At 43.5% G+C, this 72,089-nt stretch overlaps 1 protein-coding gene across 1 annotated transcript; it reads right to left on the bottom strand.

Annotated features, from left to right (window-relative positions):
• Positions 1–25,831: 25,831 nt before the first annotated feature.
• PROS1 (protein S) lies at positions 25,832–70,996 on the bottom strand. The gene is made up of 15 exons (XM_048870052.2): positions 70,579–70,996; positions 62,885–63,042; positions 61,264–61,288; positions 60,800–60,886; positions 56,794–56,916; positions 55,463–55,594; positions 53,437–53,562; positions 49,537–49,658; positions 46,630–46,748; positions 44,170–44,359; positions 42,148–42,315; positions 39,119–39,287; positions 37,205–37,353; positions 36,279–36,501; positions 25,832–28,758 (listed from the first exon to the last, which is right to left on the bottom strand). The coding sequence occupies exons 1-15, from the start codon at positions 70,913–70,915 to the stop codon at positions 28,592–28,594; spliced, it is 2,295 nt and encodes a 764-aa protein (XP_048726009.1). The 5' UTR covers positions 70,916–70,996; the 3' UTR covers positions 25,832–28,591.
• Between the last annotated feature and the right edge of the window lie 1,093 nt (positions 70,997–72,089).

Genomic DNA, 72,089 nt, shown 5'->3' with positions numbered 1-72,089 from the left:
CCACCTGAGGCAAGCCTGCACCCCAAGCCCCAAACCCCTGCCCTGAGCCCCCGCAATCTGGAGCCCCCTCCTACACCCCAAGTCCCTCATCCCTGGCCCCACCATAGAGCCTGCACCCCGAGCCCATATCCCCTCCTGCACCCCAACCCCCTGCCCCAGCCCAGTGAAAGTGCATGAGGATGGGGGAGAGCGAACCACCGAGGGAGGGGGAATGTAGTGAGCAGGGGGCGGGGCGGGGCAGGGCCTCGGGGAAGGGGCGGGGCTAAGGTGTTCAGTTTTGTGCATTTTGGAAGTTGGTAACCCTAGCTATATGAGTGAGGAACGGGACACAGAAAACCTGAACGAATGGGCCTAGCCCAGTAAAGGGCTACTGTCTTTAGAACAAGATGAGGTGAAATTCTCTTCTGTTTCAGAGGCAGAAATCTGGCAATGTCCACGGGTTGTTTTCTCACTCCTTCTCCACAAGGCCTCTTACAAGTATTCTGTCTTCCGACAGTGTCCAATGCCAGGTACTCCGGAGTGAATGAACAGAATAGGCAGTCATTGAGTGAGCCACTCCTCACTTCTGGGTGGACAAGTCTTCATAGCTAATACAACGAGACAGTGGTACTGCCAATCCCTTTGCAAATTCATCTGTTAACAAGGCAGTGGCTATGGAGACATAGGTAGTATGGTCCCATTGCTGTCTAGGACATTTCTCATCAGGCTTTGTCATGCTGTTGTACTGTGGGAGCGCCCTGTCATGCTGTCTAGTGTGGCTCACGACAGGGAGTGCCTACCTTAGGGAAGACTGTCAAAAACAGGGCAGACACTCCAAACTGGTGGTATGTTCTATAATTAGATTTCAGTCCCAAGAAACCAGTCACTTACCAATGAAGTGAGCTGTAGCTCACGAAAGCTTATGCTCAGATAAATTTGTTAGTCTCTGAGGTGCCACAAGTCCTCCTTTTCTTTTTACCCCAGCGAGGTACTCTAGATTCTACATCAAAGACAACACCTGTAGCCAATCCCATAATGAACTATCTAAAGGTTTATTAACTAGGGGAAAAAATGACTTATTTGCAAGTTAAGGCAAGTAAACATATACACACTAGTGAGTTACCATCTAAATCCTAACAGTGACAGAGTTGTAGCAATCTCTCTATTCAAAGTACCTTTCAGGGCAGACCTAGGAGGCAGGGGATCTCTGAGTTCAGTTTAGAATCTCTGGTCTTTCGGAGTTCAAACAGTCAAAAGATGCAGTTTCTTCCTGTCAGGGATTTTTATTCCCTTCCCATGGAGCTCAAGACAATGGGACGAGTTCACGTGCATGGCTCCTCTTCATGGGAGGGAGCAATCAACAAAGATTTTTGTCCTCTGATGTTCTGCAATGGTTTGTCTGGTGTCTATGGGCCGCCTTTTGTTGGGCAGGAGATAACCACTCCTGTGGCAAACTAGTATTTCACACTTTGGTAATGCTTCTCTTCTGACGGGGGTGGGGTTACAGTTTCAGAGCAAACACTTAAATATTACTTTGTAATATAGCTATTATAAGTGAGATTACTACACACAGCAACATACAAGCATTTCCTAGAGTCTAAACACTAAATATCTTCCTATAAGACTAATACTTAGTTTTGCTCAAATTAACATACAGGTGACCTGGCCTGGTCTCCAGCTGCAAGGTTGTCAGTTCTGAGCTAATGCCTGTAGCCTGGGCAAGAGATGGCATCTGGCCTGCCAGCCTCAGAGCCCCAACTTCAGGAAGCAGAGAACACCTCACTGTAGAAAGAATTACAGACTCAGCTGTCAAATGTATTTACCACCTTTGTCATTCTGAACCCTAATCTTCACACCTGGGGTAGTGGGAGAAGGAGAGCTTGAGTATTGTTGAGCGTATTGAATGACTTTTAGGACCGCTGCCTCCAAAGGATAGTTCTGACCCTCATCAGAAATTCAGAATCATTACAGTATTTAACTTTCTGTTCTAACCAGGAGCGAGGCCAGCAGTGAGTGAAGTGTGTGAAACTCTAAAATGCTCTGGTTTCCATTCAGACTAAGATGGTGTGAGCCAATTTTTATTGGATTTGGTTCATGTAAATACCCGAAAAGAATGCAAACTTTTCCTTGTAATGATGCTGTGCACCAACCATACAATTAAGATCAATACATAGCAGTGTTTGAGATCCCAGCTAATACTGAAGTGATTTTTAAGACATTTTTTCATCTTGACATCTCTCACGCAGTACAGTTAGGGTCCATTGGAAGCCTGTACTGGGCATTTCCAGACATTAACCTGTTAGCTTTTTCTTTAAGTTTGCTTAACTCTGAACTTGCTAGGACATAAGGCTTCCTTGTCTATAATTTTTGTTTTCCCCCTAAATTACTAATTAGTTCTCAAAATTTACCCGTTGGTAATTCAGTGTTTGGGAAGTAGAAAACACAAACTGGAGATCACCCCCAACCCAACCACAGTCACTGCAAAGACCCTATGGTAGAAAACGAAGTGACGTTTTATTGAAAACAAGGCAAAGGGTTTTCCAGATGAACAACAAGCATGCAGCTGCTCAGTGTCGCCTGGGATAGGTCAGGAGGATCAGTCCCCAAATGCAGCTTTCCCAGGGAAGTCAGTGTTGGAGATTTTTAGATATATAAATTTATAATTCTCCTCCTCTGCCCCAAGTCTTGGCAGGTAGGAGGGGCAAGGGGCAACCAGTCAATGATCCACAGTGGGGAATGGGGTAATTAGCACTATCCCAGTAGCACAGTACCCACAGCAGGAACCCACAGATATGGCTTCTATGGATGGAGCCAGACTTCAGGGTCTTCAGAGAAACAACAGCAGCAGCACAGAATTTCCCTCCCTGCAAGGCTGTGGGGGTCTCCAGCAATTAGATCAGTTCCACACATGGAGCCAAATCTCAGGCAGTCCACAGCAGGAGAATATCCCTCTCTGAAGGGCTATAGAGAAGTCTGGCACTAACATTCATATTTAGGTGGCATGGTCCCTTTGGCAGCATCATATCAGAGCATCCTTCCCTGCTGGGCTGTACTGCATCATGGCAATGATTGACTTCTGGATTTAGAGCCCAGACTCTCCCCAGTAACAGAGTGTCCATCTCTGCTGGCCTATTGAGCACTAGAAAGCATGGTGGCAGACCTTATCTTCTCCCCAGCAGCAGCGCTGAAGTTCATCCCTCCAAGACAATCTATGGAGGAAACCCAGCAACAAGGTCAATGGAGAGGTTCAAGCCAAGCCCCAAATACTGTTCCCAAATAGCAGATCGAGCATCCCACCATTCGGGGCTATATAAGAGTCCAGCAATTAGGTCAATTTCACCTCTAGAGTCAGGCCGCAAGGACACAACAGAGGGTGAACATTCCCCCTTGTGGTCTACATAGCAGCATGGCTTCCTGCAGGAATATATGGCAGTATGGCAAGGAATGAATTGTGCTGGAGGAACCTCAAACTCTCCTCAGCAGTAGATCACTCCACTCTGCCATGCTACATTGCACTAGAGGGGATACAACCAGGATCAAGTTACCCAGGCAAGCAGCATGTAGGGCTATAAAGGAGCATGTGAACAGTGTCCAGTTTTGGGATGGAACCAGGCCTTAGATTCTCACCACCACCACTAGCAGACTATCCCTGGCTTTAAGGCTATCTAGCAACCTTTGCATAGATGTAATTTGGCAGATGGAGTCAGGCCTGAGGGTCTCTGTAGCATCAGCAGAACAACCCTCACTGCCAGGCTGCAATCCAGTCTTGCATTAATGTTAAATTGGAGGATGGAGCCAGGCCTCAAGATCTTGGGGGCAGAAGCAGAGTGTCCCTCCATTGATCTATACTGATACTGATGTTAATGTGGGAGATGGAAGCAGAAATCAGACTCTATGGAGAAGCTGTAGAGATTTTCTCCTTGCAGGGCTATACAGCAACCTGACATTGATGTTAAATTTAGGGATGAAGCCAGGCCTCATTGTTTCCTTGCAGCAGCCGCAGCATATCCGTCTCATCTGGATCATGACAATGATGGTCTCCTGGGGTGGCTTTCTGGTCCCTGCTTTGACTGGCCTGGTGTTTCTGGCAGCAGTGCGGAAGAGGAGGTAGTATGGGGGGTGTGGCAGGAAAGAAGACTCACAGAAGGGCTTATGTTCCAGAACATGGAGGTGCAGGAGAAGTTGAGAGGGCTGGGATTTAAGCCCTGGAGGAAGAGGAGACTCCACTAAGGATTGTGGTTAGTGCAGGGGAAGGAGAGGAGCCCCATTTCAGGGCTGGCGTTAGGAGGCAGGTCAGGGAAGGAGACACATACAGGGCTGGCAGTAGGGAGTGGGGAAGGAGCCACAGCGCAAGGCTCACTTTAGGAGTTAAACTAGAGGAATTAAGGATGAGGGGGCTGGTGTGAGGGATGGGTGGGAAGGAGCATCTATGGGGGTGGAACAAGGGAAAGCAATTGGTGTAAAGGGCAGAGGTGGGAATTGGCCACAATGAGGCCTGGTGTTCAAGGCCAGGGAGGAGCCTTTGGTGTCTCAGATCTCCACCTTCAGTTCCTGGGAGCTCTCTCTGACCTGGGAACGCCACCAGGAAGCCAGGCCCCTAACACCATGAGCCTCCTCTTTTTGGGGGTTGGGCTGCCCTCGGGTTCAGTATCAGGCTCCACATAAGCATGGAGCCTCTTGGTGCCTGGTGGTGGGCAACCTTTCAGTGCACCTCCATGGCAGTTGCACAGTGGCAGGTCTCCAAAGCATCTGTACCGGCCCAGGTGACAATAGGCCTCCCCCTGCCACACCCTGAGAGCTTCCCCACTGCCTCTGCACACGTGGCAGAGAGCAGGGACCCCACCAGAGTTGGCTGCCCAGGAGGAGGGACTGGGAGTTGGTAGGATTTCTGTGCCTGCAGGGGGAGACAAACACAAATGGGGACCAGGTACCAAAGTCAGGGCATTCCCAGAATCCCCTTTCCAGTTGGCATTAAGGGGTTCTTGGGTTTCACCAGGCTGTGGTCTGATTAATGAGCTTCACTTTTGTGTCAGTAATTGTGTCTTGTGGCGAGTAAAAAGACCCCAAACCATAGAGCCAGGTGCATCTGTAATACCCTGCCCCCACCATGCCTCCCTCAGTCCCAAGGCCTTATGGGAAGCATGATGCCCCGAATTCTAAGTCTGCCCCAGGGCATTGTGGGCAGCTCTGGTCATTTCTACATGTTCCAGAAGGAATTATGTTATTGACCCCTCCCCACCGCTCCCATAAACAGGGTGAATAGAATCAACAGTCTAATTCACCCAAGGTCATTTCCATGCTCCAGTTCTCCATCCCTTTCTTGCCATCAAGGAGGGAGAGTTGTTCCCATCTAACAACTCAGCCTTTTTGTTAAAATTATACACGTTCCACCTCTTTCTCTCCCCACCCTTTCCATATGATCTGCTGCCTCATCACGTTCCCTTTGGTTCCCAGTGAGGCCTGTCCGATCCTAGAGTTGAGCCCAAGTTCCAATGGATCCAAACTCCCCATGAATTCAGGGATGATCAGGCCCATCTTTATCCATTCCCACATCTTCTCCTTAGGGAAGCCTTTCTCACCCAACATCCCCTTCTGTAGAGAGCTACCAGACTGTTCTGCTCACCAGCTTCCCTCTCATCCCACATTGCAGGGAAAGGGAGGCTTGTACCTTGGCTGCTGTCCTGTGCCAGGAGAGATCCGAGGTTCAACTGGAGAACCACCGCAGACATTATTACAACCCAATTAGAATCAAACTGATCACTTTGGATACAGGAAATAAATTATCTGGGGGAGGGGGCAGTTTTTTCAACCAAGTACCATAGCAACAGAATGGGGTCTGTGATGTCATCATCCCCAATATTCAGATTGTTGTCACAGTGATGGAGGTGGCAGAAAGGGAGAGCTTGAGCCTGTTGGGGATGGAGAGGGGCCTTTGTATGGAATGTGATGAGGTTGGGGGTAAACCAAAGTGGTGGATGGGCTTTCTTTAAGGAGAGTATGGGAGAAAACTGGGTCTGGGATATCTATTTATTTAGCTTCATGCAAATGATAAAGTTGGTGCCTCTGCATTTGCTCTAGGTTCTGTTGACATAATATAGAACTACATCACAAAAAACACCTGGATGCAGTAGTACAATTAATATTCCCAGGAAAAAACTGTTAAAATGAAGTTAAGGTTGTGACACACACATGTGATTCAGGGTAAAATGTATTATAGGGACCGTGTAATTATCCGCAAATCAAGCATTATAAACCCATGAGATTCTGAGATAAATTTAAATGTAAGAGCAATCCAAACATTAATTCATGGAAATGCCCAGGTAAGATACCTAAACAACCTTAACTCTGACCTGTAGTGCTGCCGTGTACTAACTACACAATTTCAGTTAAGGCATTTTGGTATTTGTAGTCGCTCATCAGTTTAATCTGATGTTAAAACTGCATTAGCTTTATCTTCCTGTGTCCCTCCCCGCTCCCGGTCCCCTATGGTGTCACTGATTGCAGGTCAGAGCTGTGGCTGTTTGGGGATCCTACCAGTGCATCTCCAAATCTAGTGTAGTTTCATTTCTTTCATGGTTTTATAATGATTGTTTTGGGATAATCACAGCATCCCGGTAATGTTATTGACCCAAGATCACTCATCTATCCTCTGCACCTGGCAACATTTTGTGATCCCCCCAAAATGAATTTGCCTAAAATCACACTAATTTGCATAACTGAAGGCACCGAGGGCTTCCACCTAATCCCAGGGTAACGCATGCTTCTGCACCTCCAGCCCCATCTGTGATGAAGTGGGAATTTTGGGAATATTTTTATGATTCCCATATGCGCCTCAGGCCCCGACTTTCTTCTTTCTGGGCGGGTGCTCCAGTCCTGAGACCCCACCCCCCACTCCGCCCCTTTCCCCAAGGCCTCACCCTTGCTCTGCCTCTTCCCTCCTCCTCCTCCTGACCCTTGCCCCCACCTCTTCCTGCCCCGCTCCACCCCCAGCACCTCCCACATGCTGCCAAGCAGCTGATGGGCAGGTGGTTGGAGGGCGCTGAGGGCCCACTATTTTTTTTCCTGTGGGTGCTCCAGTCCCGGAACACCCACGGAGTCGGCGCCTATGCCTCAGTATCTCTTAGTACTTTGCATTGTGAAAAAGGTTTAAATCTGCTCTTGGGACAGAACAGGAAACTTGAGGTGTTTGAGTCAAACAGCTGTCCGGGGTGGAATTAATGGGTCATTAAAGGACAGGCTCAAACTGACCTATATAAGCAAGGAGAACCCTAGTTCTCACATTCACACTTAGCAACCAACACCCAAGAGGAAGCAGATTTCTTGCCACCTCCCAGCAGGGAAGCCGAGCAAAGGCCCTAGCTGGAGAAGAAAAGGGAAAAGTGTCAGGTGGTTGGAATAAGAGCTCTGCTTTGGGGCAAGACAGGGTTCTACTGGGACTGGCAGGCTTGCTGAGACTAAAATGGATTCCATAACAGTGTGACTGGCTACACTGACTTGGCCAGTATGGACCATCTTTAACTTTTGCTTCTCTGCTAACCTAAGGACTTCAAGATTCTGTGTGCCAGATAACTAATAAATTGTGACCTTGTTTGGAAAGGCTGCCTGGTGTCACTGCCAATACTCATGGAGAGCATTGCTCAAGTACAAACCACCTGTGGGCGTCTGGTTCCACTGGATTTGCTGCAGGGAGCCAGAGAGAGATCAGGAAAGGATCACTGGTGTCCAAAGACCCAGTTCAGAGACCATAGGCCTGCCCCTGTGGACCTGTGTGGGTCCCACATTCCCATGCCTGATATTACACAGGGGGAGGAAAGGGGAGGAGAGAAACCAACCCAATTTCTCATGGGGAGTGGGTGGAGAAGGATGTAGAGCCTCTGTGAGTTGCTGGGCTCTTGCTGTGTCTTCCCCGCAGCTCCCTTATTAAAACAGTATCAGCTCCTTCCTCAACCAAAATCCTCTGTCCCTTCCCCAGAGGAGGATGAAAATTCTGCTTGCCAACTGCAGAAGCTCTGACCGGCTGCGTATACTAAGGAGGCAAGTAAGTGGTGAAAAGCTACCAATCACAGGGGCTTTTCTCATAGACCAGGGGTGTCCAACCTGAGCCTGAGAAGGAGCCAGAATTTACCAGTGTACGTTGCCAAAGAGCCACAGTAATACATCAGCAGCCCCCCATCAGTTTCTTCCCCGCTCCCAGCGCTACCCACCCACCGGCAGCCCCGCAGATCAGCACCTCCCTCTCCCTCCCCCACCTCCCGATCAGCTGTTTCATGGCATGCAGGAGGCTCTGGGGGGAGAGGGGAGAGGAACGAGGGCACTGCAAACTCAGGGAGGGGATGGGAAGGGGTGGAGTGGAGTGGGGGCAGGGCCTGTGGCAGAGCCGGGGATTGAGCAGTGAGCACCCCCCGGCACATTGGAAAGTTGGCGCCTGTAGCTCCAGCCCCAGAGTCGGTGCCTGTACAAGGAGCCGCATGTTAACTTCTGAAGAGCCGCGTGTGACTCCAGAGCCACAGGTTGGCCACCCCTGTCATAGACAGACAGCTTTTTGAGAAAACCCATTGTCTACAGGGAAGACCATAGGGTTTTCAGATCTGGAACTGTCCATCTGTCCTCCATCTTAAAATGCACTGATTCCGACTCCTGGAGCATGGCAAACCAATTTTTAAAAGCACAAAATCACAGACTCAGAACTGACACAACGTCAACCAAACGATTCCCAGCCTGTAAGAAAACCAGCTCAGCTCTGGGATGTGGCCAGGATTCCTTCCTGGTGTATGAAGCAGCAAGAGAATTGTTAACCGAATTCCAATGGCAGAATCATTAGCGATGATGGTGCGCGGACATCGAATTGCACCAGTGTCCTCTGCTGTTGCTCCGTTGTGACACCCACATCCTCACACCTCATGTACTAGCGGAGGGAGCGCATGTGTATTACTGTGAGCGTATTGAGTTACCCTGGGGGCGCCTGATACCAAGGATCCTCACACAAAATGTAGAGCTAGAAGTGAACTACTACAGTGACCCCGATCAGCAGCGAGGCCAGCCATCCAAATGGTTTCCGTTCACACTGGGTTGCTGTGAACCAAATTTTTTTGGAATTGGTTCGTGTGAAGGCCCTAAAGAACATGAACTCTGCCCTGTAGTAAGGCTGTGCACCAACTATACAATTAAAGTGGATACATAACAGTGTTTATGATCCCAGTGGAAATTAAACTGATCTTTAAAGAGTTGTTTTCATATTTTTTTCCCTCCTGGTGTCACTCACTGCAGGACAGAGATAAGGTCCTTTAGGTGCCATCCCTAAGCAGTCTCAGATCTTGATTTCTTTTCAGTTTAACTCAGATCATGCTGGGCATAAGGCTTCTTTTGGAAAGAATTAAAACATGGCTATAAGATGTCTTTCCCCCTCAAATACTAATGTGTTCTCTCAGCCTTCACTCCATTGTAATGCAGTGGTTGTCGGAGAAAGAGAAAACACAACCTAGTGACCTCCCACCCCAACCCCAGTCACTGCAGAGACCCTACAATAGAAAAGGAAGTGACATCTTATAGAAAACAAGATGAAGAGCTTTCAGAGCAAAAACAAACAAGCAGCTGGTCGGTGTCCAAATGGAACAAACTGGGAGAAGAACCCCAAATGCACCTTTCCTGCTGGGGTCAGAGTTTTGCTTTTTTTTCATTCTTTTCCTCTGCCCCAAAATTTAACAGATAGGCATTACAAGTGGGCAATTCCAGCCGCCACAGATCAGTGTTCCACAATGGGGAATACAATAGTTAGCAGTGAATGCAATGGCAAAACCCCACAGTAGCCAGCTAGGAATCCACATGTATCACTTCCATGGATGGAGCCAGGATGCAGGGTCTTCAGAGGAGCAGCAGCACCAGAGAAGTTTCCTCCCTGCGTAACTATGGAGGACACCAGCAATTAGATCAATTCCACATATAGCGTGTGTTCTCAAAGGTCCAACAGTATGAGAATTTCCCTCCCTGAAGGCTATATAGGAGTCATGGTGTAACATTAATATTGAGTCAATCCAGGCTTCAGGGTCTCTGTGGCAGAAAAACAGAGAGGTGGATTGTATGATACAAAGGGATCAACCCATAAAGGGCATTCCAAACACAGCAGTTGACATTGCCCTGAGAGTGGACCTGAAAATTTGTAAAGCCCAGATTTAACGTACTCCATTCACTAAACATTGCTAAGAAAGCAGGCCACCACACTGTGCTAGATGCAGTGTCCATGTGATCATCAAGTGTAGTCCCATGTTGAGCTGATTGCAGTAATCCAGTGAAGAGATAACAAAGGCCTTGATAACCATAACAAGATCCACATACAAAAGGAGATGTTGCAACCGCTTATCTAACGATGTGGAAAATGCACTTGTGACCACTGATACTATCTGAACCTACAAACTAGGTAAAGACCCAATAGCACCCTTAGATGGCAAACTTTTGTAACAGAAGGGAAGTGTACTCCTTCAAACAAGTGGACAAATACCATCTGTGCTTTCTCTTCTGCTTGCTTCTCACAGACAACCACCGTCACTTCTGTTTTATTGGAATTGAGCAGTGGCCAGCTAGCTTTTATCCAACACTCAGGCTTAGCCAGACATTTGGAAGGTTGAGTGACTAGACTTTTGAATTCCAGTCACACAAATGGGGAGGTGGATTTCATCAGCATGTTGCAATCCAAACAGTCTTACTGCTACAGAGAGAGTGTGTGTGTCTATAAAATAGCATTAACATTAATACGTTTTGCAAATTTTCTTTTATATATATAATTTGCAAAAAGTACTAGAGTTAATGCAACTGTATATTTGTAGTTAGGGACCAAATATTAGGACAAGAAAGTGTCTACAGCCATTTTAACTTGGCTCTGTGGCATTTTCTGTATGGTTTATGGTACAAATTTCTGACTTTAACAGGGATAATGCTAAGGTATGTGTTTAGCTTGAAAAACAGGAGTAGAAAATAATTAGACTGTAAACAATTTGGAGCAGGGACTGCTTCTTGCCATGTGTTTGTACAGTGCTTAGCACACTGGGTCCCAGTCAAATAAATGTAATACAAATAATAACGATAGCGCAACATAACAGCATTTAATGTTGCTCTGGAATCTATTGTATTTCCTCATTAAGATGATTTTTAGGTTGTTTACCTTTATACTTACAATAACCAAGATTTTTTGCATTGGTAAAACAAAACATTGCCCTAAATTCAATTTTTGGCTAATAAGATTTTGCAGCTAGGTGGAATTCTGCTGTTTCTGCAGAAGTAATTCCTGGGAAGATTTTTCAAAAACACAAAGGGGAATTGGGGGAGGGGGAGGTTCACTTTTAATGGCAGTTTGATGCCGAACTCTCCTTTGTGCCTTTGAAATCTTCCCTTGCTTTAGTATCTTGTCAGTGCCTCATCTGCCTACACACAAAGTCATGGGCAATGTTAGTAGGGGGGAAATGAGTGCACATAATAGAGAAGAAACAATTGGTTCTGGGCGGAGACACAAAGTGCTCCAGGGGTCTGTTTAATATTCACTGTGCATATTCTTGAAGAACTAATGCCCATTTTAGAAGTTTCACTGCCATTGTTTATAAGGCCCTGCAACATACTGTAGGTACGTCTGATTGAATCAATTTCATCCTCTGTTAGCTACAGTATCTTGGGTTTCTGACAGCAGCATCAGTACATCTGAAGTGTTGGCAGACACCAGTTCGTCATTTCTTACCAGATGAACTAAAATACTTTTTCACCTGCCAAGATCAGAGTTCACGGCTCTGCTTCTCCAGCAACAGCCGGTGACATCACTAACACTTAAAGCAGAACAATAAGCAGCTGCATGCATCACCTGCTGATGTTAACTGTGACAACCCCCTGAACTCTAGTATCTTCATTTCTTGTTACAAGTGCAAAGCCAATTTAAGAGTCAAGTCACTACCATAGTACAAATAGGTGAGCAATGAATTTTTCAAGCCCAAGTTGGCTATATAACTGCACTCCCAGCAATGGAAAGATACACACTAGGGGAGTGAGATACTTATTCTTGCAATAAATGAAATGAAGTAAAGGTATTAAAGGAATGTTGACATAGTTTAAGATGCATGGTTGAGATTTTTAAGGTAGTGAAGGGGATTTAGCTACCCATCTTTCTTTAGAATTAATGTATTAAATTCTCTGCACTGATTCATAGATTCTAAGGCCAGAAGGGACCATTGTGATCATCTAGTCTGAACTCCTGTATAGAACAGGCCATAGAAATTCCCCAAAATAATTCCTGCTAGAGCATGTCTTTTAGAAATGTGTCCAATCTTGATTTAAAAATGGTCAATGATGAAGAATCCACTATGACCCTGGGTAAATTGTTCCAGTAATTAATTACTCTCACCATTAATAATATATGCCTTATTTCCAATCTGAATTTGTCTAGCTTCAACTTCCTGCCATTGGATCATGTTATACCTTTCTCTGCTACATTGATGAGTCCAATGTTAAATATTTGTTCCCAATCTGAGTACCTATAGACTGCAATCAAGTCACTCCTTTACCTTCTCTTTAGAGTAGATTGACCTTGTGTCTACCAATATAAGGCTTGTTTTCCAATCCTTTAATCATTCTTCTGGTGCTTCTCTGAACCCCCTCCAGTTTATCAACATCCTCCTTGAATTGTGGGGACCAGAACTGCACTCAGTATTCTAGCAGTGGTTGCACCAGTGCCAAACACAGAGATACCATAACTTTTCTATGGATAATTGAGATTCCTCTGTTTATGCATCCCAGGAACACATTAACTCTTTTGTCCACAGTGTCACACTGGGAGATCATATTCAGCTCATTATCCACCATGTTCCACAAATCTTTTTCTGAGTCACTGCTTTCCGGGATAGAGTCCCCCATCCTGTACATTTACGTTTTGCTGTATTAAAACACCTAGTGTTTACTTGTGCCCAATTTACCAAGCAATCTGGATCACTCTGAATCAGTGACCTGGACTCTTCATTATTTAGCACTCCTCCAATTTTTGTCTCATCTGCAAACTCTATCAGTGATGGTTTTATGTTTTCTTCCAGGCCATTGATAAAGATGTAAAATAGCTTATGGCCAAGAACCAATCCGCGAAGGACCCCACTGGAAACAGACCAGCAATTCCGCATTTACAGTTATGTTTTGAGACCTGTCCGTTAGTTTTTAATCCATTTAAAATGTGCCATGTTCATTTCATATTGTTACAACTTTTTAATCAAAATGTCATGCAGCACCAAGTCAAATGCCTAACTGAAGTCTAGATATATTACAGGGGTGGCCAAACTGCAGCTCATAAGCCACATGCGGCTCTTTTCGAGTTAGTGTGGCTCGTGGAGCCCCTCCAAACCCGTTCATTCTCTGCCTACCAGACTGGGGAGGGGGAGCTCGGGGCTTGGGACTTCTACCCAGTGGGGAGGGGGGGTCTAGGGGCTTCAGCACTGCCGGAGGTGCCTGCCGGGGCATGCGGCTTCAGCAAGAGCCCCACCACCCTGCTGCAGGGCAGAAGCCCAGAGCCCTGGCAGGTGAGCCCGGTTCTCAAATTTCTGAAGATTAACGTATGCAACTCAGGGGGTCAATAAGTTTGGGCACCCATGGTATATTTCGTCACCACTAATACCTCTATCAACCAAACTTACAATGTCATCAACATAGATATTAAGTTAGTTCGACAGGATCTATTTTTCATAAACCCATGTTTATTTGCATTAAGTATATTACCCTCATTTCGTTCATTATTAATCAAGTCCTGCATTAGCTGCTCCGTTATCTAGCCTAGGATCAATGTCAGGCTGACAGGCCTATAATTACCCAGGTCACCCTGTTTACCCTTTTAAAAATTGGCATATTATCTTTCTTCCAGTCTTCTGGAATTTCCCTGGTATTCCAAACTTTATTGAAAATCAACATGAATGGTCCAATGAGCTCCTCAGTCAGCTCTTTTAAAATTCTTGGATGCATGTTATCTGGACCTGCCCATTTAAAACTGTCTGACTTTAGTAGTTTCTGTTTAACATCTTCCAGAGATACTAGTGGAATGGAATTAGTGTTGTTATCTCCATGTGATGAGTCTGCATCATCTGTTTTTTTCCCCAAATGCAGAACAGAAATATTTATTGAACTCCTCTGCCTTTTCTGCAATATTACTGGTAATTCAACCATTTCCATCCCATAACAGACCAATACAATTGCCAGGATTTTTGTTGTTGTTGTTCCTAACATACTTTTAAAAAATTCCTTATTGTCCTTAACTCTGCTGGCCACACATTTTTCCGTGTGTCTCTTAGCTTCCCTTATCAATTTTTTAAAATTCTTAACTTCTGATTTATATTCATTACTGTCAACTTCCCCTTTCTTTAATTTCTTACATATTATTTTTTTACTTTTCATAGCTGCCTTCATTTCCCCTAAAAAACAGGTTGGTTTCTTAACTACAACAGCCTTCTTCCTCGATTATGGCTTTTGGGGCATTTAGTTAGGTGTTCTTAAATTATTCCCAATTATCACTTACATTTTTCTGATTAAATTATTTCTCCCAGCTGATGTGGCTCATAACTCTTTTCAGCTTTGTGAAATTGGCCCTATTAAAGCACCAAATGTAGATATTACTGGTCTGGAATTTATTCTGCTTGCGTATTATAAATGTGATCAAGTCATGATCACTTGTACCTAATCTACCATTAACTTTTAGTTCAGTGAATACTTCCTCTTCATCTGTTAGGATGAAGTCTAATATAGAATTCCCCCATGTTGTGTTTGGAGTTAGGAACTTTTTGAGTTAGGAAATTATCATCTATAACAGTGTTCTTCATTGCAAGGCCCACGAGCCAGTGGTGGCTCTCATTGACCCTAAGTGCAGCTCCCTGTTGATCGCAATCTTCAGTGGTGCAGCGGGGCTGCTGCTAAGGCAGGCTCCCTGCATGCCCCAGCCCCACGCCACTCCCGGAAGCAGCCAGCATGCCCCTGCAGCCCCCAGGGGGAGGGAGGTGGAGCAGAGGTCTCCACGCGCTGTTCCTGCCTGCAAGCACTGCCCCGCAGTTCCCATTGGCCAGGAAGGGGGGAACTGTGGCCAATGGGAGTTGCAGGGACGGTCTCTGCAGAGAGAGGCAATGCGCAGAGCCATGTGCCCTCCCCGCCCTCCTGGGGCCTTAGGGGCATGTTGGCTCCTTTTGGGAGCGGCATGGTGCCAAGTAAGTACTGCCCCCTTCAATGGGCAGGTTCTGAATAGCTCTGCAGCATTAAGACCAGGAATAGCATGAGTACAGCAGGCCCAGCTATGCTAGACCAACATTTCTCTTCCACCACCCAACCTGCATCCTCCCAGGCCCAGCCCCCCAAACCGCTCCTGCACCCCAAGCCCCTCCCAGAGCTAGCCAAAAAAAAGAAAAGAGAAAGATACGTGCTTTGGAAGATGAAAACCGAAAGTTTCAAGAAAAGTGAACTGATGAGTTTTCTTTTGTGCTTAATGAAACATTCATGGAGCCTGTTTATTTAATTTGTCAGTAGACATGGTCTGCTTTTAAGCGCAGCAATTTAGAATGCCATTACACAACAGCGCATGCAAATTTCAGCGAAAATTACCCACCTAAGAAAAAGTAAAATTGAACAACTTGCTGCTTCACTAAAATGCCAGCAAAAAATAATACAGAGATTGAGGTCCATTGCAGAATGTTTGACAGAGGCATCTTTTGATATCACTTGGATTTTAGCAAGACATAAAAAGGCATTTACTGACGCAGAGATTGTTAGAGTGGCTTCTGCGGAAATCCGGTATGCTGATTTGAACAACAAAAATGCAATCCTCAAGCAATAAAAGGGCCGTAACTGTCTGACACAACCATAATGAGAAGGGTGGAGGAAATCAGAAAAGAAATCCGACAACAGTTAACTGCAGATATTTTGGCAGCATTGTGTTTTAGCATAGCAGTGGATGAAAGTACAGATATATGAGACGTCTCATAATTGTGTGTCTGGGTTCGTTTACCCAAAGAAGAATTATTGCGGGAAGAACTGCTGTGTTTAATACCTTTGAAAGTTCAAACAAAAGGGGAAAACATTTTGACTGCCCCACTCAATTTTATTGCTGAGAATAACTTGAACTGGACAAAGCTAACTTCCGTGTGTACAGATGGTGCACCAAATATGCGAGGGAAGGAGAATGGATCAATTGGCCTGATGAGGAAACAAAAGGAAATACCCAAATTCACTGTGTTTCATTGCATTATACACCAAGAAGCAATTGTGGGTATACTAAAAAATAGTGAAATGCAAAGTGTCATGCAGTTGGTCATAGAGGTGGTCAATTTTATTGTTTCAAGAGTGCTGAATCACCGGCAGTGTCAAGCATTACTGGAAGAATTCGAGACAGAGAATGATGACCTGATGATGCACAATGAAGTGAGATGGTTATATCGTGGTAGGGTCCTTGAAAGATTTTTTTGTCTCCTTCCTCAGATTCATGAATTCCTTGAAAGCAAGGGGAAGAAGGAGAAAGACTTGGAAAATCCAGAGTGGATAATTAAGCTGGTATTTTTGACTGACATCACTTGCCATTTGAATGCACTAAACCTACAGTTGCGAGGGAAACAGAACTCCTCATTCTTTTTGCTGATACAGACTAACACGGCTATCACTCAGAAATTTCCTAGTAACATGTTGCGTGTTGTATCTGCTTTTCAAAACAAGATTACAACATTATTCATTCCTGACACATAGTTTGTTCACTTTCCAAAACTCAGAGCAGTCACCTCAGAAAATCCCAAGCTTTTGAAACATTTCAATTACAATTCATTTGACCAAGTGTTGGGAGAATTGAGGGTGGAATTCAAGTCTTGATTCAAAGACATAATGGAGTAAAAGAAGTTTTTTTAATTTAATTGAGAACCCCTTCCATGTATCAATGACATCTCTGTCACCAATTATCACAAACATTTGTTCTGACTGCTAAACTGGAGAGTGAAATTGTGGAACTTCAGAAAAATGACATCATGAAGTCTGAACTTGAGACCAGTGTTTATCATTTCTGGAACATAGTTCCTGATATACAATACCCATCTCTGAAACATTGTGTGCAAAAAATGCTGTCATTTTTTGTCAGTACGTATACCTGTGAATCTACATTTTCAACAATTAATATTGTGAAAAGAAAACAGAGGAACAAATTGACCAACGAACATTTGAACTGCCTTACTAGGATTGCGATGACAGATTACAAATACTGCATGAACAAAGTCAAGGAGGAACATGCATGCTTTCGTTCATCCAGTTTTAAAGTAAGTTTTGCATTATTCTGCTCTTAAAAATGTTACTCAGATAGGTGCCTTTTTAATTCCGTATATTTTCCTGGTTATTATTTTATAAAAGGAGTATCATTTTATTGTACAAGTAGACTTTGTTTTAGTTACACGAGTGGCTCTGTAACATTACATCATTAAGGAGTAGTAAGCAATGTGTTAATTTAGTTGTTGATGTGGCTCTCATATTGAAGGTTTTTTTGCCAAAGTGGCCCCCACTTCAAAAATAGTGAAGAGCACTGATCTATAATATGTAGACAGTCCAAGGATGTTTTAGTACTAGCATCATGAGACCTCCACCATATGGCACTCAAATTGAAGTGACCCATGATGTCACAGGGTTTTTTTTTCTCTTCACGTTGTAGATAGAATCATAGAATCATAGAATATAAGGGTTGGAAGGGACCCCAGAAGGTCATCTAGTCCAACCCCCTGCTCAAAGCAGGACCAATTCCCAGTTAAATCATCCCAGCCAGGGCTTTGTCAAGCCTGACCTTAAAAACCTCTAAGGAAGGAGATTCTACCACCTCCCTAGGTAACGCATTCCAGTGTTTCACCACCCTCTTAGTGAAAAAGTTTTTCCTAATATCCAATCTAAACCTCCCCCACTGCAGCTTGAGACCATTACTCCTCGTTCTGTCTTCTGATACCATTGAGAACAGTCTAGAGCCATCCTCTTTGGAACCCCCTTTCAGGTAGTTGAAAGCAGCTATCAAATCCCCCCTCATTCTTCTCTTCTGCAGGCTAAACAATCCCAGCTCCCTCAGCCTCTCCTCATAACTCATGTGTTCCAGACCCCTAATCATTTTTGTTGCCCTTCGCTGGACTCTCTCCAATTTATCCACATCCTTCTTGAAGTGTGGGGCCCAAAACTGGACACAGTACTCCAGATGAGGCCTCACCAATGTCGAATAGAGGGGAACGATCACGTCCCTCGATCTGCTCGCTATGCCCCTACTTATACATCCCAAAATGACATTGGCCTTCTTGGCAACAAGGGCACACTGCTGACTCATATCCAGCTTCTCGTCCACTGTCAGCCCTAGGTCCTTTTCCGCAGAACTGCTGCCTAGCCATTCGGTCCCTAGTCTGTAGCTGTGCATTGGGTTCTTCCGTCCTAAGTGCAGGACCCTGCACTTATCCTTATTGAACCTCATCAGATTTCTTTTGGCCCAATCCTCCAATTTGTCTAGGTCCTTCTGTATCCTATCCCTCCCCTCCAGCGTATCTACCACTCCTCCCAGTTTAGTATCATCCGCAAATTTGCTGAGAGTGCAATCCACACCATCCTCCAGATCATTTATGAAGATATTGAACAAAACCGGCCCCAGGACCGACCCTTGGGGCACTCCACTTGATACCGGCTGCCAACTAGACATGGAGCCATTGATCACTACCCGTTGAGCCCGACAATCTAGCCAGCTTTCTACCCACCTTGTAGTGCATTCATCCAGCCCATACTTCCTTAACTTGCTGACAAGAATACTGTGGGAGACCGTGTCAAAAGCTTTGCTAAAGTCAAGAAACAATACATCCACTGCTTTCCCTTCATCCACAGAACCAGTAATCTCATCATAGAAGGCGATTAGATTAGTCAGGCATGACCTTCCCTTGGTGAATCCATGCTGGCTGTTCCTGATCACTTTCCTCTCATGCAAGTGCTTCAGGATTGATTCTTTGAGGACCTGCTCCATGATTTTTCCAGGGACTGAAGTGAGGCTGACTGGCCTGTAGTTCCCAGGATCCTCCTTCTTCCCTTTTTTAAAGATTGGCACTACATTAGCCTTTTTCCAGTCATCCGGGACTTCCCCGGTTCGCCACGAGTTTTCAAAGATAATGGCCAATGGCTCTGCAATCACAGCCGCCAGTTCCTTCAGCACTCTCGGATGCAACTCGTCCGGCCCCATGGACTTGTGCACGTCCAGCTTTTCTAAAAAGTCCCTAACCACCTCTATCTCCACAGAGGGCTGGCCATCTCTTCCCCATTTTGTGATGCCCAGCGTAGCAGTCTGGGAGCTGACCTTATTAGTGAAGACAGAGGCAAAAAAAGCATTGAGTACATTAGCTTTTTCCACATCCTCTGTCACTAGTTTGCCTCCCTCATTCAGTAAGGGGCCCACACATTCCTTGGCTTTCTTCTTGTTGCCAACATACCTGAAGAAACCCTTCTTGTTACTCTTGACATCTCTGGCTAGCTGCAGCTCCAGGTGCGATTTGGCCCTCCTGATAACATTCCTACATGCCCTAGCAATATTTTTATACTCTTCCCTGGTCATATGTCCAACCTTCCACTTCTTGTAAGCTTCTTTTTTATGTTTAAGATCCGCTAAGATTTCACCATTAAGCCAAGCTGGTCGCCTGCCATATTTACTATTCTTTCGACTCATCGGGATGGTTTGTCCCTGTAACCTCAACAGGGATTCCTTGAAATACAGCCAGCTCTCCTGGACTCCTTTCCCCTTCAAGTTAGTCCCCCAGGGGATCCTGGCCATCCGTTCCCTGAGGGAGTCGAAGTCTGCTTTCCTGAAGTCCAGGGTCCGTATCGTGCTGCTTACCTTTCTTCCCTGTGTCAGGATCCTGAACTCAACCAACTCATGGTCACTGCCTCCCAGATTCCCATCCACTTTTGCTTCCCCCACTAATTCTACCCGGTTTGTGAGCAGCAGGTCAAGAAAAGCGCCCCCCCTAGTTGGCTCCTCGAGCACTTGCGCCAGGAAATTGTCCCCTACGCTTTCCAAAAACTTCCTGGATTGTCTATGCACCGCTGTATTGCTCTCCCAGCAGATATCAGGAAAATTAAAGTCACCCATGAGAATCAGGGCATGCGATCCAGTAGCTTCCGTGAGCTGCCGGAAGAAAGCCTCATCTACCTCATCCCTCTGGTCCGGTGGTCTATAGCAGACTCCCACCACTACATCACTCTTGTTGCACACACTTCTAAACTTAATCCAGAGACACTCAGGTTTTTCTGCAGTTTCGTACCGGAGCTCTGAGCAGTCATACTGCTCCCTTACATACAGTGCTACTCCCCCACCTTTTCTGCCCTGCCTGTCCTTCCTGAACAGTTTATAACCATCCATGACAGTACTCCAGTCATGTGAGTTATCCCACCAAGTCTCTGTTATTCCAATCACGTCATAGTTCCTTGACATCACCAGGACCTCCAGTTCTCCCTGCTTGTTTCCAAGGCTTTGTGCATTTGTATATAAGCACTTGAGATAACCTGTTGATCGCCCCTCATTCCCAGTATGAGGCAGGAGCCCTCCCCTCACAGACATTCCTGCCTGTGCTTCCTCCCGGTATCCCGCTTTCCCACTTACCTCAGGGCTTTGGTCTCCTTCCCCCGGTGAACCTAGTTTAAAGCCCTCCTCACTAGGTTAGCCAGCCTGCTCGCGAAGATAGGTGTGTAAAGAAGTGGTCATCCTGTTCCCTAGTGTGATTTTGTGGTCTGTAGCAGACATCAACTAATATCCCATCTTGTGCTTTATCTGTTAGGATATTGATCCATAAGCATTCAAGATAATTTTTTTCTGAGTTATCAGTGACTCAGAAACAGGTAATTCCATTTTTGACCTAGAGAGCCACTCCCCAACCCCATTGCCCACTCAGTCCTTCCTAAATAGTTTATAACCATCTATTTTAACATTCCAATTGTGCGAATCATCTCACCAGGTTTCAGTAATACCAACTAGATCTAATTTATGCTCATAAATAAGCAGTTCCAATGCCTGCTGTTTGTTACCCAGGCTCCAAGCATTGGTGTCTAGGCAATTCAAGAATTTCTTCTCTTCGTGTCCTCTGGTTCCTTGATTAATTTTCTTCTGAACATCTTGGATTTTGTGCTAATTGAGCACTCATATCTTCCATCTTTTTACCTGCCCCTTTTGCTATTAATTTACCCCCCTCCTGCCTACTCTAGCCAGCCTGTCTCTGAGGAGATTGGACACCCTTCTACTGCGGTGGAAGCCATCAAACTATACAGCTCACTCCTCCCATAGAAGGTGGACCAATGTTCCACAAAACCAAAGCCCTACACTCTACACTACTTACTAGCCAGAGATTTACTTCCCAAATGCCTTCTGTTTTTCTTTGCTTAAGGGACAGGAAGGATCTCAGAAAAGATGGCTTGGATGGTCTTCTTTTTCAGCACACTTCCGAGTTCCTCGGCTCCTCACCACCCAGGGAGTGATTAGCCACTGTCAAGGTTCCTTCCCCACTCTGAACTCTAGGGATTATTTCTACCAGCTTAGGTTAAAACTTCCCCAAGGCACAAAGTCTTTGCCCTTGGATTAGGTAAAACGCTGCCACCACCAAGTGCTTTAACAAAGAACCAGGGAAAAGGACCACTTGGAGTTCCTATTTCCCCAAAATATCCCCCCAAGCCCTTACACCCCCTTTCCTGGGGATGCTTGAGAATAAACAAGATGAGCACAAACCCCTTGGATCTGTAAGACCCAAAAAACTCAATCAGATTCTTAAAAATCAGAACTTTATTAGAAGAACAAAAAAAGATAAGAGAACAACTCTGTAAGATCAGAATGGAAGACAATCTTACAGGCAGTCAGATTCAAAACATAGAGAATCCCTCTAGGCAAAACCTTAAGTTACAAAAAGACACAAAAACAGGATACACATTTCCTCCATCACAGCGAATTTATACGCCAAAAAACAAAGAAAACCTCATGCATTTTCTAGCTAGATTACTTACTAACTTTATAGGAGTTGGAGAGCTTGCATCCTTGATCTGTTCCCAGCAAAGGTATCACACAGACAGACAAAAAACCTTTCCCACCCCTCCAGACTTGAAAGTATCTTGTCCCCTCATTGGTCATTTTGGGTCAGGGGCCAGCAAGGTTACCGTTGCTTCTTAACCCTTTACAGGTGAAAGGATTTTGCCTCTGGCCAGGAGGGATTTTATAGCACTGTATACAGAAAGGTGGTTACCCTTCCCTTTATATTTATGACAGCCACTCAGAGTCTTCAAACAGCTGGGTTCATCAAAGCTCCGAGGATGAGACCCTCTCAGCCTTTAGCAAGGCACTGATCAGAGCTCCAAGGGCTTACTCAACGGCCCACAGCCCAGCTATGGAGCCTATACACAGAGAACAAACAAACAATCAAATAAACAATCCACAGATGGACCAAATGCACTGCTTACTAAGTCCTGCTATTTCCAGACATAGAGTCTGTAGCTGCAGCTACTCCCTCTGAAACACCCCTGATATGAAAACCTCAACCCATCCTTTTAACATTTGGTCAGCATTAGAGTTGTTTTGTTTCTGTAAAATGCTTCACTGCCAAGCTACTTCAAAGAGGAATGGTGCATGCTCATTAGTGCTGTAAAGAAATCCGGCAATATCGTAACTGCATCATATCATGTTCCGAAGGTTTGTTTCTTGCCATTAATTATTTAAAGAAATGAATTTCTCAAATGGAGCATTTTTGAGATGGTCAGTCATTAATCTTTGTCTACAAAGTTAAATGCTTGTAAAAGCAGCCCTTACTTGAAAAGACGGAACATCAATATTATAGGTGACATGAGGCTAATTCCATTCCCGGTCAAGGGTAGAACACAGGGTCAGTGCTCTTAATTAATACCCACCAGTGAAGGACCATTTTGGGACCGATTCTGATGTTACTCTGGTTCATAGCTGTCTAATTCCATTGAAGTCATTTATTTTGGATTTACACTGATGTAATAGAGGTGGGAATCTGCCCCAGTATCTTGAAAAGCCAACTAGATCTCCCTTTGTGGTTGCAGCATGGAGCACTACGTTTTCTTAGCCCAGACCTAGACTGGAAAGGAAGAGATGCTGTAATATTCTACTAGGCTTAAAGAAGCAGAGCACTTTTATGAAAGCCCTGGGTCTCAGACATATGGGTAGCATTGGCCCTATTCTCCTTCCATTGAAGTCTGGTGTGAGATGTCTGGCAGGTCTGGCTAACTGATCACATTGCAAAACAGAGACTCTCTCCCCCAGTATCTTCTCCTAGCAACTGCATTAATGATAGATGCTTCATAAACTCCTGTGAAATTTAAGTGTGCATGGCTGACTTGGGTGTGCAGGTAAGTGCATTTGCAAGCCTGGCCTTCTATAAACCAAACAAACAATAGGGCTTACTGTGAAATCCACACTGGAGGGGCAAGAGGAAGCACCACATCAGTAAAAGGAGGAAAATGTATGTTGCAAACTTCAAAGACCATTTTACTATTGGGGAAAAAATCAGTAGGAAAAAAACATTAATTACAGATGGCTGGATATTTTTTTTTTTTTAAAGAAAGCATTTCAGCTAGTCTTTGTGGAACTGTGCTGGCTTTATATCTTTGAATACCTTTTGAAATCAAAAAGTGTTTGATGTGACTGATACAAAAGTCAGCGTGTTGCCTTTGACAAAGCCCTGGCAAGGTTTATAGTGTGGGATGATTCACTATTACTGTGAGAAAGTTTTAGTGATGTTAGATGTTAAAATTTGCCAGGAGTGTCTTCATTTGGTGAATTTTTTGCATGGATGTCTAAATTTAATCCTTAAAAAGGTGACACGCCTCTGATCTATTACAGAGGAGAAACATTTTGTTTTATCCTTTTCAGCACATTTTAATAGCCAGCAAATACTGTGCAGGGAAGAGTTGTATGTGAAACTCCATGAACAAATGCTATATAATCCTGGACATTTGTTATCTACCTTCACCCACTTGATTAGTTTGTTCAGATGCAATTCAGGTCCATAAGGGAAAGAGACCATATTAGTAGAACTGAGCTTCTTAGAGAGCCATAACTTACTCTTTTGAATGAAGTACCACTGTGCCGTTTGTAAATGATAACTTCTATGAAGAAAGGAGTTATAGAAGTCTAAGTGATACAAATGCTAGCATCCTGCTCCCTCTTGCAGAGCCAGCTTGGGCAAGATTTAGCCCCTTACCCATATAACACCACTGTAATCTAATCACTCCTAAAGTGAAGGGAGGAGACCAAATTAACACTTGGGGCATAGTCACTGAGTGGAGAGGAAATGTTGGCTAAAAACATCAGCATAAACTTTACTCTCACAATGTTTTTCCTAAAACATTTTGGTGCAGATTTTTATAACCTGCCCTCCATTCTTCTGCACTTGCAATATGTTGGTACTAATGATAATGATCCCTACCTAGATTCTGTTACCACCTAAAACATGCTAGGTTCTTTCTAAAGTCTGAAGAGCAAATAATTGCAGGAACTATTATTTGTGGGTGCCACTCATGTTATGCAGATATATTACAGGACTGCACCCACTCATCAGATAGTTGGATATCCAAGTGATATGAACTATGACTATAAATAATTGTGCCTGGAAAATTGTAGCCTCCTTGCAGATTGAGAGTTGCCCAGGTCACCTCTAGTTAGGACCTTAAAGTGGTCCGGCTGGATATTCAGTTTCTGTCCATCATTGACAATCTTATGGCACCCCTCAAAGCTTTTAGCGACTGCATGATCACTGACTGTGTAACAGCATTCCTCAGTGAACTCACTTTGTAAGGTGAAAATGACTAATGAAACCTTGGAAAAGGACCATTCTGGTATCCTATGTGTTAGTGACAAATGTAAAATTGGTGCTTGGAATGTCCAAATAGCTAACACTGTCATCCTTGTCAAGCAGTTGAAAAGCCTGTATATTGATATCTGTATCTTACAATTTGAGGTACGGTATTCATTTTTTTCTGTTTAATCAGAGAGCTTTCTTTTCTCCTTTTGTTCCCCTGGTACTTAATTTATTAACACCAAATGTTGTTTTAAGAATTGTAATTTTTTTTTTTTAAAGAAAGGCTTTTTTTTTTGCATGATCCAAATTCTGCTTTATTGTACTAGTATAAATCCACAAAAGTCAGTGGCATCGTTCTGGGCTTACAACTGATGCAGCTAGCCCCAGTCCAGTATATGCTTAATTTTAAGCATGTGGGTAGTCCCACTAAAGTTAAACACATACTTAAGCGCTTGTCTGGACCGGGGTTGCTGAGAACAATACTAATTATTATGTATTATTTTTTTATGGTTTATTATTAATAATGTTTGGACCTGTTTCTTCTGTTTCCTTGAAGGTGGCAATCCTTGGGATAAAATTAAACAATATGGCTGATTCCCAGTCACTCGAAGGTCAATATATACTACTCTGGAGTGCAAAGGAGCCTTAAAGTGGTTGTATATGTAGGTATTAAAGGGCCTTAGTGTACATGAGAATTAGAGCCCACATCTGGATTTCAGGTGCTAGAAAATGTGCAAAATATTGTATGCAAAATGTGAACATACAGAAGCTGATAAACTTCTCTCATTAATCTTGCTTCTTGCATGTAACGTCAACCCAGTTTAGTTGATACTGGCAATATTAAATCATTAATAAAGCCCACCATTAATCTAGGGAATATGGATTCATATTTGAACAGCAAATGAGCTTTGAGTTATTGAATTTTTTTATACTGAAAATTACCACAGATTCTTAAGTAAGACATTTGATCATCAGAACAAGAGGTGTACAGTTTAAATGAATCAAAGATATGCAAATACACCTTGAAATGAAAAGAAACTTGTAGATTCTCCTTTATTGCATGTTGAAAACATGGAGGCACTTACACATTCAAAAATTCAACAGAGCTTTACATAAGACGAGAATACACTAAAGTATCCGTACAGGAAACAAAATACAGATAGTGCCCCTATCAGAAACCTGTGTGATTTAGTGTGACTTAACTATTTCCTGTGTTCCGCAATTTCCTGTGTCTCTCTAGGATTTACAAAACAAAAAATCCAAACTTTTTTTCTTGTGTGGTACACATGTTGACATCAGGGCCAGCTCTAGATCTTTTGCCACCCAAGCGAAAAAAAAAAAGGGTGGCCGTAATGCCGCCCCTGGAACTGTGATGCCCCAAACACGTGCTTGCTTTGCTGGTGCTTAGAGCCGGTCCTGGTTGACATAAACATCTGTCATATTGACATTCTTATTTCATGTTTCTATGATTGTTGTGGAAGGCAAGGAAGCTGAAAAGCATAAGATCTACTTTCCTGAAGACAATTTGACTTCCTGGGGCTGTTGCTACTAAATTTCAAATGCAGTAATTATTTAATTGGCATGTTTAGATTGACCAATTCACCAAAGCCCCATTTCAGCACAGCATTTAAGCACAAAATTCAAACTGATTTCAGTGAGCCCTAAGCATGTGCTTAAGTGCTTTACTGAATTGGGTCCAAATGAGGTAAGTGCAGTGGGCGGTGGCACTTTTTCCATAAGTATTTAAAGGAGACACATTGGGGAAACTTAAGCAATTTTGCATCATGATGCCACTTCACAGTGGTGGGGCATTAGCTGACTGGTGATTAGCTATTGGAGACTGGCTTCAAGTGATCTTTAAGTTTTCCTTTTACCAAAGACCTGAGACTGGCTTCAGTGGGAAACCATAGCAAACATTCATCCATTATACTCATAATGTTATGTAATAAAGTCAGGGTGAGAAGTGAAGTTTAAGAGGGAGGTGGGAAAGCAGCCAACAAAATACAATTGAAAAATTAGGCCCAGATTCTATACTTTGAGGTACATTTACATTGTGCAGTACCTCACACCACAGGGAACCCCATTTATTTCAGTGGGATTTCCAGAGGAATTAAGGTAGTTCTCAAAGTGAGTAAGGATGGCATAATCCATCTCTTGGTAAGTAAATTTCTAATCCTGGTGCACCAAATATATTACAATTTGGCCCTTAGAAAACAAACCCTGATTCAGGTATTTTGATAGATAATAGTTCTATAATTGGAGGTGAAAAGTAGTCACTGCTTAAGCCTGTTCTCTCCTTTGTTTGTTTGTTCATGTTGACTAAAATGTGAGAGCAGCCAGAATTACTGGATGTGTGAAAATGAGACAGGAAGGGAAAGCCCACTCAAAGGAGATTAAGGAAGCCAGAAATGTGTGAACTGGATACTTCCCAGAAAACTCATTCCTTCCTGCCTTAATCAACTTTCCTTGTTAATCTGGCTGAGAGGGGCTATGGCTTTAAGCATGATATGGCTGTAAAATTTGGGGCTTCCTGTAAATAAACAACTCTAGCTGAAATATGGCTTTCAAATGCAGCTGTATCCCTCTCTCTGTAGGTCCACAGAAGCAGAAGTGATGGGGATTTCATCCCCAGTTTTGAGGGATTGGCCTGAGGAGAGAACTAGTCTAACAGTTTTATGTATGAAGGAGTGACTAGGAAACTCTGGACCGCGACATTCCTCATGAATGGGGAAGTCTGTTTGCTTGCCTGTGAGGTCCCTAGCTTAATTTGGTAAATTCCAATTTGGTGTCCTGTAACTCTGACTGATGTTGCTTCATCTGTGCAACTCATCTGTATAAAACTGCTGGCATTTGTTTTCTGATAATAGCATGGTACTGAATTAATTTAAGTGTGGCAGTGTGTCCCTCTTAATGGAGCTCTGAATCAAACAAACAATCAGACAGCCTTGAAGTTTGAAGTACAATGCTGGGATTCCTTGATGGAAAACATGGAAAGAATTAATGTTAACCCTAAGCTAGTCTATCCCAAGGAGTCATCGAATGTCATCTTCTGTCATTTTGATTTGTTCTGCGGAAGTGTGCAACATAAGTTGAAATGCACCTATAAAAGGAGGTTTCGAGTGGAAAAGTTGGTCCAGTACATTATAAGGATTACAAAGCCACTTTACTAATTTCTTTCTTTTTAAGAAAAGATGTGATATTTACTAAAAGCTTGGGTTTGGATATTGCACCCCAAAATAATGCTGTGATTCAGAAGTCTAGTGACAGGGCCCTTGGGCTCATAACTTTAGACTTTTCAAAAAACACATTTTCCAAAACCTGCTAAGACATTTTCATACATTTTGTTTTAGAAACTTAAATGAAAACCGTTTTGTTTAGATTCAAACCTGCTCATAGCGCTTGCAACCCAAACACCACAGCTGTGTGCTAAAGCATCAGAACGAAGAGTGACAGCCAGACTGGCCTGATTTGACTCTTCAAGCTGAGTAAAACACAAAAAGGGAACTGCATCAGTGGTGGAAAAAAAGATGGTTCCACCCAAAAGAAATCTTTAAATCTAGTTTAAAGATATTATCACTGACATGGATAAGAGCATTTTCACAGGATTTTAGTCTTCATCTTGTCTTTTTATCGCCGAAAAAAGTGGGGTTTATTTTATCTTCCCAAACTACATTAAGGGGATAGAAACATTCCAGTTAAACTCCTTTCTCAGAACATTTTGAGTAAAATAATACAGGTTTCATTATGACATGAGACTCATTACGCAAATTATATCTGAATGGAGAATGCTAGTTTAAGAATTCATTCATTTCATACGCAGTCAGCGGGCACGAGTGGGATCGAATGTCATTGTGTTTAGAGATGGCTTCATCCAGATCCAGCTGTATGTCGTTGACCTTTACCTCCATGCAGCCATTGTAAAAGGCCGTCAGTAGTGTAGCACCAACGGGAACATCTACACAGAAACCACATTAAATGAATTACGCCAAGACTTCCAACATCCTATATGCTTTTCATATGAGTAAAACCATGGAAACTTCCCATTTCTCAACAGTCAATGATCCATGGCAGGAAATGGCAACTTAATAGGAAACATTTCACTTCCCTCCATAAACTCTTCTTCCCCTTGTTTGAGTGTTTAAGATGATGTTCGCAAACTGAGGAAGGTTTGGAATATTTGCAATATGCATTAGAACAGTGGTCCCCAAACATTTCACATCAGGCCCCCCTTACTCCTGTCCACATCACCCCACCCACCCCGGGATCTGGAGGCGGGGGGGAGGAAGGAAGAGTGTGGACAGGGGTAAAGGGGTCGTGGCTGGGGCTGGAGTCATGGCCGGGCCGAGGGTGAGGCAGGGACGGGGCTGGAACCGCAGCCAGGGCTGGGGCCAGGAGTAGAACCATGGCGGTGGGGGCTGGCAGCTGGGGGCGAGGCTGGAGGGCTCTCCCTTCCCACCCCTCGTGGGGGCTGTCTCGGGCCCTGCCTTGCATCCCCACTCTGAACGCATCAGTGGGGACCACTGCATTAGAACCTTCCTCTAATCTAAAAACCTAACAAAATGGAAGATTTTCAAAATAATATATACTTTCTTGATTGGAGAGTGTTAATACCATATTTCCTGGCATCCCCAGTTTTCTTGTCCTGACCTAGTAACAGATGTTTATGTATTTAAAATTCACTGTTACAGTAATCTTTCTATCTGGCCAAAAAGCTACTCTGGATTCCAATCCATAGTTCAAAAACAGGGGACCCCATGAGAACTCTCCAGACTAGTTTTGTCATTTCTTCTTTCCAGTGAGTTCTCTGTAAAAGTCCCACTCTTTCCATTTCTAATCTATTCAGACCTATTAAACTAGGCCAATGTCAGCCAATGATGCATTGTCAGCAAACAATACATTTACTTCATTACAAAGGCTCGAGCAGGCATTACTATGAGGCATAGGGTACAACAAAGTTCTTGTGAGGTAGGTTGGAATTGATCCAAGGTCAAAGAGATTTAGGACCGTAACTCACGCACCTGATTTTAATGGGAGTTAGGCATCTAAATACCTTTGAGGATCTGGTCCTGAGCATGTTCAGCAACTAGAATCAACTGGGTTAGTAGCTGATCTCAAGAATGTCATCTAACACCCCTGCACAATGTGGCTATCTCTAAAGAACCTATAGTTGATGATCATCCAGCCTTGCCATGAAGTTTTCCAGTGATTGTGATTCTCCCATTTCCTTTGGAAGCGTGACACTGTAGTGGGGCAGATTGCCCCCTCCCCCCAGTCAAGAAGAGATTACTTCCTGTGATTCCAATCAGCCCCAACCTGCTGCACTTGTGTCGCTTGTCAGGCCTGGGGGAGGGCCCTTAAAAAGGAAGAATTCAGCATAGCTGGAGTGATATTTTGAAACAAGCAGAGCTAGTGCCTCTAGACTTGGGTGCTGTGTTACTAACTAATGAACAGTTGGCGAATGAGGCCTGCCTGAGCTCTCTGAGGAAGGAGATGGGCTGGTCTGTTTTTTCTGTTATAACCCCCAGGGACTAAGCCTTGGCTTTAGCAATGCAGGTAAGTGGGAGCTGAAACTGCCTTTGGGGCCAGAAAGACTGTTTCCCACTCCCTTGCATGAGGATGAAGGCCCAAAGTTGGGGGTGGAAGTATTTTCCTTTTGTTTGGACTGCTTTATATGCCCTCCAGAAGAGAGTGGACCTGCTACAAAGTATAGCCAAAGGTATGAATCCCATGCTCCAGAACCAAACCCCAGGATTGCTGTTTTCCAGAGAACAATGTATTAGGTAACTAAGGCACCCATGCAAGGGGGTGACCTTGAGACATAGCCTTTGACAGATATATTGCCCGCTTGAGTTTACTCTGCTGTAAGCCAAGGTGCTTAGAGACTCTACTTGCAAAATCCCAGTAGGACTAGTCTTCTCTATTCAGATTGCTCTGCTGCATAACAGACTGGTACTACGGAACCCCACATGCCTCACTGAAAAATAATTTACTGAATTATTTAAAAAAAATTAATCTCTGTGTTACTGAAATTTTGGAGAAATGTAGCAGAGAGAGACGTTCCAATTAGAAAAGGAGGACTTGTGGCACCTTAGAGACTAACAAATTTATTAGAGCATAAGCTTTCGTGAGCTGCATTCCGATAAGTGAGCTGTAGCTCACGAAAGCTTATGCTCAAATAAATTTGTTAGTCTCTAAGGTGCCACAAGTCCTCCTTTTCTTTTTGCGGCTACAGACTAACACGGCTGTTACTCTGAAACCATTCCAATTAGAAAAGCCATAAGATATGCATTTGCCTTAAATAGATTTGGAACTTCACAACATTGTTCTCTACTGCTCATTTTGTTTGTGGCAGCACAGGGATACTTTAAGTGCCCTATTTTACTCATCAGTAATCCCTTCACCTTTTCAGGGATCACCTCCAGGGGTTCCTATGATCAAGTTAACATTGTATGGTAACTGTTGGAAAATGTTATCTGAAAACATTTTTTGTCTATGTTTTTGGAAGAGGCAATTACTGTAGTAACTAAGAACATTGGGGGAAAGAAGGTGTCTTAGAGACAGATTTCTTTGTGGAAACTATTGACAACAGCTGACTGTAATGATAATCACAGTACACATTCTCCAAGTGTGAATGTTGGCTCATTAGCCAATAGAGATACTTGATTTAAACCAGCATCTCATTTCCTACAGCTTTGTTTACACTACCGTTAGCACTGTGCTCAGGCGGGGAGCAAAGGGGCAATTGCCCAGGGGCCCGAGAGATTTAAAAGGGCCTGGGGACCCCCGGCCACCGCCAGCAGGGATAAGGCAGACTTCCTGCTGGCCCTTGTTCCACACCATTCCCGGAAGCGACCAGCACGTCCTGCGGCCCTTGGGAGGACAGGGGGTCTCCATGCACTGCCCCTGCCCCGAGCACTGACTCCGCAACTCCCATTGGCCAGGAACTGCAGCCAACAGGAGCTGCGGGGCCTGTGCCTGTGGGCAGTGACATGTGGAGACGCCCTCGGGGGCCCTCTGCCTAGAAGCCGCTGCCAGAGGGATGTGCTGGTCGCTTTCAGGAGCCACCAGAGGTAAGTGCCGACCCCCTGTCCCCCTCCTGCATCCCTGCCCCAGCCTAGAGCTCGCACCCTGCACCCCCTCCCGCACCCAAACTCCCTCCCAGAGTCTGCACCCTGCACCTCAACCCGCTGCCCCAGCCTGGTGAAGTGAGTGAGGGTGGGGGACAGCAAGCGATGGAGGGAGGAGGAATGAAGTGAGCAGGGGGTGGGGCCTCGGAGAGGGTGTGGGACAGGGTGTGGTCTCAGGGAAGGGGTGGGGCAGGGGCCGGGAAAGGGTCTTTGGGTTTGTGCAATTATATGGTTGGCAACCCTACCAGGTGGGCATGTATAAGCCCTGGTTGTGCCAGAAGAGCGTGGCCAGCAGCTCGCTGGGCACCAGCCAGCAGGGGCGCAGCACCGCCCAAACGTCAGGCGGACCATGTCCGTGCAGACGCGGCTTGTGCAGGGGCCCATTGACTGTTCTGCCCTGGGGCCCGGAATTGCTGTCAGTGGGCCTCACTGTGCTTGTAATGGCTGTGATTAAATACTGTGTAAAGAACTTCTTGGAATTTACAGTACTGGAATTTACAGTAACTGTGTTCCTTTCTTCAGTTATCTTTTTTTTTAAAAAAGGCTTTTAGCTAAAACTTCCTTGTTCAGAACGTAGTGTGATTCAAGTAGTCTATTTACTGATCTCTACGAATAAGCAGTGGCTTGATCTCTTTGTTTAGATACAGTGGACACAATTAAACCAGTGATGGCTTACCACTCACAGTAACTAATGTTAGTGCAGTATTTGGTGCATTCTCTAGCCTAAGTATAGAGGATGGTGAAGATCAAATTTGAACAGCACCCATCTAGTTTGCTGCTGCTAACTTTATTTTGGTTTTCAATCCAGTGCGTACATAGTCAAAAGTTAAGACACGACAAATATCCTTCCCAGGTCGATTTGTAACCCTCTTTTGTGCCTACACTCTATGATACATTCACACCCTCATTACCAGGATGTGCAATAAGACTTGTGAGGAACAGATCTCTTCCTCGCCTCCCACACACGAGGAGGTCGCAGAGGTGGCTGACAATGCAGCCCCAAGGTTGCAGAAGCATCTGCAGTTGTAATGTGCTTCCTCAACAGCAGTGGTTCTCAATCAAGGGTACCCAGAGCTCTTCCAGGGGGTACATCAACTCATTTAGATATTTGCCTAGTTTTGCAACAGGCTACACAAAAAGCACTAGCGAAGCCCATACAAACTAAAATTTCATACAGACCATGACTTGTTTATACTGCTCTATATACTATACACTGGAATGTACCTACCATATTTATATTGCAATTGATTTATTATATAAGTATATGGTAAAAATGAGAACGTGAGCCATTTTTCAGGAATAGTCGCTTTGACACTTTTGTATTTTTATGTCTGATTTTGTAAGCAAGTAGTTTTTAAGTAACTTGAGGGTATGCAAGACAAATCAGACTCATGAAAGGAGTACAGTCATTCTGAAAGGTTGAGAGCCACTGTTCTACAGTGGTGGGAGGGTGGAGAGGATGCAGCAGTTGATCTCTGGCCCCAGATGCCCATGTGCTGGCCTTACCTATCCACTGTGCACTACCTTAAGGAACCCTGAACAGCTAGTTTCACTGCCATGCAAGGGGTATGCACCCACCCCACTCCACCCCCACCAACTCCTGCACTAGGGTTGCCAACCCTCCAGGATTGTCCTGGAATCTCCAGGAATTAAAAATTAATCGTTAGTTAAAGATGGTCATGTGATAAAACTTCCAGGAAAACATCAAACCAAAATTGGCAACCTCCCTCCACACCTCTCATGCAGCAGACTCACCCTGCTCCCACTGAAATTACAGGGAAGGGGACTGGATATGCCCCTTGGGGCAGGTATGTTTTTACATAACATACAACACAGAAAATAGATGCCAATTCAAAATTGCCCATCAAACTTCTAGAGATCTCTTGGGAAGCTAATACTTTGTCTTTCCCTATAGTCCCTTTGGAAGTCAAAAACTTTTACCAAGGATAATTTAGCCTCAGAACCACCCTATGATTTAGGTGTCTCCCCACCCCAGGTTTCAAACTAGCATATGATTTTCCAAAGCCTCATGGCACTGATGCACATCCATAGCATGCCTTCTCAGATATGGCTGCACAAGATAGGAGTTGTAGGGCTGAAAATTCACTTACAAATTGTTTTAACAAAACATTGAATCTTTTTAACTCACTTAACTTTCAAGTTCCCTGCTATCATGTAGGCTGTCCACCACCACCTGAAAGTATTGTTGTAACCCCATTTTCCCTGTTTCCTCCTCCCACCTTTCTCTCCTTCGGTTATTTTTAAATGGATGGTTTTTACAATATCTAAAGTTGCTGCAGTTTGTTAAAACTATCAGTAGGTGGCACTTCAGGAGTTCTCATCACTCAAGACAAAAAACAAACAAACCCAAAATACAAAATGAAAAACCTCACAGCACACCACCATTTTCCCCTAGGAATAGGTGCCATAGGGTCACTTCCAAAAATAGACCTTTGGAGAGAAGCTCTGCTGCAGGGCTGTTAAGATAGCTCCTTAATTTTACTATTGAAGTATCCGGCTGCATCAAAAGCTCTACAAATTGACTCCAATACAAGGATAAAAATACAGTAACTCCTCACCTAATGTTGTAGTTACGTTCCTGAAAAATGCAAAACGATGTTAAGTGAATCCAGTTTCCCCCATAAGAATTAATGTAAATAAGGGGGGTGGTTAGGTTCCAGGGAATTTTTTTTTCACCAGACAAAAGACTATATATTACACATCTACCCCAATATAACGTGGTCCTCGGGATCCAAAAAATCTTACCATCTTATAGGTGAGACCATGTTATATTGGGGTAGGGAGAGGAACCGCTCTGCACCCCAGCTCACCTCCGCCTCCTCCCCTGAGCATGCAGCCACCGCTCCGCTTCTTCCTCCTTCCCTTCCAGGCTTGCTGTACCAATCAGCTGTTTGGCATGGGAAGCCTGGAAGGAAGCGGGGGGGGGTTGGGGGATGGGGGGGGAGAAGTGGAGCAGCGGTGGTGCACTCAGGGGAGGAGGCGGAGTGGAGGTGAGCTGAGGTAGGGAGCGGTTCCTCTGCGCCCTCCCCACCGGTTACTTGCTGCGGCCCTCCCTGCGCCCCCTGCCCCAGTTCACCTCTGCTCCACCGCCGCCTCCCCTGAGCATGTCGCCACCGCTCTGCTTCTTCTCCCCCTCCCCAAGGCTTGCCGCGAATCAGCTGTTTGGTGCGGCAAGCCTGGGAGGGAGGGGGAGAGAAGCAGAGCAGCGGTGTGCTCGTGGGAGGAGGCCCACAGCAAGTGGGGGGGGGGCACAGAGGAACCGCTTGTGGTAATAGGAATTCAGATATAAAGAGGTAAAGCAGCCCTGCTCCCCAGAGCGCTGCTTTACTGCATTATATCCGAATTCGCGGTCTATCAGACCGCATTATATCGGGGTAGAGGGCTGTGTGTGTGTGTGTACACACCCACGCACACAGAGTATAAGTTTTAAAACAACAATTTAATACTGATACACAGCAATGATGACTGTGAAGCTTGGTTGAGGTGGTGAAGTCAGAGGGTGGGATATTTCCCAGGGAATGCCTTACTCTAAAATGATGAACTAGCAATTGGCTGAGCCCTCAAGGGTTAACTCACTGTTGTTAATATAGCCTCACACTCTACAAGGCAGCACGAATGGAGGGAGGGGAGAAAGCATGGCAGACAGACACACCATGTGTGAGAGAGAGAGATGCGCATTGCTCCTTTACGTATGCTGACCCCACTCTTAAGTACACTGCCTTGTTAAGTAGATCAGCACACTGAGACCGCAGCTGTTGCCAGGAAGCTCCCTCCTGAGCCCTGTTGTGTGTGTGTCCCCTGCTCTATGGAAGACGGGGTAAGCGGGGTGCAGAAGCAGGGGGACACCCTGACATTAGCGCACACCCCCCACCCCGCAAAGCAAGCAGGAGGCTGGGGGAGCAGCTCAAAGGCAGAGGGCAGGAGCAGCACATGGTGGGGGGAGGGACAGGTGAACTGCCGACAACTGATAGCCTGCTGGGCAGCTGCCCAGCAGGCTAACTTAGGGGAGCTGAGAGGGGGGTTGCTGGTCCATCCTGGTTCCAAGCCCTGCCCCCCACAGCTAGCTCCAACTGGCTGGTCTTCCTGCAAGCAGTGGACAAAGCAGGCGGCTGCCAAACCATGTTATAAGGGAGCATTGCACAACTTTAAACGAGCATGTTCCCTAATTGATCAGCAACATAACAACATTAACCAGGACAACTTTAAGTAAGGAGTTACTGTAGGTAAGTGTTTTGTTTAAAAAACAAAAACAAACACCACACCATAACAACCCAGGATATTGAGTAAGACTAATTCATTCACATCAATGAAAAGAAATAAAATTCACCTGGAATGCCACCTAAGTAGGTAACAATAGGTCCCTTCATTACTTGATCCAGGATGGACAGTTGTTGCTCTTGCTCAGAATTGGTGCTGTATGTTTGTGAATCAGCAGTCAGTTCAAGCAGCTGTTTGTTTACTCGGAGTCCCAGCAGCATTCTTTTGGAGGTACACAACCTCTCTGACTCCAGCTGGGCAACAATAACGTTCTCAATAGTCACAATGATTTCCTAGGCAGCAGAATAAAAAACATTTCACGTACAACTCCAGCACTTATTTTATTTAGTTATGATGCATTTTACATTTGTAAGGAGAAACTGGAGGAAACATTATGGCCAACGTTTTTCAAAATAGGTGTCTGAAATTGGGAAATCCACTGAAGTCAACAGAAGCTGCTGGGTTGTTCAGCGCTTTTGAGAAACCAAGCCACCTGTTTAGTTGCCTAAATTTTATTTTTAGGAGTCTCTCTTTCGGTATTCTTGTTAGAAAATCTTGATCTAGATTTCTGGGGTTAAATCCTGGTCCTGTGGAAGTCGATAGGAGTTTTGACATTGACTATAATGAGGCCAACATTTCACTCAAAGTATCTACTTCAGGCAGTTTAAAAAAGACATATGTAGTCACCTTCATATACATATGCGCACATACTGCCTTCTGTCATGCTACTTGCCACAACTGGGAATAGAGGGAAATTCAAGGATAGCAAGACCTATTTATATATTGGCTTTTTTATGCAGTTCATCACTGTTTTATCAGAGCACCTTGCAAACAATTAATTCAGCCTCACAACGCCCTTGTGAAGTACAGTAAGTAACTAGGATCAGTCCCATTTTACAGATGGAGAATGAAGACAGAGTTGAAGTCAAAAGAGCTATGCTGATTTACACCAGATGAGGATCTGACCCAAAGTTACTGTGATAACAGTAAGATCACCTGTGAGTTAGGGGAGTTGGAGTCTATTATGGACAAAGCAAGAGGCACTGTTTTGCCAGAGACCAAGGCAAACATCACACCAGTGCCTCTGGATGGGCGAATAGTCAATGTTATGTTTATTAGCCATTCTTTGTCATTGGTAAGATTATCTGTTTTAAAAAAAAAAAAGAAATTAATGAACCCGAAAAACACCTGCTTCAAGCATCCAAATACTGTTTGGTTATTTACAAGCATTTCCCCCCTACAATTTAATCAATATTCCCACTACGAAAAATAAGGCTAAATCTGCAGTGAAAAGGTGAGCTTTACATTTTTAGTTTTCCCCAAAATTTCTAATATTAAACATATAGAAAGAGACATTTTAAGCTTAAGAACATAAGAATGGCCATACAAAGCTTGGGTTTTTCCTTGCCTTTTCAGCTTCCTGGTCTTTTTTTTAATTTATTTTTTGTTACCTCTCTCACTGTCACATTCATAAGAGGTTTCAGAGGAACAGCCGTGTTAGTCTGTATTCGCAAAAAGAAAAGGAGTACTTGTGGCACCTTAGAGACTAACCAATTTATTTGAGCATGAGCTTTCGTGAGCTACAGCTCACTTCATCAGATGTTTACCGTGGAAACTGCAGCAGACTTTATATACACACAGAGAATATGAAACAATACCTCCTCCCACCCCACTGTCCTGCTGGTAATAGCTTATCTAAAGTGATCAACAGGTGGGCCATTTCCAGCACAAATCCAGGTTTTCTCACCCTCCACCCCCCACACAAATTCACTCTCCTGCTGGTGCTAGCCCATCCAAAGTGACAACTCTTTACATAATCAAGTAGGGCTATTTCCTGCATAGATCAAGGTTTTCTCACATCCCCCCCACCCCCATACACACACAAACTCACTCTCCTGCTGGTAATAGCTCATCTAAACTGACCACTCTCCAAGTTTAAATCCAAGTTGATCTATGCAGGAAATAGCCCTACTTGATTATGTAAAGAGTTGTCACTTTGGATGGGCTAGCACCAGCAGGAGAGTGAATTTGTGTGGGGGGGTGGAGGGTGAGAAAACCTGGATTTGTGCTGGAAATGGCCCACCTGTTGATCACTTTAGATAAGCTATTACCAGCAGGACAGTGGGGTGGGAGGAGGTATTGTTTCATATTCTCTGTGTGTATATAAAGTCTGCTGCAGTTTCCACGGTAAACATCTGATGAAGTGAGCTGTAGCTCACGAAAGCTCATGCTCAAATAAATTGGTTAGTCTCTAAGGTGCCACAAGTACTCCTTTTCTTTATTCATAAGAGGGCTGTTTATAAGGTTAAGCCAGAAAAAAGCCTAACAGGTTGCTCATAAAATTTTGCTGCTGAGCAGAAGACTGATAGCTTAAACATGCATTTAACATCACACACAGGAATAGTCCCATTGCTCCAATGGGAATTCTCACATGCATAAAAGTTATACAGGTGCTAAAGTGTTTGCAAGCTCAGCAGCTAAAAGGCATGCCCATATTTATTAACTGCTTTTTTTCATAATTTCACACTAATAATGCACCATGTTACTTAATATCACAATCAGCACCCACAATGTATCTTGCTCTAATATAATTCCATATGACTCTTTCATTTGGGGCTCAAACCACTCTTAGTGACGTCAATAGCAAAACTTCCATTGATAAAATGGGAGCAGAATCAGACCCTTTAGAGATGGAAAGGACCAATTTGATCAAGTCCACCCTTGTAGAGGTCTTTGCAGAAATTAAACTGATAATGTGCAAGGCCAGAACCTACGCTCGTTACTCAAGCAAAACTCCCTCTGAAATTAGTGGGAACTTTGCCCGAGGGAAGCCCATACTCTTTTGCCATTCGTTAGTTCAATCATCGGTCCAGCATAAAGACATGTTGGAGAAGGCCAAAAAATACTTACTATAGTTTATATGAAATTCTGCCATGCCAGTGCCAGGGTAGTAGGACCCTTTCCCCACAGTTACTAAACAATGTTTGCTTTGTTTTTCTTGAATAACTTCTTTTATGCCTGAACTTCCCTGATTCATCAGGTTCCAGGCACGAATGCACCCATCTAGTCGAGGGTTAATCTGCAAGAGAGTTACATTCGGGTTTTTGTGTTGCATACAGATTTGCTCTAGAAACATTGTTAATCAACAGAGAATGAGTTACTTTACATGACAATTTATTTCTGGTGGACAGTAAAGCATAATTATATCAATGCCATAGATTACAGCACTGATCTTCAGAGCTGTCTTGGAATCAAATTGCTGTTTGCAGTGTTGTAAACTGCATGTGGTCCCAGGATATTAGAGAGAACAAGGTGGGTGAGGTAATATCTTTTATTAGATTGACTTCTGTTGGTGTGAAAAACAAGTTTTGAGCTTACAAAGAACTCTTCTTCAGGTCTGAGAAAAGTACTCAGGCCTGGTCTACGCTCCAGAGAGGTCAATGTAAGCTGCCTTGTTGTAATAAACCATCAATCCAGAGTCTTCATTAAAACCATGATTTATAGTGTCTAGCAAAGTTAGGAATTTACGTTCCCAGGCTTGTCGTTTGGAAAGTGTTTTGCAGCTTTCCTTTGAGGACGAGGACTGAAAGTCAGATATGGAGTGATTGTTTTGTGATAAGTGTTTGCCCTTGGGTAATATGGTATTTTTGACTTTTAGCATTGGGGGCATCATTGGGGATGAGGTTATCACATTGTGATAGGCATGGATAGGACCAGGGCCTTCCCTAGTGGGGTTTGGGGTCTGGGGAGGAAGTGACAGATTCGTCTCTTCCAGGACCAATTGCACCAGCCTGTGGGGCCTCCCAAAGTGCGGGGCCCGGAGCGGTCGCCTCGATTTGTCCTACCCAAGGGGCAGTTCGGGGTAGGACCCATGGATCTTGAAAGATATGTGGGGGGGGGGGGGAGTGATCGTTGTAGCAGTGGAGATATGTCTGCAGGTTTTGCATCTATTGTTGTGGCAGGGTCTGGTGCTGCTTTAAGTTGAGGAGTTCTTGTCTGTTGGGGACTTGCTTCTGATATGAAGTTAGGGGGTTGTTCGAAGGCCAGAAGCAGAAGGTCAGGAAAGATTTTTCAAGATGTGGTCCCCATTGAGTATGGATTGTAATTGTTTAATGATGCCCTGTATGGCCTCCAATGTAGAGCTGTAGGTGACAACTAGGGGTGAGTGATTAGAGGGGCTTTTTCCTGCAATGAAGCAGGTTCTCTCAGGGATGTTTGGGTGGCACGTTCCATTGTGTGATCTACTTCTCCAAATGCCCCAACAACTATGTGGATGAAACTAGACAATCACTACGCTCTCAAATGACCTTGCACAGAAAAAAAAATGATAAAAAGATAAAAACACTGTATTATCCAACGGCAAACACTTTTTTCACAAAACAATCATTCCATTTCTGACCTCTCAGTCCTCGTCCTCCTGCACAACACCTTGAAAAGAGGAGCCTGGGAGCTTAAATTCATCACTTTACTAGACTCTAAAAATCATGGTCTTAATTAAGACATTAGATTTATGGTTTATTACAAAAATCTGTAATCCACTAACTCCCCTCCACACTTTATTATCCCATCACTGGAAGTGTGTTAAGGGACCACTTCACCTTGAATAGTCTTTTAGAATATATGTTAACGACTTATGCTAAACAATCTGTACCACTTTGTATTTAGCAGTGACACTGAGTACCTACCTTTTCCAGACCTGTAGAAGAGCTGTGTATCGCTCAAAAGCTTCTCCCTCTCACCAACAGAAGTTGGTCCAATAAAAGACATTACCTCACTGGTATTTTGTCACCCTCACGCACTTTGTGTCTCTTTGAACTCAAAGGCATGTACAGTAGCGCAGCTTTCAGTCAGCACTGCTGAGCCAGTAAGCTTTTCCCATTTGGTACCACTGGCAAGCAAAGAACAGACACCTTCAAAATTTAAGTTCAAACATACTGAAGCCAAACTTTCCTCTTCTGCTTGGCCATGTCTGCTGCGCTATAACTAGGGGGCCATAGCTATTAGTATTGTTTGTTGGCTGAGAGTTTGACTCATCAGCCCAAACAACATTTCTAGAATTATTTCACATTGGGTAAGAGAATATTTATTGAGAAGCAGTTAAACATTTTTACCTTTTTGCCTCCCTGTCACACTGCAAACAAAAATGGATTCATTAAAAAATGAAATATTGCAAGCATTTTTTTTGTTAGTGGACTGGTGACTTGTTTTCAAATGTAAATTATTTTCTAGTACACATGCAACGTGTTGGATAGACATTCTTTTACACATATGAAGAACAGATACTGTATGGGCAATGGCAATGGAGGCTTCCCTCTTCTAGGGTGGAAAACAAGTTCAGTCTTCCATTCACTTGTTGCGTCTCTGCTGACACTGCCAGTTACTTTGAGGATTACTGGGTCTGCGTGAGAGGTGGCTGCAGGGACCTACAGCTGCTGAAAAGGGTGAGTAAGGTGACTCAGGCCCCCTGTGCAGGGTGGGTAGGGCAGGGCAGGGTAGAAATGAAGACTCTCTGCATTTCTTTTACCTTTCCTCAACACTTCCCACCCCTATCCCTCGCCCACACACACAAGACCAAGGCACAATGTGGCACTAAGAAAGGGAACATTTGTACAATAGGCTCCCAAGATAACTATTGGTGGCCCTATTGCTTGGGAGTCTTAAAATGAGATTAGGAAATGTACTCTCAGGCACAATCTTGCATATGACCCTGGAAAATGGATTAGATTACCTGAGACATCTTTAATTGCTGTGATTCTATAATTGAAACCTGAAAATGGGCAGACCACAAAGCTTCATGCGTACTCATTTTCAAACAAAAATGTCAATGGCATTTTCATTTTCTACCTACATACCTCCCTGTATTTTGTCTCCCCAGTAACCACCACATAAGGAGAAGTGAACAAGAAAGCAGCCTTAATCAGGAGGTATTTTTAAGTTACCGGTTTAATGAGGGTGTCGTCGACTTTGCGAGGTAATCCTGCAATGTACACCTTAGTTTCCAGGAAGCCATTTGTTGGTTTGAACAGATTTCTAGGGCTGTTAATATTCATCACTGCTTCTTTTGCTATTTTTACACTTATACTGTGTTCTAATTCTTCCACTGAGACCTAGGATTAAAAATAATATACAAAATATATAGCACTACATATGTTGAATGTACTGATTACACAGGGAGGAGTAGTGAGTCTTGTGTTAAGGTTGCCTAACATGTCCCGGTATTTAAAAAACAAAAACCCAGAACCTGCCTTTCTCTCTCTTTTTTTTTAAATATTCTAATGGTTTGCAGCAGGATTATGAAACTGGGTAGAGGAATAATATTTGAAAGGCAAAGGTGTCTCTTGCTTTCCATAGGAAAGCCTATACTTGGTTGAATGACTGATATTTTTTGGAAAAAACACAATTTTTCAGTTTGTGTTACACTTAGTAGTATAGGTGCCAACTTCCCCTTTGCCTGGTGGGTGCTCGACCCCACCCCCTCCACCCCGCCCCGGCCTCACCCCTTCTCCACCTCTTCCTGCCCCTGCACTGCTCTTGTCCCGCCCCCATTCCACCCTTTCTCCCAAGTCCCTGCCCCTGCCCCGCCTCCTCCCCGAGCACGCGGCATCCCCGTTCCTTGCCCTCCCTCCCGGAAAGTCCAAAGTGCCACCAAACAGCTGTTTGGCAGTGGCCAGGCAGGAAGTGCTGGGAGGTAGGCAGTGGAGCGGGGACGTGGCGTGCTCAGGGGAGGATGAAGCAAGGAGGGGGTAGGGGGAGCTTTGCTGCTGGTGGGTGCTAAGCACCTGCTAATTTTTCCGCATGGGTGCTCCAGCCCCAGAGCACCCACGGAGTTGGTGCCTATGCTTAGTAGACCTCATTAGGCATTTGCTTCTAAAATTGCTCAACATTCCATCCACACTGAGCATGCTCCTCTGGATCTCATTCTGCCTGCCACAAAGAACTGAATCTCCTGAGGGAACACAGACACCCCCCCTCCCCCCCAAAAATCATCTACTGTTGATGTTACCCACCAAAATACCTTTGGGTCTAAGCGAAGGTGCACTGGACTGGACACCAGGAAACAATATGGCAGAACTAAATCTCATCCATTTAGGGTACATCTACACAGCAGCTGACAGGGTGCTTCCCAGCACCGGTAGACATATGTCCAGCTCTGTTCAAGCTAGCATACTAAAAATAGTAGTGTGGCTGTAGCAGCACAAGTTGCTAGCTGCCCAAGTACAATCCTGCCCAACTTGGTGCTTTAAAAGGGCCAATTTCACAAAGGTGAAAACAATCATGAGCCAAATAAGCTGAGAGGAAAAATGTGAATGGATAATTAGGGCTTCTTTAACAAGACTTTACTAGATGCCCAAAAAGCCATAATCAAGGGAGAAGGCCAAATTGGTTAAAAAAGCAATCTGGTTTAGAAGAACCTGAAGGCAACTATAAAAAACTTTAAAAATAATATGAAATAAATGGAAGAAAGGGGAAGTTGATAGTACAGAATGTAAATCAAAAGTTAGGAATTGTAGAAAATTGATAGGGGAAGCAAAGTGACATGAGGAGAAATCTATGGTTAGCAGAGTTAAGGACAATAATAATATTTTCTTTAGTTAGGAGGCAGGAAGCCTTGATTTGATTGATCAAGCTGCATTGGCCCACATAAAATAACAAGTATGTTTGGAATAACAACCCCATGGACCACTTTAATCAGAATAAACATGTTTACACAGATGATCATGCACTAGGTATTACTTCATAGGGCCCAAGCACCGTGCAGACAGTGGCTGTTTGTATCACAAGGAAATTCGGAAGTTTGCTAATGCTACCACTGTATCTTTCTTAACCACCTTTACATCTGGGATCTTTATGGAATCATTTTGAAACCTTTTTTAAATTATTATTATAAAGTCGCGATTACAATTTTCCCCAACTTCACCTGAGTGCACCAATAATTCACAGGGTATTAGAAAATAACTTACTATATGCCACAGACCATCATTAATGGCTTTGCCACCACTGGTGACTTTTGTTCCAAGTTCATTCTTGAATTGAATCTCAATCTTCCCATCACGAAGTGCAAGCAAGAACCATGCTGTGCTGTCAGAGGATTCAGCATATAATATAACACCCTCTGTATCATATGTCCGGAAATCAAATTCTGCTGAAAATCTGTGTCATGGGAGAGGAATCACAATCATGGGAAGAGGATACATGAGACAATGAAGAGTTCAGTGCAATACATTAATAATTTAGCTATAGAGGCAAATATTAATCTCCAAATGACAACTCTGTATCCAAGCAGGTCCAATGGCTGCCTGTGATTAATCATAGGCAGAATCCAGTTCCCCTTACGTTACAGGTGTGTTGTAAGAAAAAGTAAATTGTTTGGGAGGTGTTCCAGTACTATGATGAGGAGTGCCATTAAAAAAAAAAATCTATCAGAAGTATCTTCTTAAATGTGCTTCATCACTGACTTTGAAAGTTCCATTCTTTACCCTTATTTTGTTTAGGGAATAAGATCTGTATGTTGGTGGCATTTGGATGATCATGCATAAATTGTAGTTCCTTTTGTTCTGTGTTTGTATAGCATCTAGTACAATGGAGTCATGGTTCATAACTAGGGCTCCTAGACACTACAGTAATACAAATAATAAATGGTGGTGGTATTATTATTTATTATTATGGTAGAACCTATAGACCCTGTTGTGCTCTGGGGGCTGTACAAACATAAGAGAAGCTCTCTGCGCCAAAGAGCTTTCAGGCGAAATATACAAGACCGAAGAAGGGCTTGAGGGGAAAATGGAGGTACAGAGGTGAAGTGACTTGTGAAAGGCACACAGCAGGTGGGTGGCAGAACTAGGAACAGAACGCAGGTGCCCTGATTCCAAGTTCAGTTCTCCAGTCACTAAACCACATTGACTTTCAAACATGGTTCTGTCAAAACTCCTTATTTTGAATTTATAAGTAACTATTTAAGATGTTAGCTGCTAAGGACACTTTCAAACTTTTCAAAAATCTTCCAAGAGAGCATTAATTCCAGGTCACCTTTGATTCATGACACAAGGGCATGTCTTAATATTGATGCTCTAAATCTGAGACACTAAAAATCACAAATGCAACAACTTCTGCTGTTGGCGCCTCTGAAATTGTTCAGACAGTGATTCAAAGGTAACTCTGCATTTTCAAGTGCCACAAGGAGTAAACTTAAATGCCACATAGAGCTTACTAACATTAGCAATAGCTGTAGGACACTGACATCTGAAGGGGAAATCCTACAAATTGATATTGGCGTAAAACAAGACACTGTGCTCCATCAGTGGCCTGGAATATTTTAGGAGAAAGCACAGGAGACCATTAGCTTCCTCCGTACTTGATGAACAGCATGCTACAGCTGGTAATGCCTGCATAAGAGCAGCAGAACCATCATCTGAGGCTCCCCATTTTGATTTACAACTACACACTGCGAGATGCATATTCATTTCTATAACATCATCTGATTTTAAGGACTGACGCACTTTAGGGGGGAACCTATATGAAACTTGCCTACTGTGAAATACCACAGACACCGTTTGGATCAAAATGTGCCTGCAAACGTCCCACCAGTGGGGATTCTTCAGAGCAAGTTTTGAGTCAGTTGGCAAGACTGGCCCCGGGGGAACTGCAATACCTCTACATCTCTGCCATCATCGTCACGTCTTTTCTCTTCCCTTCAGAGGGGGCAGCAAGATTCTGTCACTGTGAGACACCATCTTTCTGCCTCTCCTAAGAAATCTCATTCACTCTAAAAACTGCTGAGGCCTCCATCCAGTTCGTATTCTCTCCTCTCCCCCTTGATCCATTTTCCACCTTTTCCCACTCAGTCTCGGGACTGTTTTGATTCTCTTCCTCCCAGGGTTTGTTTCCCTTTTGGTCCGTATATCTCTGTCTTCAACCACAGCAACACAGCTGTCACTGCAGGAGGAATCTGGCTCTTCACCCACTGATGAGCTCAGGCTCAGATGCTGGTGCACTGTATCTGCCACAGACCACACCAATGGGCTGCCTGCTCCACTATGTAGCTGCATCGGGCAGCTGACACTGTCCCCGTCTGATGGAAAGGGTTGCTTAAGATCCAGCTGAGCCGATGAGTTACAGGAAGGAACTATACTAAAGATGTGGCTCATGGATATAATACAATCACTAAGTGGTGCTGTAAAGTGGTTCTAAGCACCTCGCTCCTGTCTGTCCACTTTCAAATAACTCCAGCCTCCACTGAGTGCTATTACATGTAGGAAGCTCAGTTCCTTTGTCCTCCCCGCAATGATACAAGGTGTCTTATCCAGTGAGATGATGCTGTGAACTCTTCATACAATCCATAGTCCTTCTGCCACCCTCTGGGAATTAATGGAAACAAATCCCCAGCACTTTCATGCATAGTGTTATCAATGGCAAATGCTCACCTGGTTATTTCTGGCAATCTAAACCTTAAATACAGCACAGGGATCGCCATAAATTGTTCTGCCAGGTAAAGCAATTCATAATTTTTTTCAAGATTCAGAGGGACACAAACTGGAACAGCCTGGAAATAATGAAGGGAAAAATCACCATGTCATAACTTTTGTGCAGTGATATTTCACAGATTAACCTCAGTTCTTAGTGGCTTTTAGCTCGTTACATTTTTCTTAAGCACTTGATACCTAGTATACTTGATTAATCTGAATACCTCAGTACAAATAAAACAATTTTATTTTTCTACATTATCCATACATCAAAAATGTTGTAACATAGTTTCGTAGATTACAACTTTCATTTGAGTTGGTAATTACATTGTAAGTGTTTAATATTCAAATCAAGGCATACAGCCAAATTACACCATTTCCTTTCAACCTGCATCCCTACCACCTTATGTTAGGATTCTCAGGTCTCTTAATTTAAGCAGTTTGGTTGGGTTGATTGTTGGATGGGTGAAATCTAAAACATCTAGGGTGATACACAAAGTGGTCTTGATTTGAATAAGCACCACACTTTCCTCTGAAGCAGAACTGAACTAATATACAGCATAGTGGCAGGGGAAGTACAATGTCTCTTGATATGGTATCTTCTCAGAACACATGAAAAATTTGGTCCTGGACACGAGTCACAACTAGTCCCAGGTAAGATTGTGAGGTTAATCCCGGTGTCCTGGCCAAAATCAAATTTGGGTAATTATATTCTGCCTATTTAAACTTTTCAGCCTTCACTGGGAAAGGTATTCTTCATTTTCTGGTATACATTGTTGCCCAGTGTTGCTGTGTATGAAGTTTGTATACTTTCTGTATTGCAGTGGTAGACAGAATGATGACTGTATATAGGGATAATATATCAGTTTAAATTACAGTGACCAGATGTCCCAATATTATAGGGACAGTCCCACTGTTCAGGGCTTTGTCTGAAATATTACCTCCCACCCCGTCCCAATTTTTCACACTTGCTATCTGGTCAGTCTCATTCAAATAGGTCAGACATTGTATGGCCATATTGCCATTTCAGCTACGACTCAATGTGCACTGCTGTTTTTATGTCTCTTGTCATGCCACAATGATGTCAGATGTAAAAAGACAGTTGGAACTTATTTTTGATTGAATCCCCTATATTTAATCTCCCAGCAGATATGTCCTACGCAGATGCAGCAGAACCAAAGCAATTGGGTGTGAAACACTACTGTGTGTGTGATACACATTGCACTTGGATAGTCTAACTCAGTGGCTCTCAACCTTTCAGGATGACTGTACCCCTTCAGGAGTTTGTGTCTCGCATACCCCAAGTTTTACCTCATTTAAGAGCTACTTGCTTACAAAATCAGACATCAAAATAAAGTGTCAACACTATTACTGAAAAATGGCTTACTTTCTCATTTTTACCATACAATTATAACATAAATCAATTGGCATACAAATATTGTACTTACTTTCCAGTGTATAGTACATAGAGCAGTATAAACAAGTCGTCTGTATGAAATTTTAGTTTGTACTGATTTTGGTAGTGCTTTTTATGTAGTCAGTTGTAAAACTAGGCAAATATTTAGATGAGTTGATGTACCTCCTGGAAGACCTATACGTGCCACCAGGGGTATGCGTAAACCTGATTGAGAACTATTGGTCTAACTCACAGCTAATACTACATTTCCCAAAATTCTTTGGGCTTGGTTCTCATTTAACACAATTTTCATGGTGTAGCAATTCCGTTGACTGTAGTGCAACAACTCATGAATTACAATATTATATGTAAGAATTGGACTTGAATTTTTTTATACACGGGGTGGAGCACTTGGTCTGTAAAGAGGATACATCCTTTTGAGTTTTTCCATGATACTGCTGATAATACAGATTTTTATTCCAACTAAAAGATCTGCAACTGGTTTCTACATACTGGGTCAGCCTCTTTAGCCTTAGTCCCAAGGGTTACTAAACCTGTCTCTCATACAACAGCGTTAGGAGTAATGTTTAAGGGGGACAGAGCAGACTGTCCTCCCACTTTATTATCAGTAGGGAATGGAATTACTCCCTGTGTTGTCTAAGTATTAAAGCTTAGCAACTAAAAATACCAACTTCTAGTAAATATGTTCGAGCACAATAGTGGGCTTTGATCTTTGAAATATTTAAGCGCCCCTACATCATACTGTGGCAAAGATTTGTTTTTGGTGGAAGCTGTTTGAACACACTTACAGGTCCCAACCTGCCCATTCCTGCCAAAGTAGTATAAAGAAAAGCCTTCATAAGAAAATGCTTTAATTGAAATCCTCTATAGTCCCACTGTTTCTTCCACTAAAGTGTAAATTTGTAGTTCCTTTTGGATGGGAAATGTGTTTTTTTAGCACTTGGTGAAACTATTCACTCGCTGCTTGGCCATCTTTTTAAAAAAAAAAAAAAAAAAAAAAAGTCATGATAACTGAAACTGTGCAAAACAATCAGCTCAAACTGAGCTTTTCCAGGAGTCATTCTGAGAGACTAGGTGGGAAAAGGTTCTCATGGCAAGAAAAATCTGGGAAATATGTGAACATGCTTTCAAAATGAGCTGAGGCTCCCATGTCAACATCTAAGCCAAGGAGGGCATGGGGCTTTTTTGGGGGACGGGTAGAAAAGGGCTAGTTAAAGCAGATTTCTCTTGATGCTTTCTCTTGGAACTGAACCTGGGCCGAATGATATCCAAATCCCTGTCAACTGAACTGCTGGATTTGATTTGTGAAGCATGCCCTGACTCAAAGCCTGCAGCATTTTCCCAGCAATTTTAAAACTGGCTTTGGTACTTTTTCTAATCTACCTCATCCTGTCATAGAGAAACCCCCAACTCTGTAATTTCCCTAGCAAGCTCATATCATGCAGTTTTACCTCACAGTTCTTCCTGTCCTTAGAAAGCTTGAACCCTTTCTTGCCATCACAATAGCAGGAATAGCTTCCTGGAGAATTTACACACTCTTGCGCACAAGTGTTTTCAGCACATTCATCCACATCTGCAGTGAAACAGAAGCACATTGCATGAGACTTAGACTGAACAATCATTTAATGTTCTAAAGACAAGTACATTAAATTAATGCAACAATGGGCAAGACAGTTCTGTACTGGAATGTGAATTCTGTCAGTGGTGGGGGTGATGTATTAAAGCGCTCTCTCCAGCCTGAAATTTACATTTGCCTTCTGGATGAACAACCCCAGCAAGTCTTATATGGAAACCGTGCAGCGAGCCAGGGCAAAGCTGAACTGATATGTGAGAAGCTACAAAGCTGAGCTGCATGGCTGAGGATTACAGAGGAATGCAGAAAAGGAGTTGACATAAATGAACTCCTGCCATCTGTCTATCAGTACTACCTGTTCTGGGCCACTCTCCTCTTGTTCCTCCTTGGGTCTCACAAGCTGCAAGAGTTACTACAGTCCTAATAGTATACATGGCAATTGTGTGGAGCAGAGACAATCTGTTCACATAAGGCCAAAATCAGTTCCGTACAGTCCCATCTGAGGGAGAGGTACCTCCTCTGACTGATGTAGTAATCTTCCCAAGCTGCAAAGTCCAGACAGCTTAAGTGGAGTTTATGGAGATCAATATAGGCTGATTAAAAGCAAAAACCACTTGGCTATTAAAGAGCTAAACCTACTACCTTTTTCATGTTGTTGGCTGTGTGCAATAAATAATGTATAAAAGAGAGGTTGTGTGAAAGGCTAATTTAATTGTTACATTTCTAATATGAAAAACATACAAGCTTATGAGGTGAGAGGCTCTGTAGGCATGAGCCAAGGGCGATGTATAAAGAAATTTTGCAATGCCGGTTCTGAAGTACACTGCCCTTTGATGTAAATAAATGATAGTCTGCTAGTAAATATATTTTTAAAACATGATTTGGTTTTGTAGCATGCTAGGTTTTTTTAAAAAATTTAAAATCGCATTTTTAGTTGCTTAAAGGAAAATTTCAAGATCTCTTCTTCAAGCTCCACTTTATAAAGTGGTGACCGTAACGTATTGGGTAGAACCAGAAACTAGTTCCCAGGTTTCCTGGCTTCGATTCTAGTATTTGACAAAAAGAAAAGGAGTACTTGTAGCACCTTAGAGACTAACCAATTTATTTGAGCATAAGCTTTCGTGAGCTACAGCTCACTTCATCGGATGCATACTGTGGAAACTGCAGAAGATATTATATACACAGAGACCATGAAACAATACCTCCTCCCACCCCACTCTCCTGCTGGTAATAGCTTATCCAAAGTGACCACTCCCCCTACAATGTGCATGATAATCAAGGTGGGCCATTTCCAGCACAAATCCAGGTTTTTTTGTGCTGATCACTTTAGATAAGCTATTACCAGCAGGAGAGTGGGGTGGGAGGAGGTATTGTTTCATGGTCTCTGTGTATATAATGTCTTCTGCAGTTTCCACAGTATGCATCCGATGAAGTGAGCTGTAGCTCACGAAAGCTTATGCTCAAATAAATTGGTTAGTCTCTAAGGTGCCACAAGTACTCCTTTTCTTTTTGTGAATACAGACTGACACGGCTGTTACTCTGAAACCTAGTATTTGACACTGACTCACTGAGTGACCTAACACGCCATTTAACCTCTCTGTGCCAGAGGTTCCCCATAATTACATGGCAGATACTTCCTTAGTGTGTTGAAAGGACTAAACAACTAATGCTTGTGAAGGGTTTTGAGATGCTTGGAGGAAAGGCACTATACCTATTAAAATGCCCAATCTTACTGTCTTTGCTGTTTGTTTAGTTGAACAAGGGCCTGTTTAGGAAAAAACACTCTGTTCAGGAAGGATAAAGATGTGTGCAGCTGAAGATACGACCAATCTCTAAGTTAAACTGTAGTGGGCTTAGGTCATTCTTTAAAACAACTTCTATTGTGTTTTAAACCCAGGTTTGATTCACCTTCAGGATTCTGGCAATGCAAGCTGCGGCCCCAGAGCTGGTATGTCTGCTTGGAGGGGAAGGGGGTGCAACAAATGCTAGCCTCCAGCAAGACCTGCTTTGCCAGGGTGTCTGTAGTGGCTGGTGCAGCCACACAAGTGTTGAAAGGGGATAGGCAGAGTCAGTACCTATCATAGGCAGTTTCTACTATAGGGATGTTTATGAACCCTGACTGGATTTTACTAGATTTTCATGAAGTGAGCTGTAGCTCACGAAAGCTTGTGCTCAAATAAATTTTGTTAGTCTCTAAGGTGCCACAACAAGTCCTCCTTTTCTTTTTGCGAAGACAGACTAACACGGCTGCTACTCTGAAAACTTTCTCTGGAGGGACGCTTTCTTCCACACTCTCATTTCATAAAGAAATGTTCTTCTCTGCCCAGAAAATTTCTGAAGGGACAATGTTCTGACAAATTGTAGATTAGATTGCATGGAGGAGGTGTAATTGGGGCAAGGGGAGAGGAATGGATCATTTTTAAATGGCAGTCTCAGGTCCCAATATTTTGAGAGTGAATCCCTCCAGTATTATATTTGCACACTTTATGAAGAGCAGTCAGACTGACTCAATATCAATGAGCACCCAACATTTGAATGATAGTGACATAAAATGTGGTGATTGATATACCCATAGAAGAGGCTAGAAAGCTGTTTTATACATTGTAGTAATTGTAACAGCCCTGGTTGAGATACCCCTACTGGACCCTCACCAGGCTGCTGTGTTACACCCGCTTGCTAGGCCTGTGTGCCTTGAAGCTCCTCATGATCACAGGGTAGGCTCCAGCTACTATCTCTGGCTGTAGACTCTCTGGCACAGACTGTGTCATACCCCTGCATGGAGGATGGACCCCAAAACCCAGTTGCAGTAGGCCCTTCGCATGAGTGCTGACCCCCAAGACACTTCAGTAGGTTAAGCAAAACCCTTCCCTAGAGCTCAGTCTTGTGAGTAGTCAGCCACTGGTGTATAATTCACCTGTTACAGAAATATGTGATGATTGAAGCAAACAACACAGACTTTGCAGAGGGATTTCTAACCCACTCATTCTTTACTTTAGACAGCACAAGAGATATACAGATCTAGGCAAAACAATGAACACCTGTACACCACTCCTCAGTTTTCTCATCACCTTTGAGCATTCTTTGGGATTTCAGCTGGTATCTTTCTAGGGTTCCGAGTCCCCTGTATTGACTCTCACTCCACCAGCTTAGGGCTTTTTCTCCCAATTACTGGATCTTTCCCTGACCCCTGTAGTCAGTATCCTTCACCTCCAGTTCATCTGGCAATCAAAAAGCTTCCCTTTTGAGTCCCTCCTCAGACTTTGGGTATGTCTACACAGCAAAAAAACCAACAACCTGCATCAGAGAGTCTCAGAGCCTGGGTCAACTGACTCAGGCTTGCAGGGCTAAAGAGAGCAGTGTAGATGTTTTGGCTCGGGCTGACCCTCTAGTCTACACTGCTATTTTTAGTCCTGCAGCGCAAGCCTGAGTCAGTTTGACCTGGGCTTTGAGACGGGTGTACCCTCTGTGTCTGTAAACCCCCACTCTGACACATCCTGTGTCTTTGTTTCCTTCCACTGCTCCAAACTCTGCAAAGCACATAAGATAACTGGATTCTCTAAACCTTAGCCAGCCCATTGTTCTCAGGTGCTCCCATTTGAATGGGAACTGTTTTAAGTTAACAACTCTCTATTGTCCTTGATCTGGGAGAGATGGTAGTAGATGATGGAGACATTTAATGATCAACTAGAATTTGTAAGTTACATGTAGACAGATTCCCCAAATTGTCACAGCAGCTATTTTTAAAAAAAAGAAAGGAAAAAAAAAAAACAACCTTTACCTTCACAATTCTTTGAAGTTGAATTATATGTGTAGCCTTCTGCACATTCACATTTATATTTGCCAGGGATGTTCTTGCACTGTGCTGTTCCACAGATGTCTGGACGTATCACACATTCATTCCTGTCTAAATTCAGAAGTGTTACTGAGAATAAAGTTTTTCTCATGACATTTCACCCTGCCTCAAGATTGTAAGGGCAAAAAAAAAATGGGGGGGGGGCTCACAATTCCGGCAGATCTTGCTAGGTTTCGCATAGTCTCCTTTGTAAGGGAGACTTCCAGAGGATTCTGCAGGGAATTTTACCTTGCCCCCAGGTGAAGTCTCCTGCATACCTTGATACTCTGTAGGCTGTACTATGGATCCAAGGAAAAGGGACAAGTGTGTCAGAGGAAAAAAGTAACACAAATGTGTCTACTGTAATGCTTTGCTCATCATTCCTGATTGAAAGCTAGTTGTGCAGCTGTTACTCATATTGGTGAGTCCTCATTAATGGCAGGTAACTCTCTGGCTTCAGAGGGACTACTTGTGTGAATAAGGGCTCACCACCATGAGGCAGGGGTGCACAGTCTAGCTCTAAAGCAGGGGTGGGCAAACTTTTTGGCCCAAGGGCCACATCGGGGTTGAGAAACTGTATGGAGGGCAGGGTAGGAAAGGCTGTGCCTCCCCAAACAGCCTGGCCCCCTCCCACTTCCCACTCCCTGACTGCCCTCCTCACAACCCATGAACCATCCAACCCTCCTTGTCCCCTGATCACCCCCTCCTGGGACCCCACCCCCATCCAACCTCCCCGTCCCCTTACCATGCCGCTCAGAGGAGCAGGAGCTCGCAGCCGCGCTGCCCGGCTGGAGCCAGCCACACCGCCGCGCTCCCCGGCAGAAGCAGCAGGCCAAAGCGTTGGCAGGGCGGTGAGGTGAGGCTGCGGGGTAGGGGCCGGGGAGTAGCCTCCCCAGCCGGGAGCTCAGAGACTGGGCAGGATGGTCCCGTGGGCCAGATGTGGCCCACGGGCTGTAGTTTGCCCACCCCTGCTCTAAAAGATTAAAAGTACACGAACAGGCTCCATTCAACCAACTTGTGAGCCTGCATTTGTCAGACTGCAGTATTGCAATGGGCTTATATAGGAGTCATGGTGTCATTGATTATTTGTGTCCACAAAAGTACATGCACTAACCAGGAGCCCAGTGAAAGCCAGCCTAAAAGTCTGTCCCTTTACATCCTCTCACGATGGTATCCGTACCAGATAGTGCAGCTCAACAGAAAAATTTTGACTAGTAAAGAAATGCAATACTAGGATGAGGTAAGCTATTTTCTTGCCAAAATGCCATCAAATTTTTCTACTAACTATATTAACGCATGCCCTTTACCTGGAATTTTATTCCAAAATAAAGACTTAAATCTATAGTCAATAAAAAGGCCTTTGTGCTACACCCAGCAAGTAAGTATAGTGATGCAATGCCACACAAGCCTTTCCCCATATAAAGAGTAGGATGACTAGATAGCCAGTGTGAAAAATCGGGATGGGGGTGGGAGGTAATAGGTGCCTATAGAAGAGAAAGTCCCCATATTTGGGGCTGTCCCTGTAAAATCTGGACATCTGATCATCCTCATAAAGAGCATCTTCAGAATTCATTAATATTTTCCTTTCAAGTGAAGGAAAGCAAAACTCAGAAAGTGAAATCCATCCAAAGCCACAGATTTTCACAGACTGGGTTTCCAGCTAAGAATGTTAACTGCCCCTTGCATTCTAGAAATTTGAGTTGGGCTATGAAAATGGTTTAAGTCTGGGATTTGTGACCCAAACCCAGGTTTCATTAATTAACTAGCCTGGATTCATGTAAAAAGGTTAACACAACCCTAGATTTGGGCACATCAATTGGAATCAAATATGCATCAGATGGGAGAATTTGGCTCAAAATAGGAGGAGAAAATTTAAAGGGACAGTAGCTATAGTTCAGCCTAACTTCTCTAATTGGTAGTATCCAAACATAATTTCCTTACATACAATGGTATTTTAAGTGTATTTTCTTACCCTTGCAGTCCTGTTTGTTTGGAAGCATGTAGTATCCATCATCACAAAAACAGCCGTAGCTTCCAGGAAAATTAGCACACCTGTGGCTACAACCGCCATTTTTATTTGCTGGGTCTTCACATTCATTTATATCTAGAAGATATAACAGAATATATCCATGTTCACACCCTATACACTATTGTAGTAATTTCTGTACAAGTCATGTCTTGTGAAGTATCATTTAAAAACTCATAATTTCCTGGTCACTAATATCATGGCAGTAGCGTTATATGTGAAGTTATAAACTGAAATCATGACTAAAAATGTATTTTCCAGATAAATTTGGAGAGTGGTCAGATCAGTCCCTTGGAGACAAAAGGCAAGCCGATGCCTCAGCCAGGTGCACACAAGACTGATGGACAATTACCAGCAAAGTGGCCAACTTTGGCAGGGAAGAGGGTAGGGGCAAAAATCTACATCTTAGCAAAGAAACAGCATGGAGTTTCCTTCGACACAGGTGAGAGAACTTTGCTTTGAATCTAATATAGTTTGTTAAGTTAGTCACCAGTAGCATTTTATCTTTATTTTTCTTGTAAACATGTCTGACTTATCTTTCATTACTTGTACTCACTTAAGATCTCGCTCTCTCTTTGTAGTTAATAAACTTGTTTTATTGTTTTATCTAATCCAGTGTGTTCATATTGAATTATCTGGGTAACTTCATTTGGGGTAAAAAGTTGTACATGTAATTCCCTTAAAGGAATAATGGACTCAATGTATCCGTACTGTCTGTTACACAGGGCTTTGGAACGGAGCCCAGAGCTGGAGCATGGAGCAGCTCCAGAGCAGTGGAGCTGCAGGTTTTTGCCTGGAGCTGGAGCGGAGCCGGAGCACAGCTCAAAAGCCCAGTCTGTCCAGGAGAGGGCTGAGCAGTACAGGACATATATTTCTGAGGGGAAATCTGAGACTGGGAGTGTGTTGGGATCACCCTGTGGTAAGCTTTAAGACTGATAAGAGCCAATGTGTAGCTGGCTGGCTGAAGCACATACAGACATAGCTGGAGGCAGTTTGTGAGCAGTCCAAGTTAGAGGCTACAGCAGCAAGGCATTGTGAACGACATGCCTGTCCCCGGATTACAGACCTGGAGTGACACAGCAACTCATTGGTCTGTATTGTGCCCTGGTATGTCACAGAAGGGAAATGGGGGGGGGGAGGGGAGCCCAAAAAATCTTAATCTAAGAGAGACTATTTGCTGCCTCATTTATCTATTTAAAGATATGGTACTGTTAATAATGCTCTAATTTCAGCCATAGTAACAGTTACTACCACCATAGTCACAAAATGGATTGTACCTTCTTCACATCTCTCTCCTTGCCAGCCTGGTTTACAGACACAAGTGTATCTGGCTTGCCCATCGATGCATTCCATATATCCACCTTCATTGCATGGCACAGGGCTACATTGGTTGGAAATTTCTGTGTGCGCATGGGGGGAAAAAAGTTCATTTTTACACTCCGCCTTTCCATAATCCTATTTCCTTCCTCCTTTCCTCCAATAGTCACCATTCACAAGAAGGAAAAAGCTTGCCACACAAGAAAAAGCATCCACATAGCACGTGTCTTTTTATTTATTCTGCCCAGAGGTTAAGTTACCTCAAAAGTTACAATACACTTTGTCCCCTTTGGCAGCTAGTCCAAAGACAACATTACCAGTTATGGATCAGTAACATTTTCCCCCCACCAAGAGAAGACCATTATGAAATGAATGGCTCACGGGAATTGGTATACAGTGCTTGTTATTACTGGAGTACTTGTGGCACCTTAGAGACGAAAGCTTACGCTCAGATAAATTGGTTAGTCTCTACGGTGCCACAAGTCCTCCTTTCCTTTTTGCGAATACAGACTAACACGGCTGCTACTCTGAAACCTGTTATTACTGAGTGCAGACTGGCCCAGGTTGGTAATAGCAGCAAGCCACTACCAAACGATGGCTCTTCAGTGGCACAGGTAAATTAACCCAGAGGTCTCAGTTCAGTTCTTAGTGAGTAGCTGTCTGCATCAATCATCACCCCAGTTGTCTCAGCAGAGGCCAAGGTCTGAAAGGCACAGAGACTAATTCCTTTGTCATGCTAGAGGTGGCACATTTGTGTGCAAGCTTACAACCCTGCTGCCTGCACTGTACATGCTCCATTGACAAACTGGAAATTTCACTTCCCAGTGCTATCCAACTGGCAGCTTTCACTAACTTTAAATTCACTTACAAAAATCAAAAACTGGAGCACGGAGAGGAACCGAGAACTCTCTGTGCATGCCTGCGGGGCAATGTAAAGCGAAGTGCAACATGCCTACCACAGGGAGAACACAGCCTATTGTTTTACCCTGTACTCCCCTAAGTTGGTAGGTATGTTTATATAAGTTCACACATCTGGGGACAAAGGTCTAAGGACTAAGTATAGTACAATAAAAAAGTAGGGCAAAACTCCCTGACTAAAGCAGGTGGATCTATGTTGACTTTAATGGAGTACATCTATTTTCACTGGGTGAATTTGGCCCGAAGTCTGTAAACTCACTTTTGATTAAATACCATAATTTAAAAGATTCATTCTTCTGGCCATCCCACACTTCAGGTCTATGGTTTCCTTTTCCTCACCCCTTCCTCACCCCCCAACTCTAACCAGTTACTTATATTTATGGAGCTGATACACTCCTATGATCTTATTTCACTGTAAAATACTAACTGTAGTAGGGATGGGAGTATTTTGTATTATCTGTTGTTGTATGGTATGAAGATTGTGTAAGGTTGTTTAAGACATCGCTGCAAATTGAGCAGGTGGATTTAGCCAACCATGCCAGATTGCATTGATGTTTATCTTTGCTAAGAAGGCTTGGACTTCAATAATAGCGAGTGGCTTACAGACCAGGTTGGAAGTGGATTGGCAGAACGCAATTATGCTACACACTTGCCCACATTATGCATAGCTGAAGCCCAGTTAGTTCATATGAAAGTCAGGGGGACTCAAATTAAAAATGAAAGGATAAAATGAGGACACATGGCAAAGTTAGATGTAGGGGAAAATTTTCAAAAGCTCCTGTGTTCCATTTTCCAAAGTTCCAGGTATTTAGGCACCTAAAGATGCGGATAGGAGCCAGTGGGATTTATCAAAGTGCTTAACCTATGTAGATGCTTTAGAAAATCCTATTAGGCACCTAAATATCTTTAAAAATCTGGTCACTAAGTACCTAGACCTCATTGAAAATCAATGGGTCTTACATTCCTGCATGCCTAAGTCACTTCTGAAAATAGGACAGAGGCTTCTAAGGGCCAGATTTATAAGGAAATGTAAGCATCTATAGATGCAGAGATTAGATATGTACTGAAATTTTCATAAGTGCCTAAGTGTCTAACTCATGGGAGTTGGGCACTTGTGAAATCCCAGTATGCGCTTATCTGTAACTTAGGTTCCTAAATACTTTTTAAAAATCTGGCCCCTGGGCTTTTGAAAATTGTACAGGTTATCTTTTTACTTTTTTTTTTTTAAACCACTTTGTTTTGGAGTTTGCTACTTTGCCATGTGGAACCATATGAGGATTAAAATTAATATCTAGTTGTCCTCATGGGAGAGTGTTCAGCAACATTAAATGTTCACACACCTCTGTAGCATCCTACCCTGCCCTGCCCCCCAAGCCTCCAATGAGAGAGAGAAAGGGGGAAGGGGGGGAATGAATGAGAATACACTTTAATTTGTGACTGCAGGCATGTTGGCAGAGTAATCTAGAAAATGCTCATCTGTGGCAGCGAGTAGTGTAATTATTAAGGATTCTTTTTTGCCCTCATTTCCTCTCAAGGACAAACATAGGGATGGGTGTTTAAGGATAAATATATATTCAGACTGGAAACTCTTTCAAAATACCTAGGCAGGGTGCTGTGCACTTGTGCACAAGCAGAGCAGGCTGGACACAAGTAGAGGAACGCGCTAAATTTGGTAATGGGCTGATGCAAAATATTCCCTTGTGATTTTGGAGGAATTGTGTCCTTTCCACAGCTCTTCTGGGGTTGCACAGCGATGTGCTGTTTCTTACTGTACTTCTGAGGGAAATTTGTGCCACTGCACATGCGCAGAATTCATGTGTCCTGCAGAATTTTTTTTCTGCAGAAAATACTTTCTGCCCTAGAAGTGTTGCAGTTCTGCCTTTCTCCCACCAGATGCCACTGTGGCATCAGAACAGCCAACAGCATGAACGCAGCAGGCTGTTCTGGTGCCACAGTGGCCTCTGGTGGGCAAAAGGCAGAACTGAGGCACTTCTGGGGCGGAATGTATTTTCTGTGGGGGGAAAAAAGTTGTGTGCGCGTGCAGTGGCACATAATTCCCCCAGGAGTAGAAGTTCATCACAGTACCTGGCCCATGGAGCCAGATTAGGACAGACAGAGTGGGGCACATGGGCTTGCTGGGGAGGGGGGGGCGCGGGTGTCACAGACTGCGGTTGAGAATGGCTAGTGGTGGGGGGACAGACTCAGGAGCTAGGGGGGTGACAGCATTGAGCCAGGGGCTGAATGGGAGTGGGGCTGCAGGGACACATGGAGATGGGGCAGGGGGCTTCAGGGACCCATCAGGATGGGGGTGTGGGATGTGGGGACAGGGATGGATGTGCCTGACAAATGGGAGAGGTTTGGGATCAGCCAGGGTCTGCATGGGGGAGGCTCCCCAATCCTGCCCCTCTCCCCCCCCCCCCAAAAAACCTGTTCCATACTTCTCCCATCCACACCCAACAACCCTCCAGATTCACTCCAGGCTCCTTCCCTCTCCCTCAGCACCTCTGTCACCCCTGACACCCTCAAGCCTTTGCACTGCATCTGATGGGTGCAGGAAACACAGTTCTGTATTGTAATTTAAATGAATTACTCCAAGTTCTAAATTAATATGCCTAGTAAGGAATCTATTTGTCAGTTTTTTTTTACCAGAATCTTTTTTTTTTTTTTTTTGGTCTGTATTGTTAGACATACTTGCTGACAGATATTTTGAAATAAATTCCCAAAATAATTGAAACTGTCCTGATTATATTGTGTTATTTTGACAAATGAAATTTGCAGAATTTTAAAACATTGTGTGCAGAATTTTTAATTTTTTGGCGCATAATTCCCCCAGAGTATTACTCAAGAGTGAGAGTAAACTCTACTATTTTGAATGTAATTTTACTTTCTAGATAACTGTATTATGAGTTAAAATACTAGTTTCTTTTTTCTTACTAGGTGAACTGCTCTGTAGAGGGGGCAGGATGTATGCTTAAACCCAAACCAGTATTAGATACACCATAATTCTGTTTCAGTACTGTTTGTGAAATTTATATCACAAATTCTTACCTTTAACACAGGTTCTCAGATCACTTGAGGAATCTGGAACAACATCAGTAATCCTGAAAATCCCTACTCGATGGGAGCCGAGGCAGCCTGTAAATACAGACCAACACAATCTGCTTATGGGCCAAACACCCATTTAAACTGAAATCATCACAACAGAAATTAAGCACTGCACCTTCAAAGAGCCTATTCTCACAGTCTGAGCTAGAAAACCAGTCAACACATTAAGGACACCTGATCACAGCCTCACATTCTGAATGGCTCAGTCAGGTTCTAACTGTACAGAACAGCTTGTGAGCTACTGGACATAAGAATTAAAAAGAAAAACACCCAGGTATTGCTGCTGGAGTAACTCAACTGATAGTATGCAATTGGGAAGAAATCCCTCAGTATCATACAAACTCTATGATAAAGTACAGCACACAAGGAGGTGTGGGTTTTGTGGGTTGAGGGGGATTGGTACTTACTTAAATATTTGGGATAAAAATATTCCTGTAAAAAGAATGAGAGAAGTTTAGTAAGTTTCAAGATAATTGGAATTATTATAAACTGTTAACTAGACCTTTACTGAACAGTATTTGTGCTGTAATTGAAAAAGGAGGTCCATCAATTATCATTTTTATTCATCTGTGGAGTCAGCTAGGAATAGTCTATAAAACTTGCTTTTAGATTCAAGCACAGGCCTCCAGATTACCAGAGGGAGGGAGGGGCAGAAAAAAAAATAGGTAAGGAATCCTCTCCCTTTATGGTTCTGCTCTCCAAGTGGGAGATTAGGATTCAGCAGGGAACAAGCACTTCTCTCCCTGAGTCAGAGAGCGAGAAAGGACCAGTCTGTCCCTTGCTGAGTCAGCACTCACTATGGAGGCCCCAAAATCAAGAGGTGCAAAATTGTTTCTTGTATTGCTTATGCCTAAAAGTCCTGTACAGACTGGCAGTCCGAGTCAAACATTACAGGCAGATAAGATCTAAAAGAGAAGTAATTTAGACTTTTCAAAGGAATCTTGACCTGTCTTTTTGTAGACTCAAGTGCCTGATTTGCAGGTGCAGTCAGATATTTGGACACCTAGAAGGAGATTTTCAAAGGCATAAAGACAGGTTTCAGAGTAACAGCCGTGTTAGTCTGTATTTGCAAAAAGAAAAGGAGTACTTGTGGCACCTTGGAGACTATAAATTGGTTAGTCTCTAAGGTGCCACAAGTACTCCTTTTCTAAAGGCATAAAGGGCAATTAATGGGAGCTGGACACAACTGTCCTTTCTGCCTTTGAAACTCTCCCCCTTATATGGCAAGATTTTCACCCAAAATTAATTCTGGAAACAAAACTGCACCTAAAAATGACAGGTACTAAAAATCTAGCTTTGAACATGTATTTATATTTAAAATGAAATGGGAAAATATTTTGGCTTTTTATTTAACTAAGTGGTAAATTTTTATGTGGTAATTTTTTTTAAAGTAAAAACTATACCCTAACACTGAAAAGTAGCCCAATAGCCTGTGCTATTTGATCAAAGGTGGATCATGCAAACAATACAGACTTTATTTACAACCAAAAATAAGATAATTCATTTTCTAATTTTATATCTACTAATTAACATCCATTCTGTAATACAAATTTAATGTCTCAAATATTTAACATTGTAGATCCAGTGTGCTGTCCATGAACTCAGGCATTGAACTCTTGTATTTAGAAGAAAGTCCTTCAGCAAGGGTGCCCAATATCTTTATGATAAAAATGGCTGGACCAGCAATTTGTTAGGAGAGAAAGGACCATACTTAAATGTTTTGTTCTGCAAGTGGTCTCTTTGTAGAATTCTCATTTGAAGCCAATGGGTTTTCCATGCATGGAGTGCTGGGAAATTTGTGCCTTAAATAGAAAAAAAAGAATGTATGCACAGCCATACTTTGTGCATCGGTTCTGTCTTCCTTAATAGGTAATGCACACTGGCTGGCACTCTGCACGTGGAAGAATTTCACTCTTGGTCTGAATACTTTTTAGCCCTGCTATATAGAAACCTATACATTTCCAGGTTTTTTCTTCCTCCTTGGCACAAAACTGTTCTCCAGTTGTCAAATGCTCATCAAATTCTTACCGTTTCAGGATTATTTTCAAATATTTCTCTGGCTTCTTCTTTATTGCACAGCTCTTCAATGCATTCTCTTTCTAAATTTCCCTTCTTACTTTCTTCCATAAAAGAATTGGCTCGACGTTTCCTAACCAGGAACTCGGAGGCATACTGCTGAGACAAAACTTTGTAGAACCAAACAAACATTTTTCACATTGTACAGCTCAGCAATGTGGCAGGGTAAAAATTAAGTTAGAGTGAGGTGCTAGAACAAAAATCAGAATTGAGTTGGTAGTCATGCTGTAGCCATGTGCAGCATTGCCAGGCAATGTGGGAGAGAGGAAGGATATTTCAGGATTGCTTTGTCTGTGTGTTAGTTGCCAAATATATTTATATATATACATTATATATATATATAAAATCCTGATTGACATTTACAAGGGTTCTTAGATCTCTTTGTACAAAGCCATGCCCAGAGCATCATTTAAATGTCACTGTGTTACTGGAAAACATTGTTTTAATCCTGGGTATTCTAAAAAAAGGCAGAGACTTGACAGGCAGGATGAAAAATGATACAGAATCTTACAATATGTTAGAATAACCTGTTTTAATTAATTACATAGAAGTAAGGTATTCTGTGAACCACTTCTTTTATATGAGGCCATAAGTGCTTTTTTTAAGTCAAGACATGCCTGCTAATACTTCTAAAGTAAATACTTTATGAATACTTCACAACCTAAGGTGAATAACCCAGTACACAATGCAAAATCTCAGGAGATGATGCCAGTGGCACAGCTTGAAAAATGTTTGCGCTGATGTTGTGAAAGGAAATTCATGTCCCTCTACAAATGTTAGTGGAGATACTTACAGACAACCTACGTATTTTACAGTTGTAATGCTGCATGTGTATCACTATTTACTTTTTGCACATCTGTCTTGCTATTACTACTGACTTTTAATTTTAAATGTGTTGTGAAAAAATTAGTTGGAGAAGATTTTGTTGTAGCAATAATCACTATTCTACTGGGACCTGATTCAAAGTGGAAAGACTCCCACTGATTTCAATGAGTTTTGAATCTGGCCCTTAATATATTCTGCACATGGTACTGCAGATAGAGCATCTAAATTAGACTAGGGTTTTTCTATTGCTGTATTTGTTTTTGACTGTTCCTAGGCAACAAGAAAGATATGGATGAACAGACCTGGAAAAAGTCCAAGGTATAGGGGTTAGAGGGTGAGGCTGACATGTTAGCTGATGGGCACCACAGTTCTATACCTGCATTGCACTAATTAGCATTTTCATAATTTACTCTATCAGATTAGAATGAATGTATGAAACCTGCAGTGCATAATCAGACAGGCTGTCCATAATATTCATCACTGTCCTGTGAGCATCAGTTCAGGCAGACGTAACTCATGGTCTGACAGAGGACTGTATTCACTATCTGAAATTCTGACGCACTAGCGTGTATTATGCCAGCAATGGGGAGCATCCTATTTTTTATGCACTGCTAAATGGACTAACAGAGGAGTGAAACTGATATGGTGTATTAGCAAGAGTGTTGCGTACCTTCCCACTGGAACATTTATCCTTTGCTATGGATTGCTCCTGGGTGGCATGCCTCAAACCCAATACTAACTCATCTGCATGCCTCAAACACAATACTATAGCTAGTCTATTAAATATAAGGAATGCAACTGAGGGGCTCACAATAGCTGCATCAGTGGATATCATATCAAATTGTAGGCATCTCTCACAAGAACTTCCTCACTGTATTTCTTCTGTTTTTCTGTTTGTTTGTTTGTTTGTTTGTTTTTTCAAGGGCTTGTGGTTTACACTGAAGATTTAAGGTTGTGTAACTGGCTTCTACCTCACCTTAATTTTAACAAGATATTAAGGGCAGGATTTCCAAAGGTGCACAGTGGACCGGCTGTCCTACACCTCTGAAGTATGAGCCAGACTTTTCTGTCAGCGATCAGCTAGCAATTCTGGCTGGCATGGAACTGGCCACAGTATTTTATTTCTTCCACCTGTATAGTGATCCATTTGTAAATGTTACAAGACCAGTGAAGAAAAATCCTGAAGGGTGAAAGGATTGCACATACATAACTGTTAAGATGATGGAAAAGTTTTCCCCATGAAGGAAAGTTCATGTTGTGAAAAAACATCCCGCATGTGTGAAACCTTTATGCTTAATCTGTGCCACCTTGTATTTAACTCAGTCACTCTGGTATCTTTCTCCAGACCTTAAGAGGAGCTCTGTGAAGCTCAAAAGCTTGTCTGTTGTACCAGAAGTTAGTCCAATAAAATATATTACCTTGCCTATCTTGTCTCTCTCTAATCAAAGATGACCATTTGAGCCATCCATAAAGATAGAGTGGTGCAGCAGCTTTGCACGTAGAGGGACAAAAAGTATTGGCTGAAAGAGATCAAGACTCAGTAATAATAAAGTTGTGTATGTTAAGAATAATCACAGAGGGCTTTAAAAAGTTTCATGTGGGCAGATTCCCCTTAGCAACAATCTTCCAATTCCAGTAACCGCTACTGTGTAAATAAATTGTTAGGTAATGCTAATCCACTGCAACATTGTAATCCTGGCACTACAGCATAGCTGTTGTTGGTAGCCCTTCTATACACAACGGTTCGGTTAATTTCTTTTTTAATATATTTATGAAAATGTTCCCTATTACTTTTAACAATGACAGATTGTTCACTTCCACCAAAAGGCCTGATCCTACTCCCTTTGAAGCAGAAAGGAGTTTTGTCACTTCTCTTTTTGTGATTTCCTGTGCTTCCTCCTCCCCGTCCCCCAATATTTTTATTGGAGTGCAAGGAAAGTGTGTTAGTTTATCTGCTGAACAGGCCTTTCTTTACACGCATTCTGCTGTTTCATTAAAAAAAATCCTTATCTCTATTGCATGTTTGATTACTGGAACTCAAATTATCTTGTGACTCTTTCAAATAAAAAGTGAATATAATAGGCCTGATCAAACTATAACTGAAGTCCATTGAGAATCTTGCTATTGATGTCAATAGGAACTGGATGGGCCATACTTATCTAACAATTATTTATCAGGTGCCTATTTAGAAATAGTACTGTTGAAAGAAATAAAAACACAGGACCAGATTCACCGGTTCACTCCATTTAAGCTTCTGGGGCTGCAAAGCAGCCACAAATCTGGCATAAATGGGCTGGTTAAGAAGGGTTTACAGTTGTTTTGTGTCACCAAAGGAGCACAAAGCAACCGTAGTGTACCTGTGATTTGGCCCACAAGCACTAATATATATATATATATTAAACATAGTGCTGCTACAGAAAATGGAGCTAAATCAGTGATGTGGCTGCCATGTAGCAATTAACTCCTTACTTCCAAGAAAGAGATTTTTATTAAATGCATTAGTAATATGTGAACCTGTAATGGAAGCCCTACATACAGAGGATTTCCCATCTCCAGGCACATGAAAAAATAAACATCTTTTCATTTGTAATTCTTTCATTAGGCTATGCAAATTAGATACATGTTTTTATCTGTAACTGAACATGTGTAAATGTATGTTTAGATCATGCAATTTCGATCCTGACTCTTGAAAACTGGTCCCAAAACGTCTTGAAGAAAAACATTGTTTTCTTTTGAACAAGTTGTACAGGTATTTGTTGTTACTCCGTTTAGCACTGACCATTTACTTTTTGTCATCCAGTATCCCAAATTAAATATAGCCATTGCCCTGAAGAATTTACAGTCTACTGCCCAGTCCTGCCATAGGACCAGTGCAGACATACCCTCACACGACTTTGGTGAGGCTCTACGCAGGTGCAGTCTGCTCATGTCGATCTGACTACAGGGATGGAAGGCTTTAAAGGCAGAGGCACAGACTGCCTCATAGTTAGGGCTCTACCAAATTCATGGTCCATTTTGGTCAATTTCACGGTCATAAGATTTAAGAAATCATAAATTTCATGATTTCAGCTATTTAAATCTGAAATTTCACGGTGTTGTAATTGCAGGGGTCCTGACCCCAAAAGGAGTTGGGGGGGGGGGTGTCGCAAGGTTATGGTCGGGCGGTGTGCGGTGCTGCTACCCATACTTCTGTGCTGCAGCTAGCAGTGGTGCTGCCTTCAGAACTGAGCGGCCGGAGAGCGGCGACTGCTGGCCGGGAGCCCAGCTCTGAAGGCAGAGCCGCCACGAGCAGTAGCGCAGAAGTAAGGATGGCATGGTATGGTATCATAGGTGCCAACTTCCTCCGGGCCCAGGGGGTACTCAACCCCCGGCTCCACCCCAGGTCCCGCTCCCACTGCCCAAGCCGCAGCCTGCCTCTTCCTGCCCCTGCTCCTCCCCAGGCCCGGCCCCTTCTCCCAAGTCCCCTCGCCGCCTCTTCCCACCCACACCCTGCTTCTTCCCCGCCTCTTCCCACAAAGGTTCCACCCCCTCTCCTCTGAGCATGCCCCATCCCTGCTCTTCTCCCTCCCAGAGCCTCCTGCATGCCACGAAACAGCTGATCGTGGCAGGCAGTGAGTGCTGGGAAAGAGGGGGAAGAGTGGGTCGGCAGGGCCGGCAGCAGGCGGGAGGCGCTGGGAGGGAAGAGGGGAGCTGGCTGCTGGTGGGTGCTACGCCACCACCAATTTTTTTCCTTGGGTGCTGTAGCCCTGGAGCACCCACGGAGTTCGTGCCTATGTATGGTATTAACACCCTTACTTCTGTGCTGCTGCTGGCAGAGCACTGCCTTCAGAGCTGGGCACCCAGCCAACACCTGCCACTCTCCAGCCGCCCGGATCTGAAGGCAGCGCAGAAGTAAGGGTGACAATACCATGACCCTCCTAAAATAATCTTGCAACCTTCCTGCAACTACCTTTTGGGTGAGGGCCCCCAATTTGAGAAATGCTGGTCTCCCCTGTGAAATCTGTATAGTATAGGGTAAAAGCACACAAAAGACCAGATTTCAATGGGAGACACCAGATTTCATGACCCGTTATGCATTTTTTATGGCCATGAAATTGGTAGGGCCCTACTTATAATGCATGTGAATGAGGATGCTAAATTAAGGTTGCATGAGTAATGCTAAGTCTGGCATTACTTAAATTTTGACTGCTTGACTTTACACCCTTAATGTTTTTAATGTAACGTTTTTTTCCCCGAAGGTCATACAAAATAATTAAAGGTCCACAGAAGGACATTTGGGAGATCCAATTTACTTTTTTCTTATAATACAAGAACAAGAGGAGCAGGACTGGCTGAAATTTGGGATTTTTGGTTAGCAGGAAATTTAAATATTTCAACATTTGGTTTTGTTCCAATTCAGAATTAAATGTTTTTTCTTTTTTACGTTTCCAGTGAACCAGAAATTCTGAATTTCATTTGTTTTGGCAATGCTGACCGAGGGCATTTCTGAAATGAAATATGCTCCCAGGGACCCCAGTAGCAGTTGATTAACAAGAATCATGTTGACTTTAGTTTCACCACTGCTGTAAAGCAGCGTTGGAACTGACAATAATCATATCAAGTTCGATCAGCAGCTGCCAGGACTCCCAGGGTCTGTGGCCCTGGGGCAGAGCACATAGCACAGTTGTCCCAGAGCCACCAGCCCTGGAAGACCTGGGGTCCCAAGCAGCCCACCAGGAAACCAGGCAGGTTTCTGATGGAACCCTGGCTGTGATTCAATGAACGTTTGGCAAACCCGAGATGTTTTCACAAAACATTTTGAGTTCAACTAATTGGCACTTTCTGAGGATGCTTTGTTTCACCAGAAAATTCCCAACCAGCTCCAAAGAGGACTGTTGATTAAATTAAAATTCAGCACATTTAAATTCAATAAAAGGATTTTTTGATGCAGGTTGTAACTAATCCTCCAGTGCTCAATGCTGCAGGATATTATTGAGAAAAATATTTTAGTTAAAATTGATTAGCCACTTATATGAATTTGAACAGCATAAGTAGTTATAGTACATATAACAACATTTATAAGGGCTGGCCATCCTCATGCTTCAAGGTGTAAACCGATCAGCACCCATACACAAAAGCAAACTTTCCATGATGGTTACAGTATTACACAATTCTCTGCCATTGCAGGATGAATTCCCTGATATTACAGGGGCCTGGGGCACGGGAATACTTTGGTCCCTGCTACTCTCTGCCTGTGGCACATCATAGTTCAGTCACTTTAAAATGTCAGTTGTTGGGTTTAGGCAGGTGCTGGGTGGTTGTGGTGGCATGTGAGATAAAGGAAGTCAGACTAGATGGTCTGGTGGTCCCTTCTGGCCTTAAACTTAATGAGTCCATGACAACAAGATGAATTATTGGGGATGCTTTTGAAAGCACCTGGCATTGGTAGAGCCAGAACTGGAATACTAGCCTACATGAACCACTCGGGGTTTGCACTGATATGGCAATTTGAATGTTATGTTATTGGAAAGATAAGTGGGAGGGTAATATAATGGGGGAGTAAGGAAAGAGAGAAAACTAAGGAAGAAGGCATGAACAAAGAAGAAAAAGGCATGTGAAAAAAGGGGTTTCTTTTAGGCTCTGCACAGAAATAAGGTAGAAAATGAGCTTTCGTCATTCTCTAGCATTTAAACAAAAGGTTGAATGGTAAATATTAGGTTTTTTCTGACTGTTTAATCATTAACCCGGTCACAAACATGCTTACATTTTAAAGATTCTAATTCTGCTAGTGCCACTAATTACTTCCCTGTGAATGGTCTTACTCTGGCACCAGCAAAAAAGTTCTGTTTGACCTGAGTGCAAACTGACCCCTCCCCCATTGCCTCTAGAATATTTTTCCTCTCTCTACATTAACAAAAGGCTATTTGGACGTGCCTTTTCAGCTAATCCACATTACCAGTAGCATCCTGCCAATTTCAAAGCATCAGCTTTGAAGTTATGCTGCCCAGGCAACCTTCAGACCACAGTTATTTGACTGAAGAAAACAAATGAATAATAAGTCAAATGTAAAAATTGTACCAAAGCACTTTCTCAACATAGAGTTGTATTAACAATTCACTGGAAATAAGTAATATTCAAAATAGTGACCATGAGCAAAGAAGGCCCCCAACTTGAATTCATTTAGAGGCTACTTTAGTTACAGGACTGCATTTGTTTTTAGTGCTAAAAATGTCAGCAACATCAACCTGTTTCTGCCACAAAAGTGACCTCCACATTTAGCTAAAGCAATGTGCGAGGAGTCTGGTTTGCTCACCCATATTAATGCATTTTGAAGAAAAAGAAAAACAAAAACAGCAACGCTGAAGCTCAAAGTTCAGGAATTGCACAAAGATGATAAGGGGGTCTGTTTCGTCTGTAAAAAAACGAGGGGAGAACTTAGACCTACCACTGCAAAAACTGGAACTCCTGTCACATTTTCAGAACAAACCCCTCTCCTTCTGATGCCTGGGGCAAAACGAACTTGACACAAATGGGGGCTAAAGGCCTAAATCACTCTGAATTCTGCTATCTCAGTGACACTGGATCTGTCCCCAGGAGAAAACAGGCAAGCAGCAAATTATTTCTACAAACCTACAAAGCAGTAATGTTTTTTCTACGACTGCAATCTAGGAGCCTGACAGATTAATAAGACCGCTGCCACCATCGCCTTGTTATGCACAGTAAGTTTCCAGGTGCGGTGCATAACAAGGGCTAAGGGAAGGAGCAAAAACCAATCTGAACTATCCACAGAAACAAGCAAGTGTGAACTTTGCCTAAGTTTTGAAGCTGCTGAATTTACTTACATGTCCTGGCCTCTGAGAGAGCAATCACCACAACAAAACAAGTGTGGAAACCGATGCAGCGCCTGTCTAGCAGCTTCATCCTTACAGAAAGCAGCTGGAAGGGGCTACCAGGCACGTGTGTCTGGTGCGGGGGAGATATGGACAGACAAGGCGCCTTGGTTAGTACAGCGCCTCTGTTTGCTTTGTGCCTGCTGCAGCTTCTGAGTGAAATAGCAGCACCGCAGCAGCAGGGGATCTCGTGCCGGACTCCGGCCGTCCTGGAGAGCTGGGGGAGGGAGTGACAGTGGGGGGGCTGGACACTTCCAGGAAACGTTCCGGAGTGTTTCTCATGGAGCATAAACAGGATGCTCGGGGCTCCAGGGCAGCCAGAGCCAGGAGGCTGCTGAGCGCCAAGCGCTGGTTTACAGCTGCCCGGAAAACTTGCGGGGTAGGAGAGAAAGAAATTGCAAAAAGTAAAACAATAGCCTCCAAAAATTCACTCCTGGGCTTCTTTAAAAGTTCAGTTTCGTCAACATTTTCTGATCTTAGCTCTCCCACCCAGATCTTAACTCTCCCACCCAGATCCAGAGAGGGACGGACACCCCGCCCCCGCGCCCCGGGGGCACCACACACCAGGTTCAGCTCAGGCAGACGCCAGGCACAGCTCCCCAGCCACAGACACCTCTTAGGGACACTAGGCACAGCTAGGGTTGCCAACTGTGGTTGGACAAATGCCTGGAGATTTCATCACATGACAATGTTTAATTAAAGATTAATCTTTAATTCCTGGAGACTCCAGGACAATCCTGGAGGATTGGCAACCCTAGGCACAGCTCCCCAGCCTGACACCTCCCTGGGGACACCAGGCACAGCCGCCCAGCCACAGACGCCCCCTCATGGACACCAGACACAGCTGCCCTGCCAGACACCTCCCCGAGGACACCAGGCACAGCTCCCCAGTCACAGACACCCCCTCAGTGACTTCAGGCACAGCTCCCTAGCCAGACACCCTCCCGCCTCCCCCCAGGATACCAGGGACAGCTCCTCAGCCAGACAACTCCCCCGGGACACCAGTGTGACAGCCTGTACTCTTGTTTTCACCCCTTCATAAGATTATGATACATTTTATATAAAAAGAAAAGGAGGACTTGTGGCACCTTAGAGACTAACCAATTTATTTGAGCATAAGCTTTCGTGAGCTACAGCTCACCTCATCGGATGCATACCGTGGAAAATACAGAAGATGTTTTTATACACACAGGCCATGAAAAAATGGGTGTTTCTCACTACAAAAGGTTTTCTCTGCCCCCACCCCACTCTCCTGCTGGTAATAGCTTATCTAAAATGATCACTCTCCTTACAATGTGTATAATAATCAAGGTGGGCCATTTCCAGCACGTCCCCTAACGCCCCTACTCTACTTGCGCTATATTGATGACATCTTTATCATCTGGACCCATGGAAAAGAAGCCCTTGAGGAATTCCACCATGATTTCAACAATTTCCATCCCACCATCAATCTCTGCCTGGTC

This window comes from Caretta caretta, chromosome 1 (assembly GCF_965140235.1).
Source record: "Caretta caretta isolate rCarCar2 chromosome 1, rCarCar1.hap1, whole genome shotgun sequence".
Classification (NCBI taxonomy): Eukaryota; Metazoa; Chordata; order Testudines; family Cheloniidae; genus Caretta; species Caretta caretta.
Note: the sequence above shows the minus strand (reverse complement) of the source record. Positions and strands in the feature narration are given on the sequence as shown.

Coding starts and splice junctions, on each gene's coding strand:
- PROS1 (XM_048870052.2), bottom strand. CDS start 70,915: ATGCTCCATGAGAAACACTCCGGAACGTTTCCTGGAAGTGTCCAGCCC. Junction 44,360..46,629: donor AGATTGCCAGAAATAACCAG/GTGAGCATTTGC, acceptor CCCATGACACAG/ATTTTCAGCAGAATTTGATT. Junction 36,502..37,204: donor CCAACTCCCCTAACTCACAG/GTGATCTTACTG, acceptor TCTGCTGCCTAG/GAAATCATTGTGACTATTGA.